This window comes from Silurus aristotelis (assembly GCF_946808225.1).
Source record: "Silurus aristotelis genome assembly, chromosome: 27".
Taxonomy (NCBI): Eukaryota; Metazoa; Chordata; class Actinopteri; order Siluriformes; family Siluridae; genus Silurus; species Silurus aristotelis.
In genome coordinates, this window is record NC_139600.1 from 3,473,945 (window position 1) to 3,546,033 (window position 72,089).

The 72,089-nt window shown below is 40.1% G+C and overlaps 2 protein-coding genes across 4 annotated transcripts in view; one reads left to right on the forward strand and one right to left on the reverse strand.

The window, feature by feature from the left end:
* The first annotated feature begins 2,951 nt into the window (after positions 1-2,951).
* On the forward strand, positions 2,952-46,486 carry fbxo41 (F-box protein 41). The gene is made up of 15 exons (XM_083532371.1): positions 2,952-3,846; positions 13,187-14,057; positions 21,136-21,343; positions 25,311-25,381; positions 27,626-27,972; positions 33,649-33,884; positions 34,014-34,129; positions 34,231-34,383; positions 34,468-34,563; positions 34,735-34,853; positions 37,104-37,262; positions 37,546-37,661; positions 39,682-44,169; positions 44,254-45,536; positions 45,843-46,486. The coding sequence occupies exons 2-13, from the start codon at positions 13,399-13,401 to the stop codon at positions 39,742-39,744; spliced, it is 2,343 nt and encodes a 780-aa protein (XP_083388497.1). The 5' UTR covers positions 2,952-3,846; positions 13,187-13,398; the 3' UTR covers positions 39,745-44,169; positions 44,254-45,536; positions 45,843-46,486.
* Positions 46,487-48,038: 1,552 nt separating this feature from the next.
* Positions 48,039-72,089, reverse strand: part of rnf24 (ring finger protein 24) — a 31,072-nt gene continuing 7,021 nt past the window's right edge. The window contains exons 1-6 of one of the 3 annotated variants that reach the window (XM_083533182.1): positions 69,711-70,074; positions 65,315-65,464; positions 60,555-60,597; positions 59,255-59,296; positions 55,870-55,949; positions 48,039-51,559 (exon numbers count right to left, since the gene is read on the reverse strand). In XM_083533182.1, the coding sequence (XP_083389308.1) occupies positions 51,418-51,559; positions 55,870-55,949; positions 59,255-59,296; positions 60,555-60,597; positions 65,315-65,457 (450 nt within the window). In that variant the 5' untranslated portion in view covers positions 65,458-65,464; positions 69,711-70,074 and the 3' untranslated portion in view covers positions 48,039-51,417. Of the gene's footprint in view, positions 51,560-55,869; positions 55,950-59,254; positions 59,297-60,554; positions 60,598-65,314; positions 65,465-67,673; positions 69,673-69,710; positions 70,075-72,089 lie in introns of those variants that run through there. The other 2 variants (XM_083533181.1, XM_083533183.1) reach the window with 2 other exon arrangements.

The following is a 72,089-nucleotide window of genomic DNA, read 5'->3' on the forward strand; positions in this document are numbered from 1 at the left end:
TGGGTGGTGTATGGCGTAGATGGTATAGGTAGTGCGGAGGGTGTGGGTGGTGTATGGCGTAGATGGTATAGGTAGTGCCGAGGGTGTGGGTGGTGTATGGCGTAGATGGTATAGGTAGTGCGGAGGGTGTGGGTGGTGTATGGCGTAGATGGTATAGGTAGTGCGGAGGGTGTGGGTGGTGTATGGCGTAGATGGTATAGGTAGTGCGGAGGGTGTGGGTGGTGTATGGTGTAGATGGTATAGGTAGCATATGGTAGAGATTATACATATGGTTTACATAATTAGATGCACATAGTATATATATATATACTTATATAAATATTATATATATATTTTATATTATATAAAGTAGGTGTATAGATGATATAGGTGGCATATGGTATATATATATATATATAGTATAGAAGGTAGGGGTGGTATAGGCGGTATATAGGTTAGATAGTATAGAGGGTATAGAGGCTAGAGGTGGTATAGGTGGTATATAGTATACATAGTATAGATGGTAGAGGTGGTATATGGTATAGATGGTAGAGGTGGTATAGGGTATAGATAGTATAGAAGGTAGAGGTGGTATATAATGTAGATAGTATAAAGGGTAGAGGTGGTATAGGTGGTATATAATGTAGATAGTATAAAGGGTAGAGGTGGTATATAATGTAGATAGTATAAAGGGTAGAGGTGGTATAGGTGGTATATGGTATAGACAGTATAGATGGTAGAGGCGGTATATGGTGTAGAATAGTATAGATGGTATAGATGGTAAAGGTATTATATGGTATAGATAGTATGGAGGGTAGAGGTGGTATATGGTATAGATAATGCAGTTTAATAGATGATGTAGGTGTAGGAGGTAGAGATGGTATATAGTATAGAATGTAGAGAGAGTGTGGAGAGAATGGATGGTATAATCTATAGATAGTATGGATGGTATATGGAATAGATGTTGTAGAGTGTATAGAGTAGATGGTGTAGGAGTGGTGTAGGTGGCATACCAGGTGAAGCTGGTACATGATATAGATGTTGTAGATGATATATAATATAGATGGTGTAGATTATATCGATGATATATGGTATTACGGTATTGATGGTATATTTTATAAAAAGTATAGATGGTGTAGATAGTATGTGGTATATGCGGTATCGGTGGTATAGCTGGTATTACAAGGTGAAGATGATTTAGATGGTGTGTAGTTTGAATAGATGATTTATGATGTTGATTATTTGTGCCATTTGATTTGATTTTACTTGATGGAATACATCATTATTACATTTCAAATAGAAACTTTTATTACTAATGGTGTTTTCATTCAAATGCATTTTATTATTATTATTATTATTATTATTATTATTATTATTTTCCAGTTAAATTTAATCCCTAATTTACCCCAAAGAAATTCTGAAGAAGAATGCCTAAAGTATGTGCATGTTTACTAAATCCTTACCACAAGGTGGTGCTGTTATTCTTTTTTTTTTTATTATTATTATTATTATTATTATTATTATTATTATTATTATTATATTGATTTTTATATTTAGTGACTCTCAGGTGTTGCTCTTTATTGGTTGGAATGAAAACCAGCACCCACACCAGCCCTTTATGTTAAAGACTGGACACACTGGTATAGTTGGTCTGTAGTACAGATGGTATGTTGTATGAATTGTGCATATGCAGTGGATGATGTAGATTGTGCAGATGGTGTTGATATATTTGTATGATTGAACCCCGGCATTGTTGACCTTGGACTAAAAATTAAGCATATGCACAATTAAAATGATGCACAAAAAGAGGGGGAAAAGTAGATTCCAGGTCAGTCTGCAGGAGATATTATTCTTATTAATAAAGATGGGTCATTAATATGTAGGATTCCACCTGTAAATACTTCTGAGTTTTGCAAAAGTAAAAAAAAAAATATGCATAATATACAAATAAACTTAAATAATATTCACCACTCAGTGACATACTGTATATGCTCATCTAACACTGGGATTGCTAATAGATTTTAAATATCACTAAATGTAATTTTATAAATAATTTCTTAATATTTATACATTTAGGACTACTACATACCATATATTAATAATAATAATAATAATAATAATATTAATATTAATAATAATAATAATAATAATAATAATAATAATAATAATAATAATACATTAATACATTTTTAAAAAGCAATGCATGTCTTATTTTCAGGGCCAGAAAAAAAGCATAGCATATTATTATTATTATTAGTATTATTATTATTATTATTATTATTATTATTATTATTATTATTATTATTATTATTATTATTCAAAGTCTCTTCATTAAAATCCATTCTAACACGATTCGTTTTTATTTTTATTTTTTTTAAATTGTGAAAATAAAATCTACTTTATAATAATTAATACATTGACTGATTAATTGATTGTTTGAAGCAAATACAGGTCCGTGCGAATCGATTCCCCTCTAGTCATTTTAAAGAGTCGTTTAAAACGAACCGACTCCTTCGTGTTTCCAGGCTGCGCGTTCCGCAATCTCGGGGGTTTTCGCAAGGAATTTCCGGGTTCTCTCTCCTTTTTTTTCTTCGTTAGTGTTGCGCTCATCTCTGAGTCGAGTCGAATAATCGGGTTATACGCCATACGTGATTCCGTACCTCGGGGCCGGTACTGTTTCGTTTGGGCTGCCGGGTTGCCAGATTGACGACCTCCGATCAGTCATCCAAGTCTAATCGAAGCAGAATAATCACTGTGAATGAAACCGAAACGAAGAGAGAAAGAGCGAGAGAAAGGGGAATTAAAGAAAAGAGCGTGCAATGGGTTAGCAATGGGGTAGCGGATGGTGCGCGATCTGGCAACCCTGCGGGACGAACTCTTGCGCGTCACTGCTGCAGAGCGCAGCGGCGTGACGTCAACGCACCGGAGCGCGCACGGGCTTCGGCTCCACGGGAGGAAAATACCGGGAGGACAGAGCGACAGAGGTGAGAAAAGAAAAACCCCTTTCCTAACGTCACCGACCCCCGTTTTATTTTTTAACCCCCTTTCCCCATTTCCCTTCTTATGTTTTTCCGACAATGGCGTATTTTCTTATGGACGCGCCCGAGAGCGCGCTGGATGCGCGTCCTCCACGGTGCGCGCTTTCCGGTACACCGGGATTATTATAGAGGAGCGCGAGCCGCACCGGAGGAGAGGAAAGGGGAGGGGGGGAGAAGAGATGGAGAAATGGTGCAAAACTGGCTGGCATAACCATCACCACCATAATATAATCATCTCCATAATCACCATCATAATCATCATCACCAGGCACTGGGGTTGGATATTATGATGAGCCCTTTATATAAACGTGTCCGGATCCAGTTGCTAAAGGATGCAACGCATGAATCAAAGGCTCTTGGACCAGACATAGAAAAAAAAAAAAATCAGTATGTGATTTGCATCTTAGTGAGATGGAGTCTTCATCTTCACACTGTCGGCACTGCACGGTTTGACTGATTTAATCGATGTGTATCGGCGTATCGGTCCGATAATTGTGTACACAAACTGATCTGGGTTACAGCAGCTTTGTAGCCAATAAGGAGTGCAGAATGAAAGAGATTATATTGACCTTGTTGTCATTTGTGCACCCTGGGAGTAAATGTATATGTGTGTAATCTGGAAAATCCCATACAAATGCACCCTAGATGCAGGAACTAGAAAAGCATGTGTTTCTACCGTCATGATTTCTTTGTTCATGAGATGGAGAAATATCCTAAACCCGATCGGATTGGACGTTTTCATAAGAAAGAAAACCCTATGCGGTATAAAGTTCTTCTCAGGTCATCGGTCCAAAGGTCTCCTATGAAAACGTTCAAAATTGAGCTCGAGGTAGAGTGACAAGATTTTCTGCTCGTTACAATATTTTCAGTTATCATGGACACCATATATTATTTGAGCTGGAAATAGCAGTGCTATCTAACATGACCCATGTGCGTTCCTAGAAATCTGACGATCTCAGAAATGAGCTAATTTGCATATCGGACTTCATCTGCAAATCGGATATCAATCGATCTACAATCAATCGGGTTTCAATGGGCTCTAATATTGCTAATAGTCTAATAGTAGTATTTAATTTTGCACAGTCTGTTATCCATAGCTTCATCCTTCATCAAAAGAAAATCTCGAATGGAAGATCTTGACTAGATTTTGACACTATATGGATTATACTATAAGGTTTGTGGACACCATGAGCATCTTTTTGAACATCCCATTCCACATCGAGTTCCCATTTGCTCTTAAAATAATAGAATATATTAGAAAAACCTCCATTCTCTTTTGGGAAGATGTTCTACTCTATTTAATGTAGATTTGTGTGAGTTGTTCAGCCACAGTGGTGCTAGTAAAGCCAGGTATTGATGTAGGTGAAGTGAGGAGGCCTGGGGTGGGGTAATGTTTCAATTCATCCAATGGTGCTCAATAGGGTTAAGAGCAAAGCTCTATAGAATGAAAACTTCCTTTCCAACCCATGTGTCTTTATGGATTTATGCATTTGCTGGAACAGGTTTGGGTCTCCTAGTTCTAATGAAAGGAGAATTTCATGCTACTTCATCCACAGACGTTCTATATAATTGTGTCTCTTCGTTTGTGGTGGAGCTGCATATGTTTGGAAATGTCAGGTGTCTCAAAAGGTTTGTCCATAAAGTGTATTATAAAAAATAAATATGAGAAATTACCAACCATTGACGAGGTTCCTGTCTATCATTCACTACGTTCCTATCAAGTTAAAGAACTAGTGAATCCTTCACGGTCATAATATATTTCGATCCCTAGCTCTCCATGTGATGATGTGGCTGCTGCACCTAAAGCTCATGAACTTCACATGTGACTCGGTACTATTTTTTGATTTCCTTCGATTCCTCACTTCTCCTTCCTTAACGCGAGTCTCTGACGGCATTGGGATAAACGTGTCACCAGACGTATCCGTAGAATTCGTATTGATCGCTGCAAGTTCGGGTGTCTTTAATGAGAAAGCCTGCTGATTATACGGTGCCATATTTGATCCTTTTCTGCTTCATGATCTTTTATTGGTTTTACTATCAGGTTCTACTATATGGCGTACTTTACATTCCACATCTTCATTCAATATCTTTATTTATTATCCACAAAAAGTGTTGGACACCCGCCATGGTGGTGCTGACCAAGGTGCTGAATGCAGATTGGTTATTTTGGTCTTTTGAGTTTAGAGCCGCAAATACGGAAGGGAATAGATCACTACATTTATTTATGATAATCTAACAGATACACACTCATACACTCACGGATCACCACGAGACGAAAATATTGCCCCGAAATAAGCCAATTTAGCAATATTATATGTACATACTATTGACCCCATATGATGTTTCTTTACTTTTTTGTTCTCTACACTCATGTTATGCAACACTTCTCATTCTTGGACAATAGCAGGACCCATGTGTTTTTCTGCGCTCATAGCGGGGTTGAATTCTATACTTTATTTTGCGCAGGTTGCTAGATTTTGTGAAGATTTGTGGAGATTCGTTTAGCTACAAGGTGCAAGTGAAGTCAGGTACTGATGTAGGTGAGCTGAGGAGGTCTGGTGCAGTAATGTTCCAATTCATCCCAATGGTGTTTAATTGGTTTTTTAGCTCTATAGCAGGACATCTTTCACTTTAAACCGTTGCATATCTTCATGGACGTTTGGGTCTCCCAGTTCAAGCAAAGTTGATGCTAGCTTATCTAAAGACATCCTATACAAATGTGTGCCTCCAACTTTTGTAAAGAGAAACAAATAAATAGTCTGTAAATGGCTTCTTGTTTCATTTACATAATCCCCACCGCCTTTTTGGTTGCATAATTTTGGCCCACCTATTCTACCTCTATCTATGGCCTCTAACTCTTCCAAATCATGGTTTAAAATAATGTTGGACATCTTCCCAACTTTGTCCTACAAACATTTCCAATTGTTCAAACAATTTTCATGGTTTTTTTATTCACAAATAAATTAACAAACTCTAGTGCATACAGTTCGGATCACTACAGCAGTTACTGTATCGTCAGACAATTTCGATCGTTTTTAAAAGAATATTTACGCCCCATTCAGGTTCCTTTGCCCTGTCCGATGGGTAATTACAGTGCAGTTGGCAATACTAATTTTTGGCTCGCAGCACTGTTCTCTGTTAGCGCTGGAGGTTTGAGCATGAGCTGTGGATAATGAAAGATAACTGGTTTAATGGAAAAGCCCTGAGATCGATAGGAGCCGGTGTAATGGGGAGATACGGTAGTCCCGTCCTCAGAGACACTGTTTTTAGCCCCAGTCCATTAGGAAAGAAGAGAAAACAAGAGATCGTGTTTAACTTTTGGGAAATCCGGATGTGACTTGCTGATGCCCCTATAATTTGTTTGCCACTTTTAAAGAAAGAAAAAAAAAAGGAATTAATATATGGAATAACACAATTTTACATCTGACATTTTTTCTAGCTGGATTATCTAGTGGGTTGTTTTGCATAATCAACTGTGATTGGTCGAGGCAGCGAAAGATAGTTTTAGGACAAATATGGAACTAACAGTTAGTTTTGATTGTTGTGGTGATAATTTACATTAACTAGGGTAGAATGGATTTATTGTGCAGGTTTTATAGCTAGTTTCCGGGTACTGTGTTGTCATATTTAAATAATTTGCATATCAAATGTGATTTGTTTAGGCTGCAAAAACTATTTTGTGACATCACAATACAGAACTAATAAAACGGTTTTGATTTTTGTGCTAATTACTGACAGTAACCAGGTTAGATAGATAGATTTGCTGTTTATATGGCTAGTTTCTAGTTACTATAATGTCATCTATAAATAATTTGCATATTGATTGTGATTGTATCCAAATCACTAGTTTAAAATCGGTGTTAAAGTACCAGAACAATTTTTGACCCATTTTGTTATTTACTCAGAGGTTTGCCGAGTAAATTTGCTAAACTAAATTGCATATTCTCAAGATAATTGCTACCCGGGTACTATGTTCACTCGGAATGATTTGCATAGCAACAAGTAACATTGAGTTGTGATGCTGTAATTCCTTTGCAAATCAAAGCAAAGTAACATAGCATGTAGCATAGTTTGGACAAAAATATTGTGGATCGTGGTAATAACTAACATTTTTAGGTTGAAGCAGTTTAAGGCTGAAAGTTACTGGGCAGTTATGAGTTATGACACCTGGTTTGTGACATCAGAGTGTAAAAGTACCATAACAACCATTTGAGTGACCTCTGAAATTAGCTGGTTTAGCTAGGTAGATAGCTTTGCCTGCAGGTTTAGCTAAAATGCTTTCAGTTGTTGTAGGTAAGAATTTGCATATTGAATGTGATTGGTCATAGGTGTTTAAATTATACAATGTGATGTCAAACATATACAGTATGTCATGATATTGGCAGAATAATCAAAACTATTTTGTGAGCAAGTTAGTTTGCAGGCTATGTGTTGCTCTAATTTATTAGCATACCAAAGCAGCTACGCATATTTTGTGACATCACAAACTGAACTCATGCATTATTAGCAATGCTAATATTACATAGTTTTTCATTTTTTCATTTTAGGCTGTGAATTTAGCATACGCATTTAAAAATTGTAAAAAATAATTGCTCTTTTTTTATTAGCTCTGATGCTAAACCATTAGCACTCCATTTTCCTCGCTAGCAAGTGAGGCTTTATACGAAGTCGACCTTCACTTTTTCCTGGGGCCTAATTAACTATTAGCCTAGCGGTATATCCGAGTCCTTCACAACCGTCCTGTTTTTTTAACCTTCTTTTGGTTTTCACACTCATATCGTAAACCTGTCACATGTGACTCATCCGATTAGCGGATCTCGTCTCGTCTCATCTTGTCTCATCTGCGGTACGCAGTCATGTCCAGTATCCATAGCAACAGCAGGCGTCCATCACCTGTGCCCTAGAGTCCTGATGCGAATAAGAAATCAGACTGTTTCTCCTTCTACCCCTCTCACATCAAATTTCTGGGAGGGATTTTTCTTCTAGGTGAAGAAATCATTTGAAAAGATGAACGAGTAATATTTTCTGGAGCGATAGATTTGAATATTACAAGATGAAGGATTGGGACTTTTTCAGCCATATGTAGTTCCTCCCCAGACTGTTGCCACAAACTTGAAGGCACACAATTGTATAGAAAGTCTTTGGATGCAGTAGCATGAAATATGATTTGCATGGGTTGGAGAGGAAAATATCCTGCTTTTGAGCTTCAACCCTATTGAACTGGATGAATGTGAACGCTGACCGCAAACCAGGCCTCCTCCCCTACATCAGTACCTGAGTTTACTAACACCCTTGTGGTTAAATTAATCTCACAAATCTCCACAAAATCTAGTGGAACATCTTCCCAGAAGAGTGGAGGTTACTTTAACAGCAAATGAGGACTAAATGTGGAAGGGAACTACAAAATCCCAAGAGGTACGAGGTGGTATCAAAATGTTTTGAGATGGTTTTAATGGTGTAACTGGTGTTATTCTGATCACCTGCGTTACCACGTCTGCGATTTCATCACTGACAGCAAGTTAGAACAAAGAGCAAACATGAAAAATTCTGCGTGAAACTGGGCAAATCTGCCACAGAGACGTTCGACGTGACATACGTTTGACATACGGCGATGCTGCAACGGGTCCTTCCAGGTGTTTTTAAAGGCTTCAAGAGCGGAAAAACATCAATGGAAGATGAAGAGAGATCAGGAAGATCTACAACGAGCTCAACCCCCTCGAAAAACGTCGAAACCGTTCGTGAATGATGATCTTCAGAGAACGATCTACACAATCTCTATTCCGCACCCACCCTACTCGCCAGATTTGGCTCCTGCGGACTTCACGCGCTTTCCAAAGATGAAGATCCAGCTCAAAGGTCGCCGTTTTGACACCGTTGCAGAGATCCTGCTCAGAACCTAGAAGGTGCTTGAAAAAATTTTTTATTCCAGGACACGTTCCAGTGCCAGAACGCTGGGAGCGCTGTATTGCTGTGCAAGGTTACTATTTTGAATGTATAAGTGTGGAAATGTAGATGAATGTAGTACTTTCTTGTAAACAGAGCTCGTCTCGAAACCTTTTGATACCACCTTGTATCATTTCTCTTGGTTTTTCCGTCTCCAATTCAATGTCAGAGTCAGAGGTGAGAGCAGCAAGAAAAAACTCCCTGAGACTTAATAAGATAGAAACCTTGAAAGGAACCAGTCCTCATCCTCAACACCAAATGTCTATTCATTATAGTTCCATCCTTGTTGAGGTCATGAACTGTTCACTGATGGAGATTTTATGGAGATTACAGTCCAAATCCAAACCCTTAGGTTCGTTAGAGACCTTTACATGAAAAACATTCTCTTGTCTCGTATCTTTACTTCACTCACGTAAAAAGCAGGAAAATATTTAGCCATTTCAGAATGTCAAGACTTCAAGCCAATTTCGTTCCCAGCCTCAGATTAAGATTTTGAAGGATGTTGAGAGAAGGACAAGGATTTGTGGAGGCACAAAAGGCCAAATGAAAGACCAAGATCAGTCCTAAACAGTCCATGTGAAAATATGCAGTAAATGAGCATATTAGCGAACGCGTGCTCTGATTTAACTAGTTTATGTATTTGTATGGGAGATGAAGTGTCTCTATGGTAACCGAGCATTATCCTGGCCCTCGACAGTGTCGAATATGGCCTTGTTTTTTTGGTTTTTTTTAAAGAAAGAGTGTCCTTAGAGGCGCATTCTTCTCATGAGGGCTTTCATTGTTGAAATTTCAGGTTTTAGGATGGAAATTATGAATCTGGGTGGGGCAGGTGCTGCGTTTTGTAGATGTTTGTTTTCTGTGTGGGTGAGTGTCAGTTGATTTCTTGCTTTGTACTGTGTTCAGATGTTTAGTGTTTAAACAGCTTGATTAATTACAAACATACAGTCGGCTATGTGTGCAGCAGGCTGCTCATAGTCACGCCAGGAGAACAGATTTCCTTAACATCCAATATAAAGACAAAAATATCAAGACTCCTTGTGCTATGGAGTTCAAACCCTTTAAAACACCTTTGGGACGAATGTGGTGGGCAACTGAGGCATCCTCACATCGCCTACCTGACTTTACTAACATCTTTGCGGCTGAATGAATCTCCAAATTCTCCACAAACACACTCCAACATCTGGTGGAACATCTTCCCAGAAGAGAAAGGTGGAGGTTATTATAAGAGCAAATGGGCACCAATGTGAAATGGGATGTTCAGATAGCACATAGAATCTTATTTTTAGGTGTCCATTATCTTTTGCCCATATAGTTTTTGTATTTTACATCCTAAATCACATTTGGAGGTCAAAACTTTTCTGATTTTTTTTTTTTTTTTTGGTTGGCAGAAGCTACCAAAAATGGGATATTTATAGCAGATGGGCAAAAAGTTAAATAAATTTTTATTCCCCTGAAGCCATAATTATAAGAATTACTATTTTTGAAATGTGCATTATGGTTTCCATAGCACTGTGTATATGTGGGCTTTGCTAATATGCCTTTGCTCTGGTTTCTGTTTTGGCTTTATTTCTACCACTACCATTTGTCTGGTTGCTTACACATTGTGTTCAAATCTTTTCGCAAGATAGTTGGGTGGTATTACTTCCTGATTAGTCAGTTGATTTATACCCATAGTGTTTTCGTTTGTGCTTCATTTTTATGTCCGAACCATGTTGCTGGATTCCGTTTTCCTGGTTTTGATTTTTGCGCATACCTTGCAATAATAGATTGTTGGATTGCCCACAACAAACCTCATCATATCATGTTTTTTTAACACCAAATACTGAGTATAACAATCAACCCCAACCCCAAAGCCTTCTAACCCTAACCCTTACCTCTAATCCATTTCCTAACTTCAAGCCTAACCACAACCGTAACCCTAACTTTAAGCCTCTAACCCTAATCTTAACCCTTAACCCAAAACCTAGCCCTAACCTAACCCCTAAATTCAACCCAGAACAAAATTTCAGCCTTCCAAGCCTAACCCTTTACCTTAACCCTAACCCCCAAACCTATCCCCCAGCTAAAGAAGTAGCAGATAATGTTTCCTTATACAATCATTATTATTTTAATTTTTTAGTCTTCCAAATGTTACAAGATGCAGGCCACTAGCCTTTGGGGTTTCTCTTCGCATTCAGGTCAGGTTTGACGTTTTTTTTTTGCTTTCTCAATATTTCTTGATATCGGTGTTGTACAGATAGTGTAACTGTAGTATTCAGTATGGGTACTTGGCTAAGGTAAGATTTAATAAATTCTTTGAAAAGACAGGAGTAATTGGGCATTTAAAGCTGCCCCCTTGCTATGGTGATACTGGAGACTGTACTGTTTCAGCTTTTTAAGTGAACCCAAAGTTCACTTAATTGAAAAGCCAACTTGCTAAATAAAAAAAGGACGAAAGGAAGCATGTCTTCCTTGCACAAGAGATGGTGGGACTAGACGGGCAATAGTTGAGGACCATGGGTAGCGTGATGCATTGTGAGGTGAGATAAGTCCTGTTAGGTAGAGGGGTCCGTTCCATTTTTAACTTTGTAAGTGAGCATTAGCATTTGAAAGCTGATGTAGCAGCTACAGGAAGCCAGTGGTTGGAGAGTAACAGTGGGGTGGTGTGGGAGAAAACAAGTCATGTGGCTGCATATTGGATTTAATGTTGAAGTAGTCCAATCTTGAGATGATGAGGGACTGAACAAGCACCTGTGTAGCCTGTAGGCAAATTCTACTAATATTGTAAAGTAGAAATCGATATTAGCATGAAGTAAAGGTCAGTTGACTGTCCATGGTTACCCCAAGGTTGCATGCAGAAATCAAAAATGAGAGTGGACTACTGCAACTTTCTGCTGGAAGTTCTTCCTCTGAACGCTATTCATCCACTGCAAATGATCCAAAAATCATTCATATTCATATTGGTGGTAATTTAAGGGAGAACTTTGCATTTTTCTCTGGAGGAAATCTGCATAAAAGCTTCAAGTGGTTCAGGGTCATGTCTATATAGTCTTAGTATGAACCTTCTTGACAGATTTGATCGTTATATAGGCCACCAAGGGGATTTTAATCATGGTAACCTTGAAGAGCGTATGATTGATGGCATACTTAACCTCCCATTGAGCCAGTGAGAGTAGACCATCCTTGTCTGGCTGGTTTGTTGTTAAATAAATTGAGCAGTGTCGTTACAAACAGAAGATTATATGTGCGTGATGAGTTGTTCAACATAGTCCCATATATATACAAACTCAAATTCAAGTTATATAAGATTATTTTGTGAATGCAGACCATGCACTTAACCTATAGACATTAAAATTAACTGTGCTACTATAAAAGTAGAAAGAATTTACCAGGGCTAGTGTTTGGAAAGTTTTGGGGTAGCCTGGCCTCCCGATCAAGACTTGAGTGGAACCAGAAGGCAGAGGAATAAGGGAAATGATTGGTAAAGATCTATCCAATTTATCCTTACCCCCTACCTCTGATGGAGTTCTCTTCAATTGGAGACCACTCTGTGCAGCTGGTGATGGTTCTACCTCAATAGCCCAAAGATCCCTGAAGTGACTGAGCAATTTATGAACTTTGAGGATGGATTTGGACTGTAATTAATATCAACAGTCTACTACAATTCAACTTCATAGAAACGTCAAGGAAATAAAATAGGAAGATGAAACTTCAGAAAAGATCGTAAGCTTCATTATTTAGGACCATTGCAAGTTAAGGTTATGGTTGGGAATGGGGTTTGTGTTAGCAGCTTTTCTTTTAATTTTAGGAAAAAAAAAGAGAAATTTGTCTAAAAACATGCCGCGTCCACACTTGCGTTTTCAGTCATTTCCTTAAAATTGCTCATCCATACTAAAACATCTGAACTGCATGCACGAAGCTAAACATAAGACAATTCGACCTGCGTCATTTCTGCCTGGCGTTTATTTACTGTCTGGCTCTTTTGAAACATTGCGGCATATTAAAATTTATTAGTTTTGGAGAACATTTTAAAAAAGCTACATTTTCGTTGACTTGAAATACTATCTTGTTGTGGATGGAAGGCAAAAACAGGGAGAAAAATCTGCACAAAAACATATCAGTCTTATTTGTTGGAAAGTGTCACAAGAAGCGGTTTAATATCCCAAAGATATCTGACTCCGAATCATTTCTTGTTGTGTTTTATTTTCAAATTAATTTGTGCTAATATTGTATGTTTTTTCTCCTAGGTTTAAATGCAAAGGATGTGTAAGAAAATACATCAAAAGCAACCAGGACCCAAACTATAAGGGTGTATCATCAGCATTGTGTCAAAAATCCGAAGGCGAAATGTGTTTTTCCAGCATGTGGTTGAACTCCAGTATCCTCCATGAACCTAAGATGAGTAGAGGTCTCTGGTGCCCAGCCTGTTCAAGGCGGCGCCCAGTGGCCTGAACTTGGCATGGCCTCTCTGGACCTGCCGTATCGCTGCCCTCGCTGTGGGGAGCACAAACGTTTCCGGAGCCTGTCATCGCTGCGTGCCCACCTGGAGTACAATCACACCTACGAGACTCTGTACGTGCTTTCCAAGTCCAACAGCGTATGTGACGCTACCGCCCTGCTCCCTCTGGTGGCCGACAGCGCCCTGGCTGCCGAATCCCGCTTCCCTTGCTCGGGTGACGAACTCGGACTTGCCACGACATCATCCGCCGGCGCCCGCTACCTTCCCAATGTGGAGTTCCCACTAGGAGAAATCCTGGTGAAGAAAGCCATGAGCTCAATAGACCCCAGTGCCATGGAAGCTGCTTACGAGGAAGGCTTGGCACGCCTTAGGGCTAGGGCCTTCGAAAGGCTGGAGCTAGACGAGAGACTGGAGAAGCTGTCAGAAGAGGTGGAGCAGAAGATTGCAGCACGTGTGGGGCGCCTGCAGACCGAGCTGGAGAGGAAGAGTTCGGAACTGGAGAAAGCCAAGATGGAGAGTGAAAGGCTTAGTCAGGAGAAGCAGGAGTTGGAGGACAAGGCCTCAGAGCTGTCACGCCAGGTCGACGTGTCGGTGGAGATGCTAGCCAGTCTCAAGCAAGACTTGGTCAACAAGGAGCAGGAGCTCACGCACAAACAGCAGTAAGCTCTTGAATATTTCGTTTTGTTCGTGCAGCTTTGGTGTTTATACTTTTATGACAAAGGTTTGTGGACAACTGACCATTGCATTCCTCTAGAATTTAGTCCCCTATATGTGATTCCACTAGATTTTTGAGTGTCCTTGTGGAGATTTAAGTGAGGTGATATAGGTCGAGGCGAGGAGGCCTTAAGTGCAGTGTGAGCTTCAGTTGATCCCAAAGGTGTTTTGGTAGGCTTCAGGACAGAGCTCTATAGTAGGCCACTTAAGATGTTTTACTCCAACCTATATAAACCATATATTAATGGAGCTGGCTTTGTGTACAAGAGCACTGTCCTACTGTAACAGTTTTGGGTGTCCTAGTTTAAGTTGAAGTGGCCAAACAGTTTGGCAAGAATATAGCGACATTTGGCTGAAAAAGTGGGGTGTCCTTATATGTTTGTCCATACATATATACATATGTATACGGTTGACACACATAATGTCCATAAATATACTATGGCAACTTGGAAGCCTGAGGCTTGCTGGTGCTATGAGAGAAAATACTTTGGGGTTTCACTTTTCTTGCAGACTGTTAATGCAGTCTAATTTGCGCCTGGCCAAACCATGAACTTCAAGCCAAAGCTGTTATAATGAAATTTGCTTGGGTTTAATAAAGTCCACTGCATCCTGAAGGCATTTTGCAGGGCCATCAGTTCCATCCATCCAATGAAGATACACTTTGTAGTTCAGGCTTTTTGGGGTTTTTTTTGTATGTACAATATGTTGAGAGTCTCCATCCTTATTAATATGTGTAGAATACGACAATTGAGTTAGACATAAAAAATCTTTACGTACATTATGTGGGCTTGAATGCTTATGTCTGTAAATGAGACAGTACACAAAGCCAGTAAATTCAATTATGCACCTGGGCAAGAAAAATTAAGTCTGCCATTTCCACTTGACATTTGACTGCAGACATCGGTCCAATGTTGCACAATCCTTTTCTAAACTCATCAAACAAAGGGCATTTGCGTTTAAAGCATTATGTATTGGTGCTTGAGAGCTTTGTAGAAAGATAGTAACCTCCACTCTTCTGGGAAGATGTTCCACTAGAGTTTTGTTTTGTTCTTGTGAGGGAGATTTGTGTGATATTCATTTATCCACAAGGGCATTAGTAGGTATCCACTCAGGTACTGATGTGGGTGACATGACAAGGTCTGGGGTACATGGGGTTTTAGAAGCGAGGTTTATCGTACATCATTGTGAGGTCTGTAGTAGTGCTGAAGCTTCCTCAAGGGTCATGTGGTGCACTTGCTAGCCATGTGGGACTCACACTGAAGTACAGTCACACCACAAGTCCTCTGGTGGCAGCGTTCCAATTCATTTGGGACGATATTGAGATTCGATTTCTTTCTCACTTCAGCTGGTGTGAATGCGATGATGATGCAGCAGATTTAGCATGCTAATTCCTCTAGTTCTGCAGCTGTCTAACGCTCATGCTAATGCTTTTGAATAATAGTTAGCATTAGAGAGAAAGTGTGGGTTCTGGTTTTAAGGAGAAAAGCTCCTGATTGTGAGCTTCTAGTGTGGTCATTTTTGTGTATTTTCCCAGTTCAATACTATTTTCCTGAGATTCGACATGATGGCAAATTGTGTGATTTCGTGCAATTTTTACAGGAAAGAAACGCAAAAGTAGAAACCGTTTTGGCCAAAAGTCTTGTAAACGTCGTTGTAAGTGTATCTGCGAATAAATATATTTCTTCTCATCTGTCAACCACTGTGGAATGATTAAACAGCTATTAATCAAAGGATGTGAATTTTTTTGTTAATGTATGCCTTCTTAATAGCCCAGTAGTAAGCAAGCCGCAATCTGATTGGTTAAAGCAGCAGCTTTATGGCAACATGAATTTAAATTAGAGGACGGCTGCAGTGTTCACATTGATAAACAACAGCAGTTTTTAACCCCAGCAACATGTGATGTGACAGATGAAATCTGACTGGATAGAAACTCAAACCTAAACTTACACTCGATGTAAATGTATGAAATGAAGAGAATAGACTTTTGGGAATTATTGAATCAATATTCATGGACAAAAATATATTAAAACGTAAGTCAATGATTCTGATTCTGTTTAGGCCACCAGAGAAGGCCTTTCTGACCCTTATGGCCTGCCACTGAAAGTATATATAACATACATCACATGATATAACCTCAAATGGATAAAACAAAAAAAAACATGTCATTCTTTGGCAAATAAAATTGTATTAGGTTGTGTGGTAGAAAACAAACCCACTCAATAACCACAATCACACCACCCTGTTGTCGATTTTATTTTTCTAAATAGATCGTTTTTCTTTTTAGTTTCATCCCTTGGGCCTAAAATAGCAAAAAAAAAAAAAAAAATGTAATTTCACCATACGTTCTGCATAAGATCTTATTCCAACAGAAGAACGTTAATAATCACGCCGTTTTTTTAGCAGCGTGCAGTACATCACCACCCATACACACACAGGAACACAAATACAGCTCATTCACCCTGTGTGCTTTCCATTTTTCTAATCGCTGCCAGCTCCGTTCCTCTCCCTACTTTATTTCCTCTCGTCTTTTCCGTCTCGCCTCTAATTAGCCTACCGACTCTGGGGGGACTGTGTTTTGCTAACAGACTCCGCCACCACTGTTATTACTACGACCGAGACCCTGCTAGCTTTTTGTTCATCCTTCATTCTTTCTCTTTCATGCATCTAATTGGAGCAGGGTGTGTAACAGTCCATTGTGTTTGGGCTGATCGGGGGGAAAAAAAAGCCTTGTTGGCATGCTGGAGTTTTCCGAATTTCCTTTTTTTTTTTTATGACCTTTTTTTGCTGAATTGCAAATTTTCTTTGTTCCATAATGCTATGCTTTTTGAACATCCCCTTCTATATTTAGTCCCCATTTAAATACTAAGACTGCTGGCTAACTGAAAGTTATAATGTTGGGACATATAGAAGGATATGGTTCAGGGTAAAACAGGTGTTATGCCCCTTTCACTTCCACGTTCCCCAAGGTCGCACCGTATAAAATCTGGACTCAATCATTTAAACTATATGAATGGATACCACATATATAAACAGGGTTATTTGATCAAATGTATTTGCTGATATTTTCCCACAGGGAATTTTTAATTATTATCCTTTCAATCAATTATGATTTAATTAAATGTGTGCATATTAATGACAAATTAAATATGTCTCTAAATATCAACAGCTGTTCAATTAAAAAAAAAAAGTGCATCAGATGCAAGTTGTCATTTGTATGGTGATACATCGTTTTTAACATATTTGCGATTTCTTTTTAATATAATAATCTTAGATGGGATTTACCTTTATTATTTAGAAAGTGACTGAAAATTTGTGACCAATATGTTCTACGTAGATTGATTTCTCCTCGATAAACCTCGGAGACCGAGGCGTGTCCTGAGAGTCACATAGAATACAGATTAACATGGCAGAGGTAGAGCTGCATATATACTGTAATATATATATATATATATATATATATATATATATATATATATATATATATATATATATATATATATATATATATATATATATTTATGTATTAGTATATAGTATGTGCTTTCTAAACTTACTATTCCACATTTAGTCCTCATTTTCATAAGCACCACTCTTTTAAGATGTTGTGGAGATTCATCAGCTATAAGGGTGTTAGTGAAGTCAGGTACTGATGTAGGTGAGGTGACGAGGCCTGGGGTGCAGTCAGCATTCACATTCATCACAAAGGTCTTCAATAGGGTCGAGATCAGTGTTGAAGTTGCACATCAACATCTTTCGACCAATCAGAATCCTAGAATTGGGTTCTAGGATTCTTTTTTGTTCTCATAAGAAGTGCTTGGTAGGTTGCAAATAAACCCAAATACCTGCGTGTGTGTGTGTGTGTGTGTGTGTGAGAGAGAGAGAGAGAGAGAGAGAGAGAGAGAGAGAGAGAGAGAGAGAGAGAGAGAGAGAGAGAGAGAGAGAGAGCGAGTGAGGCAGAGAGCCAGAAACACATTTGATGTCATGTACTCGGCATCACCCATTGTGACTTGGAGGCAAGAAAACTTACAGGCAGGAGCACACAACACACACACACACACACACACACACACACACACATACACACACACATACACATAGCTTAAATCTGTATTTCATCACAAGTTCACACACATAACAGCATCTCACACACACACACACACACACACACACACACACACACACTGCCAGGTAGGATTGTTTTGCCATTCTCACTTATATGATATGAATGTGTGGGAGGTTTTTTTTCTCCTAACAGTCGAAATGCAGCAGATCATCGCCTCCTCTTGCCTGGAATTAACAGTATTACAGTCGAAGGCACACGTACAGATAATGAACATTTTTAGAATTTAATAGTAATCAGGATCTTTAGAAAGTCTGGAATCAATTATTAGGCTTTCTCTGCTGAATCACTGAATTACGTTTTAATCTATTTATGTCCATTAATGTTTATTAAATTATTCCCAATTGCCCTAATTTTATTATTATTATTATTATTATTATTATTATTATTATTATTATTATTATTATTATTATTATTATTATTATATTAAATTATTCCTAATGCCATGAGGACAGCTGAGGATAGAGCTACCAGTAGGGGGAAAAAGAGGAAGACCAAGGAGGAGGTTTATGGATGTGGTGAGTAAAGACATGCAGGTAGTTGGTGTGACAGAGGCAGATGTAGAGGACAGGGGGGTGTGGAGACGGATGATCTGCTGTGGCGCCCCCTAATGGGAGAAGCTGAAAAAAGAAAAAGAAGAAGAAGCCATAAGGACAGCAGAAATAAAGAACTTGGCCTCTTGGCCTCCATGTTGCTTGTCGGCTGTTGCTTTAACCAATCAGATTGCGATTTGCTCACTATGGGGCCCTCTAGCAGGTGTCCAATAACATCACTAACATTTTCACATGATTTAATTGGATTGCCAAAAAGCGCACAAATCAGAGATTCGCAAAAATGCATCTGTAGCAAACTGCACAAGCTCAAATATATCCGTGCGGATTTAATAGATGTTTTTTCATTTCACAATAACCGACTGAGGAGAAGAAATCGATTTAAAACGCAGATACACTTAAAAGGACATTTACGGTCTTTTCAAGAAAAGCTGGACGTCGGTTTCCTTGGTTTCGAATTCCCAGTAAAACTGTAATGGACTGAAAATGACCAATCAGAAGTCAAAATTGAATTTCCTTTCTTAAATACACAATGTCTGCCTTTTTCAGCCATATGTGCTTTTGATCAAAACTTCTCCCACAAAGTTGGAGGTACGCAATTGTAAAAGATGCCTTTGGACCTATTCCTGAATGCACAAAGCCAGCTCCATTAAGATATGAATTCCATGGGTTGAAAGATATGGAAGATCTCCTGCTATAGATCTCTAACCCTGTTGAACATCTTTGGGATTAATTGAAACATCAGCTTAGGTCTTCTCACCTCACCTACATCAGCACTTGACTTTATTAACGTGGGTTTAACTTTATTAACTTGATTTAAGTGGTTGAATGAGCACAAATCGCTCTTGAATCTAGTGGAACATCTCCCCAGAAGAGTGGAGCTTATTATAACAGCAAATGTAGACTCAATGTGGAATGGGATTTTTAATAAAACAATGACCATCATGGTCTAAGTTAGTCGGTCAGAAAATACAGATTGTGTGTGCGCGTGTGTGTGTGTGTGTGTGTGTGTGTGTGTGTGTAGGAACCGCTGGTTGTAAACGGCAGCACAGCGTGCTGATTCTAAGCAGATACATCTCCTCAACAGAGATAACAGAGGCGGTGCGTCTCTGGGGTTTTGTAGAATGCCACATCGCACAAACAAGCGCACAAGAATCCAAAGAAAAAAAAAAGAGGGCACAGAGAGAAAGAGAAAACAGAAACGATTCCACATCTCTGTCCTCTTTTAGTCAGCGATGTGCCGAAGTCAGACACGGCAAAAACGAGCGTCTGCGGTTTAGTTCATAATGTGGATAAGGATGTGATGCTCTTTTAAACCCCCCCCCAAAAAAGGTTAAGGTAAAAAATTTAAGGTCAATCATTTTTCATTGAAGCAAAAAAATCTAATTTTTTTTTCACTTTTTTTTTACATTTTATAAATATATTAAAAAAAAAAAGTCTATTCTCTTCATTTCATAGCTTTTCTCTCGGTTCTGCTGCTTCGAGTAATATATGTTTGTTAGAGTTTTTATCCAATCAGATTTCAGCCATCACATCACATGGTGCACATGTCAAAGAAATCCGCCTTGAGGCTTTCAACAGTGCGAGCACCTGCAGCTTTAAATACATGATACTGTTTTTTTTAACCAATAAAATTGCGACTTGACGATGCTGGGGCCGTCTAGCAAGGCGTCCGATAGCGTCAACATTTTCATGTCTTTGATTGGGCGGTCAAAGCGCACACTAGTCGGAGTTCACCAGCCGCATCTGTTGCAAACTGCGCAAGCTCAAATGTATTGGTGTGGATTTAATAGCTGTTTCTTCATTCCACAATGATGGGGGTGCAGTTGCGGCTCCAGTGAAAGGAGATGTGTTTATTGTGCATATTAAGTTTCTTGCTTTAGTAACGACATTCATTCTCACTGTATGAAATTCCTGTCTGTGATGCAATGCTTTGTTCTACTGCGTTTCTCTATAATACTGATGGTTTCCGTAGACGTGGCGTCATAATGATAGTGATAAGAGGTGGATTGTTCCAGGTAGGACACCACTGAAGGTCTGAGGGTGAAATGCATGGGCTGCGACCGCTTTTCAGAAGAGTGGAGTTTATTATACTAGCAAATAGGGACTAAATGTGGAATGGGATGTTCAAAAAGGTGGTCAGGTGTCCACAAACTCCCTTTGTAAGTGTGTTAAGTGTTCCCTAATGGTCACTGTCATGACTAGTGGGTGTAAACGTGAATATGCTCAAACTAGAGCGATATGACAATCTGGGACGTAGGAATTAAAGATGCATGGGGACGATGACGCGAGGAAGCGGTTCCAGGTTGCCATGTCCTCGGCTCACCGACATGCTGTGCTGCATATCTGCAGGGAGGTGGCTCAGATCGACCAGTTCCTGCAGGACACGGCAGCACGCGAAGCCAGCGCCAAAGTGCGTCTGCAGCAGTTCATCGAGGAGCTTCTTGAGCGAGCAGACCGAGCCGAGAAACAGCTCCAGATCATCAGCAGCTGTGGAACCACGCCGAACGGGAGCCTCGGTCACTGCAGCCTGCAGGCGTCCAAATCCAACGGCCGACAGGTAAACCGAAAAACCTTCAAGATTAGGTTTCTGAATAAGGGTTCATTCTTGCTCTGATCTGAAGCTGTAGTTATTTTTCGAACATCTACAAATGACCCACGATGCACTTTTTTACGATTATAGGTATTATTTTGAACAAGTTCTGATCTGTTCATCTCTTTAAAAGTTAAGACTTATTAGAGGTATTTGAGGATTGATCAATGACCTCCTCAAGTTGAATCCGTCTTCTCAACAGAATGTGTATTTTAGACATTTGACTTTGCTGTGACCTACACCCTGTTTAGAGCGATGAAAAAAATCTTAAACTGGTGATGGAGGTCAAATCATTCATTCAGATTTTAAACATTTAGACTCTTTCTCTTGAGACGTCGCACTTTTATCGCTATGTTTATAATTATAACTAATGTTTATAACTTATTTGTTTTGATATACTGTAGCGAACAAACAACAAATTAGTGTTCATTTAGTTTTTGTAATGAGGAAATTAGTCATTTTTGATTATTTTTTACTTGTTTTTTATAAAAAACATTTTTTTTAATGCGTTAAAAAATTATCGTTTTATATACACACACACACACACACACACACACACACACACACACACACACATATAAAATTACATTTGTTAAATAATTATAGTTATACAACTAAAGTTTATAGGACTGTGTTGAGACCTGAGATGTTGTATGGTTTAGAGACAGTGGCACTGAGTAAAAGACAGGAGTTGGAGCTGGAGGTAGCAGAGCTGAAGATGTTGAGGTTTTCGTTGGGAGTGACGACGATGGACAGGATTAGTAATGAGTTTTTTTTAGAGGGACAGCACATGTAGGACGTTTTGGAGACAAGGTGAGGGAGGTGTGATTGAGATGGTTTGGACATGTGCAAAGGAGAGACATGGGGTATATCGGTAGAAGAATGCTGAGAATGGAGCCACCAGTAAGGAGGAAGACCATGGAGGAGGTTTATGGATGTGGTGAGGGAAGACATGCAGGTAGTTGGTTTGAAAGAGGCAGATGTAGAGGACTGGGGGGTATGGAGACGGATGATCTGGTGTGGTGCCCCCTAATGGGAGCAGCTGAAAGGAGAAGAAGAATACAGCATATTGAAAAAAATATATATATAAAAACAAATAAAAAATAATGCATAAATACATTTTACAAATACATAAAATATGTAATACAATATTTTGTATAGTTCCTGCATTTATCTCAGACAGTTTAAAGGGGTTGCTGATTTGTTGTTTTCAGTCACGTAACGTCGACCATCTTCTCTGCGGTTTTTGCCCGCTAGTGTTAGCATTGCTGCAACAACACACCACATTTTCTAGCATCTAGTTTTGAAAAATGCCCACCACAATGAATCATGTCCCAGCATTCAGCCAGACAGTGAAGACATTCACATTAAACCTGTCTCACTAAAGCCTTGTTAGCATCCACTTGAGAAAGGCGTTAGAGTAACATAGACCTGACTCGCAGTCATAGTGCTCAGAAATGGCAGTGACCTATATTTCTCCTTCAACATGATAAAGGAATCAGCATTCAGCGGAGGCCACGCTGGGATCTGGAACAGGGTCGAAGTAGAACATGGGGAGGAAGATGAAGAGGAGGAGGCCTGAGAGAAATGTTCATTACCAGGGAAAAGTCAAAGAAAGCTAGCATGAAACATGTAGCACAGACCTTCAGAAATATAGTCCTTACTAACATTTCCCTGCATTAGAAAAGTCTGATTAGTATGATTAGAAAAAAATGCTAGCAAGTTACCTGTGAAGTGAGATAGCTAATCTGATACAGGCTGTGGTGCTATGTTAGGTAGCTAATCTGATACAGTCTGTGGTGCTACGCTAGGTAGCTAATCTGATACAGGCTGTGGTGCTAATAAGGTAGCTAATCTAATACAGGCTGTGGTGCTACGTTAGGTAGCTAATCTGATACAGGCTGTGGTACTAATAAGGTACCTAATCTGATACAGGCTGTGGTGCTAGGTTAGGGAGCTAATCTTATACAGGCTGTGGTGCTATGTTAGGTAGCTAATCTGATACAGGCTGTGGTGCTAGGTTAGAGAGCTAATCTTATACAGGCTGTGTGTGGTGCTATGCTAGGTAGCTAATCTGATACAGGTTGTGGTGCTACGTTAGGTAGCTAGTCTGATACAGTCTGTGGTGCTACGCTAGGTAGCTAATCTGATACAGGCTGTGGTGCTAATAAGGTAGCTAATCTAATACAGGCTGTGGTGCTACGTTAGGTAGCTAATCTGATACAGGCTGTGGTGCTAATAAGGTAGCTAATCTGATACAGGCTGTGGTGCTACGTTAGGTAGCTAATCTGATACAGGCTGTGATGCTAATAAGGTAGCTAATCTGATACAGGCTGTGGTGCGCGGTTAGGGAGCTAATCTTATACAGGCTGTGGTGCTACGTTAGTTAGCTAATCTGATACAGGTTGTGGTGCTATGTTAGGTAGCTAGTCTGATACAGTCTGTGGTGCTACGCTAGGTAGCTAATCTGATACAGGCTGTGGTGCTAATAAGATAGCTAATCTAATACAGGCTGTGGTGCTACGTTAGGTAGCTAATCTGATACAGGCTGTGGTGCTAATAAGGTAGCTAATTTGATACAGGCTGTGGTGCTAGGTTAGGGAGCTAATCTTATACAGGCTGTGGTGCTACGTTAGGGAGCTCATTTTATACAGGCTGTGGTGCTACGTTAGGTAGCTAATCTGATACAGGTTGTGGTGCTACGTTAGGTTGCTAGTCTGATACAGGCTGTGGTGCTAAGTGAGGTAGCTAATCTGATACAAGCTGTGGTGCTAAGTGAGGTAGCTAGTCTGATACAGGCGGTGGTAAGTGAGGTAGCTAGTCTAATACAGGCTGTGGTGTTACATTAGGTAGCTAATCTGATACAGGCTGTGGTGCTAAGTGAGGTAGCTAATCTGATACAGACTGTGGTGCTACGTAAGGTAGCTAGTCTGATACAGGCTGTGGTGTTAAGTGAGGTAGCAAATCTAATACAGGCTGTGGTGCTACGTTAGGTAGCTAATCTGATACAAGCTGTGGTGCTACGTTAGGTAGCTAGTCTGATACAGGCTGTGGTGCAAAGTGAGGTAGCTAGTCTGATACAGGCTGTGGTGCTACATTAGGTAGCTAATCTGATACAGGCTGTGGTGCTAAGTGAGGTAGCTAATCTGATACAGGCTGTGGTGCTACGTTAGGTAGCTAATCTAAAACAGGATTTGGTGCTACGTTAGGTAGCTAATCTTATATAGGCTGTTGTGTTACGTTAGGTAGCTAATCTGCTAGCAGTCACTTCAGCTATGTTATAGCTCATGTTTTCTCCACATAGCGTATATTTTTACCCGGTTGTTGAAACACGGCGTCTAAAATAGTTTTGGAGATGATTTTTGTTGCTTCAGTACAGGATGAGATGCTCGAGCACTCGAGCCTCAGCCGTGTCCCTCACCTTCACCACCACCCACACAATTTATTCACTCGAACTGCAAACTGTCAAATATTTCTCTCTTTTTATCGGTTTCTTTTTCTTAACTGTGTCCCTCTGTCTCTCACAATGTCTCTCACCTGTCTCTCTCTCTTTGTCTCTTTAACCTTTACTCACTGTCTCTCTTTTACTGTCTCACTCGCTCTCCCATTGTCTCTCACTGTCACTCGCTCACTTTCACTAACTGTCTCTCACGCTTTCTCTTACATTGTCTCTCTCACTGTCTCTCTACCCATCTCTCTCTGTCTCTCTTTACCCCATCTGTCTATCTTTGCCGTTTTTTCTGCTTCTTTTTGCTTCCTGTATACTCCTCCTCTCTGTCTCTTTTTGACCCTCTCCATCTCTTTCTGTGCCCTCACTGTCTCTCTCTTTAACTCTTCTTTGTATTTTACTTTCTCTCTTCACCCCCGTTTGTCTTTATTTACCCCTCTCTCTATCTCTCTTTGCCTCTGCCCCCCCCCCCCCCTCCTGACACAGAGGAACTCCAGTATCTCTGGCTCGAGGGGTGTGTACCAGGTCTCAGATCGGCGCTCGTCCCCCAGCACTGGGTGAGTCATGGCAGTGTGTGTGTGTGTGTGTGTGTGTGTGTGTGTGTGTGTGTGTGTGTGTGTGTGTGTGTGTGTGTGTGTGTGTAAGTCTGTAAATGACCATACATGGTTGTATTTCATTTCGTTTCAACCTCAAGAACCTACAGTACCCTAGATACACTGTTTGGCCAAAGGTATTTGGACACCCGACTTTTCCACCCATATGTGTTTTTTCTCCAAAATGTTCCCACAAACTTGGAGACACACAGTTTTATCTGCATTCTTGAATGCTGAAGCATGAAATTTTTCCTTCACTTGAACTAGGAGACTCAAACGTGTTCCAGCATGGCACAAAGTGCAATATAGGAGCTCCATGAAGATACAAGAGGTTGTCGTGGAGGATCTCCTGCTATAGAGCTCAATCCCAAGTGAGCACCTTTGGGATGAATGTAAAGGCTGACTGTACCCCAGGTCTCCTCACCTCACCTACATCAGTACCTGTGTTTAGTAACTGGATTAATGGAATTTTACCAATCTCCAGAAATACACTCCAACATCCAGAGGAACATCTTCAAGTGAATGGGGTGTTCAAAAAGTTTGGATGTCCACAAACTTTTGCCTTTATTGTGTATTTGCCTTAAACAAAAAAAAAAATTATTTATTTATTAGTTTTTGTTTATTTATTTATTTGTTTGTTTGTTTGTTTATTGATTTATTTAATTTATTGACATCTCACTGGTATAGATCACAGCGTACAGAATGTCAGGTTTTACAACTTAAAAACTTAATAAATGAATGAATAAATGATTGAATAAATGATTTTTTTTTTCAATACAAGTTCAAATACGTCACGTCAGATTTTATCCAAAAATCACAGAATACAATTATGCACTTGTGTTTCAATCATCTTGCTTCAGCATGGCATCTTGGTGGTGATGGGATTTAAACCCATGCCCTTCTGAGCAGTAGCCCAAACTACATTTTATGCAGATACACACAAAGCGAGCGCCTGGTAACTCAGTCATCACAACCTGATCGATTACATCATATTGGATTGAAAATCAACACATCAAGGAGGTTTCCTGAAGGGATTTATCATGTGACTGGCAACCTCTTCTGTTCAGCTGTACAGTGAGCGCTTTTAGAGTAGTGCAGTTGCTGGTCATGCATCGCTCCCCAAAGCTTGTGAGCAGTGTGAGGAATAGAGAGATAGAGAGAAAGAGAACGACGAAGAGCCTGCACGAACGTGTTGCCATGGCACCCAGAGGATCATTTGTAAAAACGAATATATATCAGAACACTATTTTTTCCCCCCTTTTCTCCATCATGCTCTTTAATTCCGAGAGCATGGCTGTGGATGGTAACGTCGAGGCAGTGACTACGTGTCGGTCTGGAATGCCCAGTGGAAATTCTGCTGTAACTCCGGTTGGGGGGGGACATTCCTTTCCCATAATTCTTTGCAGCAGCCTCAACTTTCCTTGAAGTCTCCACACTGATCTGGGAGCTGTGAGGGTATGTGTTTAAATGGTGCTGGGTTTAAACTGCTAAGAGACATGAGCTCCGTTTGTCCAGCTGAAAATAAAACCACAAACCTCTGGAAAATCTGCAGGCACTCAGAAAAAAAAAAAAAAAAAAGAGTCAGTCAGAGGTGAAGAAAGCTGAAATGAGACCCTCAAATATGTGTCATGTCCTGGTTCTTCTCCAAACTGTTCCCTCAAAATAAAAGGCACACGATTGTAGAGAACGTCTTTAGATAGTGTTACATTTCCGCTTCCAGGACAACTAGGAGACTCAAACCTGTTTACAAAATACCGAATGCCAGCTCCATGAAGATCTGCTTTCCATGGTATAGAAGATGTGGAAGATCTCCTGCTACAGAGCTCCAAAGATATTGCGATGAATTGGAACACTGAGTGCACCCCAGGCCTCCTCAATTTACCTGACCTGCACCAGTACCTGTTTTTAATAAAACCCTCAACAAATCTCCACAAGCACACTCCGAAATCTAGTGGAACATCTACTTAGAAGATTGGAGATTATTATAAGAGCAAATGAGGACTGTGAAATGGGTTTGAGTGTATTTTGAGGAGTATAATATTCTCTACTATTACTATACTATATATAAACATTAAAGTAGATATAATTCTTTTATTTTAATGATATTAAGATTAACATATTGAGGGCATCACAATCCAGGCTCGACCTATACGAAAGGATTAAAAACACACACTCTGAGTTTTATATAGTCACATTTGTTTATTTTAGGGCGTCTGGTCGATCGAAGTCGGTGTCCCAGGCCTCGGTGGCGGGTTACGACAGTGACAGCGTGGAGTTGCAGGCTCTGGAGGGCAGTCTGGAGGCTCAGTACTACCACGGACAGGGGCGTACCGGGGAGCCTTCGCCGTACGAGCGGCGCAACTGGGGCCTCCGCAAGCAAGCCATCCAGAACTGGCAGCGACGGCCCTACAGGAACAGCACCGAGGGTGAAGAAGGGGACGTCTCCGACGTGGCCTCACGCACTACAGAGTCTGAGGCGGAAATGTGGGAGCAGGATAGGAGGACCGAGTGTCAGCAGCACTGCTCGCACCGCAGCGGGTACCGGCTGGGGACAGGTAACAACCGCTCAGTACATGAAACACTCGGGAAAAACAGATGGCCGTCCTGTGGGTCTCAGCAGTGTGTGTGTGTGTGTGTGTGTGTGTGTGTGTGTAGTAAAAGTAGGTCAGTGTTAGAACACTAATGTCAACCCAAACTGAATAACAGCAAGAACCCTAGTCACAGAGAGATGAGTAATAATCAGAGCAACCCACTCACTGAATCTGATTGGTTTTAATTTATCGCTTTATTTGTTTTAGTTTAAATCTAATGATGGCATACACCGAATATACCTTCTTTTACTTCATTTACCACTCCAAGCGTGCATCATCCAAGACGTTCGGCTTTCAGTTGTGGAAAATCTGTGCAACAAATTAGTCCATTTAGCAGCTATCGACACGAGTTTGCTAATCAGTTCCCATGCAGTTCCATTTGGGCGGCGAATAATTGGAACCTACTTCAACCTTACAACGAGAAGACGACTCCAGAGCAGTCTGAATGTATTTAATTAAGTAATTGATTCATTTTATTTTTTTACTTACATCCTAACATACATAGAAATAGAATATATATAATTGTATTCAATTAACATTTACAATAAATATATATATATATATATATATATATATATATATATATATATATATATATATATATATAAATATATAAAAACCCGATTCCAAAAAAGTTGGGACACTGTACAAATTGTGAATAAAAACGGAATGCAATAATTTACAAATCTCATAAACTTGTATTTTATTCACAATAGAATATAGGAAACATATCAAATGTTGAAAGTGAGACATTTTGAAATGTCATGCCAAATATTGACTTATTTTGGATTTCATGAGAGCTACACATTCCAAAAAAGTTGGGACAGGTTGCAATAAGAGGCCGGAATAGTTAAATGTACATATAAGGAACAGCTGGAGGACCAACTTGCAACTTATTAGGTCAATTGGCAACATGATTGGGTATAAAAAAGATCCTCTCAGAGTGGCAGAAGTCAAGATGGGCAGAGGATCACCAATTCCCCCAATGCTGTGACGAAAAATAGTGGAGCAGTATCAGAGAGGAGTTTCTCAGAGAAATATACTGGATGCTCATGATCTTCGGGCCCTTAGACGGCACTGCATCACATACAGGAATGCTACTGTAATGGAAATCACAAAACGGGCTCAGGAATACTTCCAGAAAACATTGTTGGTGAACACAATCCACCGTGCCATTTGCCGTTGCCGGCTAAAACTTTATAGGTCAAAAAAGAAGCCATATCTAAACATGATCCAGAAGCTCAGGCGTTTTCTCAGGGCTAAGGCTCATTTAAAATGGACTGTGGCAAAGTGGAAAACTGTTCTGTGGTCAGACGAATAAAAATTTGAAGTTCTTTTTGGAAAACTGGGATGCCATGTCATCCGGACTAAAGAGGATAAGGACAACCCAAGTTGTTATCAGTGCTCAGTTCAGAAGCCTGCATCTCTGATGGTATGGGGTTGCATGAGTGCTTACACATCTGGAAAGGCACCATCAATGCTAAAAGGTATATCCAAGTTCTAGAACAACATATGCTCCCATCCAAACGTCGTCTCTTTCAGGGAAGCCCTAGCATTTTCCAGCATTTCCAGACAACATACTGCATCAATTACAACATCATGGCTGCGTAGAAGAAGGATCTGGGTACTGATATGGCCAGCCTGCAGTCCAGATCTTTCACACATAGAAAACATTTGGCGCATCATAAAGAGGAAGATGCAACAAAGAAGACCTGAGACAGTTGAGCAACTAGAAGCCTGTATTAGACAAGAATGGGACAACATTCCTATTCCTAAACTTGAGCAACTTGTCTCCTTAGTCCCCAGACGTTTGCAGACTGTTATAAAAAGAAGAGGGGACGCCACACAGTGGTAAACATGGCCTTGTCCCAACTTTTTTGAGAGGTGTTGATGACATGAAATTTAAAATCAACTTATTTAACCCTTAAAATAATACATTTTCTCAGTTTAAACATTTGATATGTAGTATTCTGAATAAAGTAGTGAAATTTGTAACTTCCACATTATTGCATTCTGTTTTTATTCACAATTTGTTCAGTGTCCCAAATTTTTTGGAAACGGGTTTTTATGAATGTGTGTATTTTCTTGTTATCTCGTTATCTATCTACCCATCAACCTTTGTATCTATTTACTTAGATCGTATTTACTCTACGTATTTACCTACAGTGCATCCGGAAAGTATTCACAGCACTTCAGGTTTTCCACATTTTGGTATGTTCCAGCCTTATTCCAAAATGGATTTCCAATTCATTATTTTTCTCAAAATTCTACAAACAATACCCCATAATAACAACATGAAACATTGAAATCTTTGCAAATGTATAAAAAAAAAAACAATAAAAACACCTGTACAATTTTCACAGGCTTCACCATGACACTCAAAATTGAGCTCTGGTGCATCCTGTTTTCACTGATCATCCTTGAGATGTTTCTTCAACCTGATTGGAGTCCACCTGTGGACAATTCATTGATTGATCGTTGATTGGACATAAAAGGCACACACCTGTCTATCCCACAGTTCACATGTCAGAGCACAAACCAAACTATGAAGTCCTACATACCAACCTATCTACCTACCTATCAATCAACTTCTGAAGAACAGCTTTGCCTCGGACCGTTACACAGCACAGACCCTGGGACAACTTTAAACACTGTGTAGGCAAAAAAAAAAAAAAAAGTCACATTTACAGAATGTAAAATGTTATTTCAGGTCGAACTGCTTCTTTAATTCCCACCATGTTGCACCAGATGACAGTAATTGGCAAACACACTGTTCTAGTGTGACTAACAACCCCACCCCACCCCACCCCACCAAAAAAATAAAAATAAATAAGAATCGAACGTGACAGGCGCCCAGCCGTTCATCTCCATCTGTCTTTTCCATCTCATGCTTGTGTCTTTGGAAAAGGGATATGAAAAACCTCCACTCTCTCCTGAAGCTCTGGATGAGCAAGTCGAGTGATTACTCTGACCTCATTTTCAATTCAGTAGGTTGTGATTGAATGTTTTCCAGCAGCACCTGCATCTCCTGAATTCTTTCTCAGTGGGAGGATGTCACATTAGTGTGTAAGTGTGTGTAAGTGATAGGGAAACCTGCATCCATCCAGGTGAATTCATTTGAGAAGATAAATGCAAGGTATCTCCACAATACTGATCTTACAGATGCCTAAAATGAACAACCTATCAGTTTTAAGTCCATCTGATGATCTGTAGCAGTCATTTGTTGGTGTGATGGATCTGATGATCTCCTGCATAACCTACCTTGACCTAAAATCCTCTTGTCCTAACCAAGAGGTCCTCCTGGATCTTTGACTTCTTCCGTCCAAATTTTTCTTTTCAATCCAAGACCAAATCAAGAGGTTGGACACCCATCTAATTTTGGTCCAGTGCAGACCTTCTCTGACCAATCCAAAGGTTCCTCCATGTATCATCTCACACCAATGCTTTTTGTGTCTAATTCAAGGCCTCAAGTCCAGACAGATTTTCACTCCAAATTTTTTTTTTCCTCTCCCAAACTTGGGCTTCCTTTACCATTTCGTCTTTTACTCAGTCTTCTGCCCACCCCAGTCTTCCTCTTGTCAAGCTGGTTTCTTTGTCAATCAGAGGCAAAATCTAACTAAACTAATGTCTTTGTCTTTTACCATGTCTAATGGTTCATCAAACCAGATCAAGACTTGAGGGCTGTTTCCATCAAAAACTGTGCTTTCTTCAACCAAACATCTGGCTACTCCTGTTACACCTTTTGTCTTCTTTTAGCCAACATAGGATTTCCTTTGACCAGACTTTTTTAGCCCACTGGCAAATCTAGAAAATTATTTATGGGGTGGCAAGGGGGTGGCAAGGAATTCTTTACATATTTTAGTTGTCTATAAAGCTGATAATAGTCATACTTGTTGATCTACGCTCCGATTTTTTAATCTTTGTATACATTTACTTTCACATGTCTGCACTTGCCAAAAGTGCGGAAATTCTGAAGACATTTGGAAAAAAAATTTTTTTATATTTTAGAGCTTGTAGTCATTAATACAAATGAAGATCTCATCAAAATGAACTATAACAAGGAGGTATCAAAAAAAGGTTGTGTAACACGACAACAGATGGCAGCACAAGGCTGCATGTACCGTCACAGGGAGCACCGACGTGCAACTGGTGCTATTCTTACCACGTGAGTTTTCCGTAGAAAACAACATGATTTCACTCCTCCAGACTTCACCCTCTCCCCTAAGATGAAGATTCGGCTCAAAAGTTGCCGTTTTGACTCCGTTGCGGAGAATTGCAGAAGGTGCTTGACACGTTTCGGAAAGAAGACTTTCAGAACACGTTCACGTAAACATGTTCACTGTATTGTTGTGCAAGGGGACTATTTCGAAGGTGATTGTGTGTAAACTTACTGTAGATAAATAAAGTACTGTACTTTCTTGTAAAAAGAGTTCGAACAAGCTCTTTCGGCTTCTTCCATTAGGGGTCGCTACAACGGATCATCATTATTAACATGTATATATTTATTCAAATGCTCCGATTCATTCAGAGAGTCATTTGTTTGTGATCAGGTTGGTTGCATTTAATGTATTTGATTCACTAAAAAACAAAGCAGTTCATACAAGTCGTTTGTTCGGATTACGCTTTAATAAAAAGGCAAGATTTCTTGCCCTTATTTACAGGAACTGTATATGTTTTTTTTTTTTTTGGTTTTTTTTTACGTCATTCCTAATTACATTTTTATTTTATACATTGGGATACCCGTGATGGGGTGGCAATGCTTTTTCGTAGAGTGGCAATTGCCACCCCATGCCACCCGGTAGATCCACCCCTGCTTTACCTCAAATCTACAGCTTCTTTTTACAAACCTTTGACCAACACAAAGTCAACCCAAGGCTTTCTTTCCTTTTACCCAATTTTGCCTTTCTTTTTTCGAAACAAGAGCTGCTTGATCTTTGGGTGGCACATTTGAATGTACATCATATGCTGATTGCATCTTTTCAGAATCCCTTTATAAGCTGTCATATTGAGTAGTTTGGGGAAAAAAACAGTAATTTGGGTAAAATGTAATCACAGCATGAGGAAAACCGTAATGTGCCCATTATCAGGCAGTGCTAATGAGGGAATCCCATGGCTCATGCCATTTTTTTCATGCAGTTAGTGTGCAGGCACCGTGGTGTACTTTGATATAGGTTCACGGTCCTCATGCGTGGACATAAAGGTCTCGAGTGTTGGAGAAAGCATTCTGCAGCCCAGAAGGTTCAACAGATCCCACCTGGCTTTGGAACTGACTGTGGAATGAAGAGTGTGTGATGTGGTGGCCCTAGCTGACATAGCAATCATGTAGGACGCAGTATCGTCAGGAGGGACGTCAGTAGTTTGTTTGTGGTGCTATGGCGCCACCGTGTGGACTCCAATAAAATGCTTGGTTTCTTTTGGTATAACCCAGTGTGAAGAAATAATGATTAACACCCTTTCAGTCCTCTTGCCCCAAGTACAGATTAACCCCACCCACGTTCTCCACAAGAATTTATTTTAGGGCTAAAACTGCCACTGAGGTAAAAAAACAGTATGTTGCCTTACTTTGTATGGTATATCATGGCATTTCTCAACCAATCATGATTCTTCCATCTTCGTTTTCCTTTTTTTTTTTCTCTGCAGGACGTTCTGAGGGTTGCTACAAACCCTGCCGTCATGAAAAGACCCCGTCCAAGACAAGTGAGGTGATCAGCCCCGAGGTTCTTAAGATGCGGGCGGCGCTTTTCTGCATCTTTACCTACCTGGACACTAAAACCCTGCTGAGGACGGCCGAGGTGTGTCGCGACTGGAGGTTTGTGGCGCGCCACCCTGCAGTCTGGACGAGGGTGCTGCTGGAGAATGCTCGTATCTCCTCCAAGGTCATTTGCTACTCTTCAAATTCTGTCCACATCCTGTTCACTGAGGCTCGCATGTGTACGAACTGTGGTATTAACTATTTGGTGAACTGAAACGAAGCTTTGTTTTGCTTTGTATGTTTGTACGTCCAGTTCTTGTGCACGCTCTCTCAGTGGTGTACGCAGACCCACTCGCTGATCCTGCAGAACCTTAAACCAAGGCAGAGAGGAAAGAAGGAGACCAAAGAGGAGTATCTAAAGAGCACACGGTACTTACACAGCTTCCCTTTTTTGCGCCTCTCACCCAGGACCTTTAGTTTAACTTGGCATTGTTTTGCTTGATTTTATGTGTGTGTGTGTGTGTTGTTAGTGGGTGTCTGGAGGAAGGTCTGGAGGGCTTACTGAAAGCGACAGGAGGAAACCTACTCATTTTAAAGGTGTCCCATTGTCCCAACCTGCTGACCGATCGCTCTCTTTGGTTGGCCAGCTGCTACTGCCGAGCTCTACAGGCTGTAACGTACCGGTCAGTCCACTAGGGGTATTCTTATGCACAGCACTTGAGCTAGTGGGTTTTCCTAAATGGCCAGATGATGTGGTGTTTTCTCAGGAGTGCTACGGATCCAGTGGGTCAGGAGGTGATTTGGGCTCTGGGTGCTGGCTGCAGGGACATCATCTCCCTACAGGTGGCGCCATTACACCCCTGGTAGGACAAATTTTGGTGATTCAGTACATGTTATAGAAACTTTTAATAGGTTTAATTTACAATGCATGAGAAAACTGATTTAAAAAAAAAAGTTTAAAATGCCACCTAGTGGCCTGGAGGACTTATCAGTACAAATAATCAATTTGTCCTCATTCTGTTCACTATTTCTAGCCAACAACCGGCCCGCTTTAGTAACCGGTGCTTACAGACAATTGGACGGTGCTGGCCACACCTACGAGCACTGGGAGTAGGCGGAGCTGGATGCGGTATACAGGGATTGGCCTCTTTGGGTGAGTAATAAGGAGTTGATTGAAAGTACTTGAAAGAGCACTAGTATAGTCTTGCTTTGAGAAGGTGGCAGAGATGGAAAGAGAGGAAAGCCTGACTTTTCTAGCCATGTGCTTCTTCCCCAAACTATTACCACTAAATTGGAGACACAATTGTATAGGACGTGTTTAGATGCGCTTCTAATGAAAAATTCATTTGACTTAAATTACAAAAACCAAAACCTAGTACCTTCAAGATCTGCTTTTCATGGGTTAGAGTGGAGGATCTCTTGCTATAGAGTTCAAACCCTATTGGGATGGCTTGTTCACACTGACTGCATTAGCAAGAATAACAGCTTAACACACTCTCAGCATTCAGTTCGTTTCTTCAAACATTTAGCTGAAATACGTTGCTGTGCCTCATGTGAAACTCTCCAAAGCTGTTCTTTATTAGTTGGAGATTTTCTTCTTGTGGTTCAGTTCATCCCAGAGCAGTTCAACAGGATTTAGGTGCGGTGACTGGGCAAGCCATTCCATGATGGATACACACTCCAGATGACTTAATAACGCTTACAGATCTCGGGCGTACGCTTCATATGCTTTATCATCTTGTCGTACGGTGAAGTTGGTTCCAGTGAGCCACAGTCCAGACGGATTCGCATAGTGTTGAAATATTTTATATAATTTTATATTACATTTTTTAATAATGCAGTTTATTTTTATTAACATTTATAATCATAGACTTTTGAACAGTTTACATTTTTTAAACAATTATATTATTATATTATTTAATAAATGCTTGGTTAAATAATATAGAAAATAATATTGAATAAAAAATGTAATATCTAAAAATAAAATAGAATAAATCAAATTAATGCAATGCACTTTTTTATTATGTTAATTAAACTGAGTAATTGGAAGTTGGAACAAATTAAATTGATTTGGTAATACAGAATTTGGGTAATACAGATGTGTGTGTGTGTGTGTGTGTGTGTGTGTGTGTGTGTGTGTGTGTGTGTGTGTGTGTGTGTGTGTGTGTTACATTTAATATTTAATTCTTTAAGATATGATTACTCATTTCAGCATACTTTAACAAATGTCTTTATTGCTCTCATCCTTCATTAATTCACTGCATCGATATGCAAAATTGTCAGGATTTTCTCCTTTTATTAAACAGGAAGCTGGACATAAAACGCTAAAGAACCCTTAGCGCCAGCATTAGCGATAACCAGAAAGCAGCCATTTCATGCCTGCACAAAACAAATCGTATTTCCTGTACTGATTAAGCAGCCACAGCGACACTGAACTGTAGTTCTTTATATATATATATATATATATATATATATATATATATATATATATATATATATATATATATATATATATATACTGTATATATAATATAAAAAAAATGCACACAAAGTGCAAGGTGGAGATTAAACAAACTTGCGGTCGGCCACTTAATATGTTTCTGAGGTAACTCAGACTTTGTTCCATAAGTAGAAGAGATACCAAACCGAAAGCCCTGTACCGAAAAAGTCCAAAACAACCCCAAACCATTAAGCTTTTACCTCCATGTTTGACAGTGGGGATGAGGCAGTCTGCTAACATCTTCTCTACTGGTCTCCATCTTACACAAGTTCTCCTCTTAAAGACAAAAATGTCAATCTGTCCACAGAACTTTCTTCCAGTCATTCACTGTCCGATTCTTGTTTTTGCCTTTTACCGAGTTTGTTGCATATAAAACAAATCAGCACAACGGACAGCGCAAAGAAATCAGAGCGGGTATAGGTCAAAATCAGGCTAGCACACAAATAAATAACACAATCACATAAACGAAATCGAACATTAGCAAGATCCTAATGCTGTACATTTACGCCATTTGGCAGATGCCTTTATCCAGAGCAACTTACAACTAAGCAGTTGACGTTTAAGGGCACTGCTCAAATACCCAGCAGTAGCAGCTTGGTGGTTCTGGGATTTGAACTCATGACCTGATCCAGAGTCAAATGAGATCTCTTGGTGATTATGGGATTTTCTGGAGTCATAGATGAAATAACCCACTAATTTATTGAATAATACACCTATTGTTCAAGACAAGCTGGCTTTTTTTCTCAGCTGCTAATCAAACCTTTTTTTTTCTACAGAAAGCCCTGACTCTTCTGGTGTGTTGTGGCAAGGGGGCAATGCTAAAACAATAAGCTGTTTGTTTAGAATCACAGGCTGTACCGTTCAAAGGTAAATTGCACATTTTGTTGTGTGGTTATTTTACAGCAAGAAACTGCATGAGGCTTCAAGTGCTGGAACTGGACCACGTCAGTGAGATTAATCAGGAAGTGGCTGCTGAAGTGTGTCGTGAAGGTCTGAAAGGTTTGGAGATGTTGGTTCTCACCTCGACTCCGGTCACGCCCAAAGCTCTCCTTCACTTTAACAGTGAGTGCACAGCATACAGCACATAATTTTTTCATTTTTTTTTTATTTCTATTCTTTATTTTATTTTTATTTTTTATTATGATTATCTGGAGCATATCGTGGACTAACAGAGCCTTTTAATACTTGCATTGTAAATACGACCCACCCTTCTCTTTACATATTTCAATATTTCATTCAATTAAATTGAAACAGTTAAATGATTTAGTGTTAGTTGGCAGATGGATGGCGATATTCAGCACTCCTGCTGAGCTCTTTCTCTCTACTGTATTCTTTCACTTTCTAGGTGTGTGCCGTAACCTGAAGTCCATCGTTGTACAGATCGGTATTGAAGATTACTTTGAAGACCCCAACAGCCCTGAGGCCAGAAAGCTATTTGATGAGATGGTGAACAAACTCCAGGTGAAGTGAAATCCAAACACACACAAGCTTTAAAATCTCAGTGCAGTTTAGTCTCTGGGGATTGGCTCCAGATGTTCTAGATAGAGGGGAAAGGTGTATATAAATATATAATACACTATATTATGCTGCATCCTGATACTACTAGCAATTCAGAATTCTTTTTTTGGTGTATTTTTCTAATAAATCTACACCGTACCCCATAATGACAAAGTTAAAAACAGAATTCTAGAAATGTCTTTTACAATATTTTACAAAATAAAAAATTCCAAAATAGACCATTTACTCAGTACTTACTCAAAGCACCTTTGGCAGCAATTACGGTATTTTTAGATATGAGGTAAAAAGATTTAAACACACCTAGATCGTGCAAATCCTTTCAAGCTGGGTCAGGTTGGATGGTGTACACCCACTTTCAGGTCTCTCCAGAGATGTTCAATAGGGTTCAGGTCAGATTTTTCTTTGGGCAGCTCTAGGACATTCACAGAAGTCCCTGCTTCAAAAAACATCCCCATAGCATGATGCTGCCACCACCATGCTTCACTTTTGGGATGGTTTTGGGCAGGTGATGAGCGGCACCCGGTTTCCTCTAGACATAACGTTTAGAATTGAGGCCAAACAGGTTTCATCAGACCAGAGAATCTTGTTCCATACAGTATGAGAGTCCTTCAGGTGCCTGTTGGCAAACTCCAATCAGGCTTCCATGGCTTTTGCACTGAGAGAGCAAAATGGTTGTGCTACCTAACGACAGCGCTGGTTACCGACAGCTTTTGCAACTTCTATATGTCCATCGAAGCACAAGTTTGGACGACCATCACTTCACTTTTGAGGATCCATTACTGAAGCAATGGCATGCTGAAGTTCCAAATGTTGTGTAGCAAACTTCAAACGAGCTTCAACATCCTTTTCATTCAATTATGGAACTTTCCAGGATGAGTGTTCCTGCGTTGAAGCCTGAAGCAACAATGCCTTGGTTATGAAAAAGATGGCGAGAACGTGAGCAGATTTTTTGTGATCTTTTTTCTTTGCTGGTTTACTTAATAAGACTTTAAACCAAACTTAGTTCAATCTATGTACAGTACAAGGCATAGAACGCTAGAGGTATTGAATGAGTCAACATCTTGCGGGTTTCTACAACATTCTGTGGAGATTCTGCAGCAAAGAAATTGGGCTTTAATCAGCCACCTCGAAAGTGAACAGCAGGCACAAAGATGCTCGAGGCAGATCTCCCATCTGTGTAATCCTCCCACCACCGGGCTAAAATTAGCCAGCCAAAGCTCTTGTTGAGTCAGAGGCCACGGGCTTTCCTGTCTCCAACTCAGTGATTCATTACGGACGAATCAGTTCGGGGAGTCCTGATACTGATCCTGCCTCTGTTATACTCTGGTGAGTGGAGTGTAAATGCCAAAATCTCATGAACCGATCATGTTTGAAGATCACACGGAAGTGGTGCGTGACTGCTCTGATGGTCAGGTCATCTGCCTCGGTTGTAGAAATGCATTCAGTATAATTGACCAAAAGCAAAGGAAAAAACTTCGGGGCATGAGGGCTTCCTTTTCATTTCCCTTTTGTTTCATTTTGATTTCCTTTATCACAGAGTCCAGTTTTTTAGAATATAAAAACACTAGATGGGCACTATTTTTGGCCACCTGACCTTTTTTTTCTACATCTCATTCCTCATTTGGTTCCCATTTGCTGTTAAGCTTTTTTGTTCTAACTTGCTGTCAATGATAAAACTGCAAACAGGGTTAAGCATGTGGTCAGAATAGCACCAGTTGCACAGCTCCCGATGTACACAGGACGGTCTTTTGGCACACTGACTTATGAAGCTTTTATTTGAAGAGTTTTGAAACCGTTTAATACCACCTTAGTACCTATTAATACAAATGCATTAATATAAACCTCAAATTTGTGTGTAGAAAAAAAAAAGTAGATGGGTTGGTGATGGTTTTTGGTCACTGGTGTTCACTAAGGTAAAAGTTTGCATCTATTTGATGCTAATAACAGCTCCATTTCTCTGCAGGCTTTAAAGAAGAGGCCGGGGTTCTCGAAGATCCTCCACGTGAAGGCTGACGGTCTGTGCTAACACCGTCTTCTGCGATACAAACTGTATCAAAACCTTCAAATTCTTTTTTCCGGCAACGGCTGAATCTCTAAGTTCAGTTGCCTTGACAACAACTAAAACCAGGAAAACGTCTCACAAAAGTTTTATTGTTGAAGATACAATTTATTCTTCTGTAGCGAAATCAGCTTTCATGGGTTCATCTTCGACCGAGAATCTCACAAAGGGACTCGCGGTGATTTAGAGCACAGAGCAACAAAATATTTTAGCCAGGGTTAAAAAGGAAAGGTCTGAGAATACAGACTTGAGGAACACCACACGTATAAAAAAAAAACACACTTTATAGAAAGCGAACTGGAATTCAAGGGTTTGTGGTGCACATTGGTGTGAAACAGAGATCCAAGTTAGCATACAAGCAAGAGTGTTGCTAAGAACTCTCCAGCACAATTAAAGTACCAGCTTCCTGCTTTACAAAAAGGAACAGATTCGAAATTTGACCTTTGCCCCCTAACCAAGCGAATAGGACGACAAAGAAATAATGGCAAAGAAATAGGAAAAATGTTTGTGCAGTATTATATTTCTAGCATTACCATCTTCATCATCATCATCATCGTTATTTTTATCATCCAGCTCCAGAAACATTAACCGCCTGCACCGCTAATGTACCGAGTCTCGTAGATGCAATTTTTATTTCTGTTCAGTGCAATTCAGAAACACGTGAACAATTTGTAGGGTTGAGCAATATGGCCAAAATATGATACGATACTCTGCAATACCACGTTGCTGGAGTGCAAGATATTTGGTATGTTGTATATAAAAAATCGGAGCTTTTTTGTAATCGAATTCAACTTTCACTGGGAAAAAAAAGTGGAAAACGTTCAGTCTTTTGACTTTGGGTCTGAAGGTTGTGAGTTCAAATCCCAGCCAAACCAAGCTGCCACTTCTTGGCCCCTGAGCAAGGCTCTTAACCCTATATCCACTTGTATGAATGAGATCAAAATGTAAGTCGCTCTGGATAAGGGCGTCCGCCAAATGCCACAAATGTTAAGGTTGAATTTTTTTAACTAGCTAGAAACAAAGCAGTCTTTTGAGCAGAATTTGAATGAAATTCGGATATAAAATAGATCGGAAAAAAAAGAACGCTTTTATAGCCTGAATCGGAAACGACACCAAATCTAAGAGGAGACAAAAATCATTTAAAATTTACTGGCTCTACCGCCAGCCAATAGAAAATGGGGGGGTGTGGCTGGGGGCGTGGCTGTCTGGCATCTTGTTTTTCATTTTTGATAAATCGAAGATTACATCCTGATTGCCCCAATTTTAATTAATTTTTTTTTTTAAATAATGCCATTTGGCAGACACCCCTAGACTAGGCAACTTTATACAACTGAGTCATTCAGATGAGGGTTAAGGGCCTTGCTTCAGGACCCAGCAGTGGCAGATAGGCGGAGCTGGGATTGAACTCGCGTCCTTCAATTCAAAACACCTCAACCACTTAAGTCTATATGTGTGTGTGTTACTGCTGTGGTTTCTTTAAATATTTTTTTTCTGATTTTTACATAAAAAGTTCCCAAATAAATTTACCAGTAAACACTTGTTTAGCCTGAAATAGTCTAACAAATAACCTAAGTTTGGCGAAATGTGAATAGTGAATTTCCCAATGGAGTGAAGGGGTCTCGATCTTTGCTCAATCCTGATGTAAAGAATTCAGCATTTTTTAAGCCTGTAAATGGATTGCGGCTTTGGAAAGGCAAGCTTTTCTATTTACGAAGAACCAAATTTAATAAGTAAATGATTGAGATATGCGTACAGCTATTTTCTGTTAGGCCGAACAAAGGAGTTCAAGTAACACAAATTTAGCTCCATCAATCTCATAGCCATAATAAATCATAGTTCTTAAGTACATTTAAAGGCAAATACTTTCCGTACTTTTACTCAAGTGAAAGTTTAAAGGGACACTTTTAATTTAAATCAACTACATGCTTTGTGTATTTCGTCCACCACTTCTCATAATTAATCAATCTGAAAAGATATCACGGTGAACGTGCTCAAAAAGTGCCCCGTTTTAGACAATATTCATTTGAAATCGCTGTATCGCTCAACCCTACCCATGTCATTTTTCAGAAACAGGATCAGCATTGTCTCATTTTCATATCCGTCTCATATTCTGCCTTTAATTAATGCGACGCTTGGCGTCAAGTTTGGTTGGAAAACCAACAATTTCCTTTACACTTTTAAAAAAAGTGTCATCTGGACCATCTAGGCTTATTTTTGGTTTGAAGTGGGTTTTCCTGTCAGAAAGCTCTCAAAAAGCCCCACAAGGAACCCTTTTGCTAAGAGTGTAAAGCTGCTTAAACATCTACTATCCTTCTATCACGTGGGAGATGTTTTCCACCATTGCGCTAACTCTCCTTCAGCAAACGCAATAAAGCCGATGCATTTTTTTTGTTGAATTCGCAGTGCAGTATCCATCAAACGACAAGCATTCTCCAGGCTTCAATCTCCTCCAAGTGCTTTAATCAGGAGGGGAACCACTTCCTGTTGTGTGGTGTGGTGCGGTACTTCCTGTAGTTCCAAATTTCATACAAGGTTTGGGGTTTTCTCCTAAATGTATTCTACACTGCAAGCTTGTAAGGGACGTTGTTTTGTTTTTTTGGGGTTTTTTTTTTAAATCAAAGATAGAAGGAATCCATTCTTGCAGGTTTTTGTGGACGCGGGGCAGAACTCACTCAAGGCTACATTTTCAGTTCCTGACAATCTGTCTCCTGGAGACTTGAGCTGTACATACATTATTTATGCACAAAAACAAAGAATTGCGTTATGTTGAAATCCCTAAAAAAAAAGTCACAACAGACGTCCTGGAGTTTCATCGAGCTCCGGAGTTTTTTTTTTTCATTTACAAAGTTCTTTCTGTGGTTCCCGAGTCGGCCACTTCTAAAGAGTTGTGTTGAATTTGCAGTATGTTGTGTATCATAGATGCTTTATATATTGAATGTGTATCAGAGTCCTATAGAGATGGAAATTATTTAAAAAAAGAGAGAGCATAGAGTTTATTCAAACTATTTATTTCTATAAAAAAAAAGAAAAAAAAGAAAATGTCTATATTGATGTTTGGCATGTTTGTGTTCAAGCATAATACATCCCGTTGCCTTCGTAACTGTAGAATATTCTATGTAAGAGCTTATGCTGCTTGCTGCTTGCTGTTTCTTCTTTTTCTTTTTTTTTTCTTTTTTTAGCAGTTTTTGCACCATGATATCGAATGAAAAAAAAATTCTAGTGTTTAAGTATTTCGGTGTTCTATCAATGTCACTTTGTTTCATGTGGAGCTTTTTCGCCAGTATTTGAACGATGATGCACTTTTCTTTTTGGATGCACTCCGAGCGCTTTATCCGAGGTCATGGCTGCTCGTTATGTACGATTCCGTTGCCTACATGCTAATTTTAAAGTAAAAAAAAACACTAGGGTTAGCGCTATTACTCAAAAAACATCGGGTGAAGTTCGCAATGTGCATTTTAACTGCAGGAACCTTTTCTGGAAAAAAAATTATTATTGTTAAGCATATAAAAGAACTAGGACTGAGTTTCGTTCTTGGGGCTGAGTTTAAAATCTTTCAAGATTCTGCTCTGGGAAGAGACTTACTTGAGCTTTTTAGATTTTTCAAATCATCATTTTCCATCTAGCAGACATCCTTATTGTTGCGATGCTGGGATTTGAACTCATGACCTTCTGATCCAGTGCTTTTCCACCAATATATTAATTCTTTTTGCCAATATTCAAAGTGATACTGGAACTAGTTTTATCTCTGAGGTAAAACGGCTCAACCAGATACTTCAGTTCATCCGCGAACTTTGGAGATGCACCAAACCTTCTTACTTATAACCAGCTAAACAAACTGAACAATCAGGAACTATCGTCAAATGTTATCCCAATGCTACCTGGTCTAATCGAATAGGGAAAAGGAACTAAAAAAAGTTGCTAACCAGGAAGTAAAATCTATTGATGGTTATGTTTTTATTCGGGTTGTTCCAGGATGCCATAGTTCCATCATTGAGCTGGTTCCAGAGCCACGCAAATTACCTATAGAAATGATGTTCTTGAAGAACATTGGGGGGGGGGGGTCTAAATAAAAAAAATCTAAATTAGGGGAATCGATTTTTGTGTATATAAAGATATAAAGGTCCTGCTTTTTGAATTGAAAATGAATGGATTTTAGTGCTGCTGTGAGGGCAGGGCCAAGGGACTATTTGGAGCCTCAAATGGGGCCAATTACGACCATGTACGGCGGAAGCTCAGTGGTTATAGTGTTGGACTTTTGATCGGAAGGTTGTGAGTTCAAATTCCAGCACCGCCAATCCGAGACTGCGGGACCTTTGGGCAAGGCTTCAACCCTCAATTTAACCAAAAGTAATTAGGGAAATCCATTAAACACCACATCATTCGCTTCTATCAGCTACCAAATCCCTTTTGCTGTTTATTTGTGACATAATGTGTGAAAAGGGATCAAACTTCTGAAAAGAAAACGACCAAATTCAGGATCTGTGAGTAGGAATGAATACATGGAACCATAAAAACACAGATAATGTTCCAGAGCGAGGGCCAAAAATTACCCCGAACCATCTCTCCTATAAAGGAAACCTTCGGCATGTCACCTATTAGGGTTTTGGGAGCTCAGTGGTTAAGGTTCTAGGGGCTCCTAAAACCCTTAACTCTCAGTGCTCCAGTATCATGGCCAACCCTGCTTTCTGACATGTTTCCTAACATTACTGGTATATGCGAAGAAATACTTTATACAGCAGGATGAAATTCTATTTGACAAATATTAAGCAGCTTTTTTTCTTTGGATGTTGCTAACAGGTGTTTGGCCCTCTGACGCTGAAAAGTTTCTCATGAGTGGCTTATCACGGATTGGTACAGGTTCTTAGAAAAGTTCCCCAAAAGGTTTTGGGTAGAACACACACTATGTGAGTATGAATGAAGAGTAGGAACCAAAGAACCCAGGATATTCCTGATAATCAACAATGGCTTCTCATTTGCATTAAAAAAGATTTGCATGTGCTTAGCCCCACCCATTTTGTATTGCCAACCCTGTCACTTTTTGAAAAAGTTCCATAAAAGGTTCCTGTCTTGTAAATCTTGGCTTTGAATAGATTATTTTATACATTACATATCTAAGATTCTAATAATGGACAGTTCCTTGGTCCTGAAACCATTCCTGGTCTTACACTGGGCATTTTACTTATCCAGAAAACTCCTTTTCTCCAAGAAGGAACCTACAGAACGTGCAGCCTGCACCGGTGCAAGCACACATCTGTAAAAATCAACTACGAAGGCCATTGTAAAAAAAAACCAGTTGTAGTGATGTTATCTGTTTTTTAAGTGCCCGGTGTCGTGCCCTGTTATTTTTTTCTTTTTTCTCGCGTGGCTGTTCTGTACAGACCTGTATCCGTGATGCCGAAGATGAAAACGACGAGCTCTCCTTAACGCCGTCGGGACGACGCACGCCAAACGGCCGTTGACGTGGAATAACTCGAATGAATTGCACATTCCTGGACTGCTATACACTATTTATACTGTACAGATCAATATCAGTGTCAGGATTTTACTTGTTCAGTTCCTGCCTTCTCCGCTTCTTCTTCTTCTTCCTCCTCTGGATGCAGCACTGGCTATGCCTGTAAGATATATGGTATATATACGATTTTGTTGTTTTTTTAATCGATGTTCAGCTTAGTGCCAAGGAATAGTTTGGTGAAAAGAAAAATTATAATAATTCTTCACTTCAAATCACAGGAAAAAAACCCTCAAATGTTTGAAATCTTGCTCCAAAATCTGGAGCATCATTTTCATTTATTTATTGTGGAGAAAAATTACTCAAATCTGGTTCTTGGACCGATGACATGCTTATACAGTTAGTATTCAACTATTTGGGCAAACGTTTGTGGACACCCAAGCATTATATTGGTATGTGCTCTTTTTTTGAACATCCCATTCCACACCAAGTCCCCATTTGAACCTCCACTCTTCTGGGAAGATGTTCCTCTAGATTTTGTGGAGCCACAAAGATGTGTAGTAGGAAAGTGAGGTACTGATGGAGGAGAGGAGGCGTGAAAAATCCATCACATAAGGTTTAATAAGGTTGGAGCTCTATAGCAGGAGATCTTCCACTCTTACTCCAAACCATGTAAAGCATATCTTCATGGAGCTGGCTTTGGTGGAACAATTTTTGGCTTCCTAGTTCAAGTGAAGGTGTGTCTTCTAAGTTAAGGAATTTGTAGAAGAACCACATATTGCTGGGAAAAAAAAACAGGTGTTCTAATATTTTCGTCCATAAATTTGAGGATTTAAGGAAAGTATTACAAGATGCTGCTTGAGTCCGTCCCCCTACGCCCCCCCCCCACAAATCCACTGGACATTGAGCAGGGTTTTATCCCAAGTGGGAAATGTTTTTATTTTTTTTTTCACCGAAGCATCCACCCCCCATTTAAGACGAATTCTCTCGAGATCCGAACGATGTGCCACTTTTTTTTTTTCTTGAACAGACTGAACACGGAGGGCGTCCACGTCCCTCCTCCGACGCTCCTGTACAGACCCTTCCAGTCACTGCCTGGCCTGATTTCTGCTGAATGAGAACTCCATCGATCGCTTCGGCTGCTTTGCCTGCTTTTAATCGAAGTCGCCATCATGTGTGATTATAAGGTGCAAAACGTTTACATTTCTGGGTTTCATGCAATTTTATTCGAAAATGCAGTCAATAAAAAAAATTAATCGACGTTTACGTGCCTTTTGTTTCTCTTCGCTTCTTCGTTTTTAGCATAATATACCAGATCATAATGCACTTTATTCCTCTTATACCACAGCTTTTATTGATTCATTTAGTTATAGTTGCGTTAAGTGTATCGGCGACCAAATCGATTTCTTCTCCTCTGTCGGTTATAGTGGAATAAAAAAAAACAGCTATTAAATCCACACGAATATATTTGAGCTTGTGCATTTTGCTTTAGATGCGGTTTGTGAGTTTGACTGGTGCGTTCTCTGACCGTCCAATCAAAGAGCGTTAAAATGCAGACGTTGTTGGATGCCTGCTGGTTGGCCCCGGTGTCGCCAACTCAAAATCTGATTGATTAGAGCATATGTGTCAAACTCAAGGCTAAAAAAGGGCTAAATGTGGCCCGCCACATCATTTCATGTGGCCCGCTAAAGAGCTGTAAAGGTCTGATTATCTTATAATTAAACAAGTCAAAAGGGTGCATTGACCATAAACTACATTTTCCATAATGCATGCCGATCATGTTACCCGTGAAGTGACGGCATCCCACCACTAGATTGCAGTGTTTCCACATCAGTGCCATTTTCCGAATCAAGAAATACAAACAATGATCAGAAAATGTCCCGGAAGAGAAAAATTGATGCAGATGGAAGGCTGTTTCAAGAAAGATGGGAAGGCGAAAAGAAAAAGATTTGTAAGTTGAATAATATATTTTATTTTACATTACAATTAGCTACATTTATACTGCCTCAAAGTTACATCTGGCCCTTGGAGGGCAACCAATATGCTGATGTGGCCCTCGGTGAAAATATGTTCGACACCCCTGCTTTAAAGGAAAGGCTTTTTTTATTTATGTTTTTTATTTCTTTTTTCATTTCCAAGTCTGTCCTGGTCCACAAAAATGTCACTATAGAAAATTCAAAACTTGTTTAAGAAATGTAATGAAATAATTGGCAAACTTTTCACAACCAAGTACAATTAAGAAGTTATAAGTATCGTTAGATTGCCGATAGGATCAACACCAGCCAGCTTGTGTTTCCTTCTTGTTACTTGTTCAGGGGAGAAATCTCGAGGTGTGAATCCAGGACAAAGGAATGATTATCAGCCTTTTTTTTTTTGTCATTGGTGCGACATTTCAAAGAGCCGGAGAGTAAATGATCACCTGGCGGAAGTGATGCAGTGAAAATTGTGAAATGATGATGTAAAAATTACAGTACCAACACGCAAAAAAAACATTGTTTTCAAATTTAGCCGGATTAGTGTAGACGCAGCTTTAGCTAGCTACGATAGATCAAACCTTATACATCCGCTGGGGATGACACAATAAACATTACTGTTTTGTTCCAAATGGCTGGCTTGCTTTAATAAAAAATAAATAAAAGAGGCGGGACTTCCTGACGGTCTTCTCTCGCCCACAATTCAAGAAATACAGTGCAAGGGGGTTTTTGCTTTCAATATCTCCAAAATGTGGTAAGTTTTATTTACAGTTCAAGTCAAACACATGCAACAATTGTTTTATTGAATAAAAGAACATTTGCAAGACAAACATCCTTCCTTGTTTTTTTTTTTTTTTTTTTTTTTTTGTCCAAAATGTCAATTAAATATACAAAAATAGAGCTTACAAATACTGTACAGGCAAGAATGTCTCAAAAAAAAATTATTCTGCTGCAGAATTCTTAGTTTTACATCCATGTCTGTGAGCGTCACAAACATTTTCAGTGTTAAACACAGGAGGGAGCGGGTGTGTGAGCGCAGGGTTAGGAGGTCAAACACGACGGCATGGCGACGTGGGTCGCTGGAGAACGCACTGGAAAACTGTACACCACAAACCGTGAGGCTTAAGATTGGACAGGAGAAAAGAACAGTATCGAGGCAAGAGCCTAGAATCTGGACAACTGCTTCATTTAGATGCAAATCCTCTCTAGATCTTATTGAAGTCCTCAGAGGGAGGACGAGGCCGAGGTCAAGCGACACTTTGGCATTTAAAACCTTAAATAGCGGTTAGAGATTTGCATCTTCAAACATCTGTGACACACCAAGCCATGATCAAACACAAAGAGTAAACCAAGATACATTTACATTTATGGCATCCAGCAGTGGCAGCGTGGTGAAGCTGGGATTTGAAATTTAGAAGTAGAAGACTTTCCTCAATGTACTCAAAACCCACCAAACTTCCTGCATCTACATATATGGGAACCTCTCCACACTAGAAAGTATGTTTTTAATAAATGTATATAAAGTTGCAACATGTACATTTTTAATCAAACAAATCTACACACCAGCAGGGGGCAGTAGTGTGCAATCCGTGTTCCTAATAATAGACAATGATTGCTTTGACACGCTAGACACGCTAATATCTGCCGCCTATGCGCGTACAATTTAGGTGTCCACACCAGCAGGGGGCAGTTGTGCCAAAAAATCAGTTTGTGATATTGCTAAATTATATGAATGTATGACTTATGATCAATACAAATTAATCGACCCCAAAGAAGCGGCACTAAATAACCATCTTCCACGGTCGCATGTCTGTTCAGTGACGAAACAAAACCAAACAGCATGCAGGCAGCAGGGGGCAGTAGCATGCAACTTAAAATACTCGATATCCAATATTCCTGTGCTAGCTGATATGAGCATGTGAGCCTCATCAAATTACGAACATACTGTACGTTCTACGGGAGCGTGACGTCGTGTCACATTACACACTAAAAAGTGTTACAGTTTGAAGTTGTCTTTCTGCCTAAAGCTCCCCAGGGCTAAATCCAGGGCTATGATTGGCTGAAATTGTTGGTTAAAAGAGATCGTCGAAACGAGTCGGCTAGCACAACGAGTCGGCTAGCACGAGTCACTCGCCGACGGCTTCTCAATTCGGCTTGGTGTGTCAGAGCTCTAACAGACAACGGGATTTGAATTGATAACATTCCTCCCAGACACAAGGATGTCAATTTACGTAAATGATATCGCAAGCGCGAGACACCGATACCGCTTCCCTTGAAAACAAAAAAGTTTTTTCCAGTCATATGTGGTTCTTCCCCAAACCATGGCCAGGAACTCTGAGGCACGCAATTGTACAAGACATCTTGGGATGCCATGAAATTTTTCCTACTTTGACTAGGAGTTCCTGAAGTCCAATGAAGATATGCTTTCCATGGTTTGGAAGATGGAGAAGATCTCCTGCTATAGAAGTCTGTTGAAACATCGTCCCAGAAAAGTGGAGGTTATTATAAGGGCAAAATGAGGACTGAATGTGGAATGGGAGGTTCAAAAAGCACATCCCAATCGCATGCTTAGGTGTCTGCCAACTTTTGTCCATATAGTGTGTACACATTTAAAGGATGTTCAACCATCCTTCAACCAGGACTGGGAACTAAAACATCAATGCTTTTTTTTTATTTTCCCCCTCAAAAGGTTCGCGAGTTCGGAATTCGACACTAAAACGAGCGACGCTTTCACAGCTTTCACCGCTGCGACAAAGAACGCCTTGGGCTTTCATGAAAATGTAACCCACGAGCTCTATTTAAAGCCGACGACCTCCAGTGAAAATGCTCTACGCAGCACTTTACAGCGCAGACAATGCAGCCGTGGGGAAAGCACCAGAAGCAGAACGCAGTTTCAATGCAACCTGCTGACTGGAGAGCAGCAGCCAAATGCACTTAATGCATTTACACCTTTTCGTGTATTAGATACAAAGTGCAAACCTTTTATTAATTTTGCTTTTTTATTAACTTTTTAAAAAATGCTGAGTAGATGCTCTGGAACTACAGTGGGGACTATCCATAAACCTGGACTAGTGTTGGTTATGGAGGGGTGGGACATGTCTGGTTCTATGTGCCTGACTGATCACAGAAAAGATCCCCAGGGCTCAAGTTCTGGAAGCTATTTGATTCTATAGATACTAAAGCACTCCTGTCAGTAATGTCCCGCTAACTTGACTCGAATCGGTTTGGGATTAACAATTTTGAAAAGAAAAAAAATATTGACAAACAGCCTAAGTGCTAAGTGTGTGTTAGCATGCTAACGTGTCCTTTCCGCAAAACTATTTACAAGTTAAGCGTTACTAGTACGAGTTTATCCCTTAAATACCGTTCGCCTCGAATTCGAATTGTAGTGCAGAGGGGATTCTGACAATGAAATCGCAAAATGCTCTTGTTAAAAAAAATTAAAAAACTTCTTTCCATTCGTTTTGTCTGGACGTTCTCTTGGACTGAGTGATAGCAGCGGAACCTACCAAATCATAACGTCACCCGATTGTTTTTTATTCACATTTGTCGAGCCGATTGGATACCCTTTTTCTGCACTGAAACAAAACCTTAAGCTGGAATATGACCACAAAACTGGTCTCGGATCAGCCCAGAAGAGCTACTTCTATCCACGTAGGATTCCTTCCTACGATACACTAGAACCTTTCCGGCTCATCTCCGAACGTCGTTTCCGTCTTCATCGGTGACGAGTGGAACTCTGCGCTGTTCAAAAGCACTTCATGATCACATTGTATTGGTTTCACTCTGTATACCTCACTAAAAATGGAAATTAGATAGTTATAATACAATGGAAAAATAATACAAAACCTGCTACCGTCTGCACAACCAGAAATATTTAGTCTTGAGTAAAGTGCTTGTTTAAAAAAAAGTATAATTTTTTGCTTGTTGTGGTGAAAAAATTTTCTTTTCCTCTTGCGTTATAAATAGTTAGTGTTCGCCTCTTGCGCTGGTGTCCGCAGAAAAGTGCTTTGGTGTAGAACAGTCCGAATCTTCGCTCTCCCCTTTAAAGAAGAAATAAAACGTTGATCTTGGTTGGGACTTGCCAGGCATGATCAGGGCATGGTGGTCAATCTTCCAGAGGACGCTACGGCTTTTTGTTGATGTCATCGTGTACCTGTACAGTAGAGCTTTCGAGGGGTAGAGGTAGGAGGACAAAAAGGAAATGAGGAGGACGGGCTACACCAGGTTCTCCACCCCGGGCAAGGGCTGCTGCGCGAGGACCGTCGTCTCAGTCGTGCCCTGCTGCTGTGCCAGCTGTAAGACAGCCATGTTGCACAAGGGACACACCTTCCTCACCTCCAACCACTTGATGAGGCACCTGAGAGCGACAGAGCGAGGCAGAAAGAAGAAAGAAAGAGAGAAAGAAAGATGGATTAAAAAGTCAAATAAATTGCCTTCTTGAAAAAAACTCATTTTTATTTAACAGGTTTCTTGGATGGTGGAAATTGATTGTTTTAAGCTGCTCAAGCAAGTTCCCACCACCACAGCATGGGGTCGATTCCCAAGCAAACAACCAACCCAGGCACTGGAGACTGGGACAAGCCTCTCCTAGATGAGGAAGTGCTCCTTTTTGAGTCTGGTTACTCTAAAGGTTTTTTACTCACCACCTTCACCATTGGCTCAATCATTAGGGATAAACTTATAAGTTCTAAAATATAATTATTGAATGTACATCCTTAATCTATTTATTTATATCCATTATTAAAAGTGTTGCTCAGTGCCATGTTCTCAGGGGGGTGGTAGCTCAGCATGGACTTATGGACCAATTGGAAGGTTGTGGGTTCACATCCCAGCACCACCAAGCTGCCGAGCCTTCGAGCAAAGCCGTCAACCCTCGACTGCTCAATTGTATGAGTTTGATCCTTGCAAGCCCCTCTTTAATGGCCAAATGCCGTTAAAATGTAAATGCTGGTCCCGAGCCTGGGTCAAATAGAAGAAGGGCACCCAGTGAAAACACAGATCTTCTGTTTTTGACCCCTTAAGACAGGGGTGTCCAATCTTTTCCACGGATAAATCATTAGATTTAAACAAGTAGAATTTGGTGTGGAGTTGCTTGGTTGGGATGAAAACTTGCACCCACACCGGCCCTTTGTGGAAAAGACTGAACACCAACATCACCAAATTGCCCCTGCTGGGACTCTCGAGGCAGTAGCTCAGAGGAGGTGGGAGCTTGGTGGTTATGGATCAAAAGGTTGTGGGGGTCAAGCCTGGTATTGCCAAGCTGCCACTCTTGGGGCCCTTAAGACCCTCAATTCTCTGTGCCACATGGGTCCTGTAACATGGTTGACCTCAGCTTCTTAATAAAGCAAGAACAAATTTTACTGCACTGTAAATTACAAGTGACATGTACAAAACAGGTCTGTTTTAGGGACGCCGTATCCCATCTTACCTCTGAGCCCAAAACCTGGGATATACGGAAAAAAAAAAGACGTCTCACAATCTTTTTAAGTTTTCCTTCAGTTCAGTATCTTAATTTTCTAAAAATGAAATGGTACAGAATAATCCAACGTGTTTTCCCTCTGCCTCTGGAATTTTGACCATCCTGGGAATGGGGAGTGAACGAAAAGGAAACAAAGGAAAAAACATCATAATTTTTCTGCTTTTATCCCCGGAAGCATTGAAAATGTCCTGGAACAGTGTGTTTGAAGAATTAGTCAGTTGTACTGTACATCATGTTCTTCAGGACTCACCGCCTCACAGGGGGCGCCGTGTGTACAGTGTGTACAGGGTATTGTGTGTGTTTAGCTGCTCATGTTTATACTGCATACTCCAAAAATGTATAGTATTTCATAATGCATGGGACGGGAATTACTGGGTAGAAAAGAGAAAAAAAATTAATAAATAAACGCAAATTCTCAAAATCCAGAATCCAGTAGCCGCTTCCCATCAGCCACTGCACCAAGTCGCATGTTTGTTTCTGCCCCTGAATCACACTGTCAGTTAAATACCACTCGTATACAGACTACAGACTGCTTTCTGCCAATCCTGTCTCTTGTTTGTCTCTGGAATGGTTCCTGAGATGCACTTGTCCCATGGTTTTTGTTCATACTCGATGTTTCTGTGCTTCAAGTTTCAGGATTTGCTCTCTCTATTCGTGTCCGAATGTTTGTTTGTTTTTTTTTCAGATTATGTGACCATTTCAGCCTCGAACTCGATTATCAGTGATTCATTAGTATCAGTATTTTTTACTGATTAACATCCACTAGATTTAATTTGAATATGCAGTGGTACCTTGACCTACGAGTGCATTAATGTATGAGTTTTCCGAGGTACGAGCGGTCACTCGGCCGATTTTTTGCTTTGTTATGCTAGCAAAGAATTGAGGTACGAGCTGGAGACGCCACTGCAAGATGGCGAAGCGAAGCCAGAAAGCGAAAATTATGTGACGAAAATGAAGATAAGCAAAGAAGAAAAAGTACAAAATAAGTTGAGGGATACGTAGTGTACAGTTTAGGGATACGTAGTGTACAGTTTAGGGATACGTAGTGTACATCGGCTCTAAATTTCTGACATCTTGAGACTCACAAATAAAAAATCCAGTATCTCTAGGCAATGAAGTCTGTGTTTGTTGCATTCATTCTGTTAAAGTTTTTATAAAAATAATGTAATAAAAAATGTGAACACCTTCTTTTAAAGCAGAAGAAGGGAAACACGTTTTAAGACGTTTGTCCTTATAATCTCACAATCTTACAACACCAAATCACCAAGTCTACTATGGAGCCGTTTGCAAAAATGATGACTAATACGATACAAACTAGAGCAACATATTCAGAAATCGCAATCCAGAAGAGTATGGTGCGGGGTGGGGCAGGTCAGGGCGGGGTTGTTCTGAATTGTTCTGCAATGACTATGTCCCAATTTTGTGTGTTGTTTAACCGTGTAAGAAGAGGACGTGTGAAAGCAAGTGTTTCATATGAACTCCATATGAGCAAAACCAGAACGTTGGATGAAGCCACAGATGAATAATGTGCTGATGGTTGATCAGTTATTTTACACCCAAGTGATTTAAGAGTCCCATAAATCCAAATAAGTCAAAGTTTAACAATAAGGTGACATGGGTACCTTCTACCTTCTGGTCATTCAATTTGTATTTTAGAAATATTTAGATTTTCTTCTTAAACTCCAGTATCGAACTACGAAAATCATTTTCCCATTTCTTCGTGGCTGTACGGAAGAAAATCGAAAGGAAACTAAAACCAGATTCCCGAACTGCAGAAGCAATACGTCGCAGCAGTGTCGGGTCAGAAGTGGGCGGGGCTTTTATTAGGTATAAGCAGTATTATAGCGATCTTTCTTATTGTAACAATTTCTACAATATTTCAGGAATAAAAACGGAGAAAAATGAGGAGTGTTTAAAAACGTATTCGATTCTAACAAATCGTTTTTTTGAACATAATCGTTTGTTCATTTTCGCAGCAAAAACCAAACGAATGTCTTGTCGTCTCACAAATCAGGACTATCAACTCGAAACTTTCATTCTGACTTGATTTTAGAATCGTCCCAACTTTTTATTTTTTGGGGGTTTTTTTTATCATCATCTCATATTTCCAACTCGTTACTTCGTCATTTTGCCCTTTTCAGGTTTAAACGCTCAAGAAATGTGGGATTTTTTGGGAGCCTTGAATACAGAAACCAGAACATTTTAAAGACGAAACATGTGCATGTGTGCACTGTATGGGAATATCAAGGTGTGTTCATGTTATATAACAGCTTCAGCCTGGGGCGAGGTTCGCTTCTCCTCCCGACTGAGGTGATCTGCGGAGTCTATGAGGAGGAGGAACGAGTTGGCACTGAGCCAAAAAAAAAGACCTCGCTCCTGTTTAGACAGAACACACTGCTGATTTCTTAAAGCTTCCTGTCTCGCATATATTCGAGCGAAAAGATTGGGACACCTGGTTTTTCCAAAAGTGTTCCCACAAAGTCCTAGATGGACACGTGTCTGGATGGGGAAGGGGAAGCTTGAGGGTTAGGATGTTGGATTTCTGATTAGATGGTTGTGAGTTCAAAGTAAGTGTGAGCTCAGTAAGAATTATATAATTGTAAGTTGAATATTTGGAGATCCAAACCTGTTCCAGCATGACACACAAAGCTAGCTCCATGAAGAGATGATCTACATGGGTTGGAGTGAAAGATCTGCTATAGAGTTCCAATGCCAACCCTGTTGGGATGAATGAAACATCTGACCGCACTCCAGGCCTCCTCACCTACCTGACTTTTCTAACACCCTCATAGCTGAATGAATCTCCACAAAATCTAGTGAAACATCTCAGAAGAGTGGAGGTTCTTATAACTGCACATGAAAACTAGATGTGAAAACTAGAAAAGTCAGCCATCTTGGAATCCTCTCGGGACAGTCACACGCCAACGTTTTCCAAAAAGCTATGTTTTGTTTTCGTTTGTTTTCCGTTCAACCCTGAAGATCTTCAAGATTATTTTATTTGTAAGTTGTATTTTCCCAGATCAGACATTCCTGCTAATGATCCCAATCTGATTTCATCTGGAAAGAAGCGCAAGCCAAGCGTAAACGAGTACACCCATTTCAGCGTGGGCGAGGTGGAAATGTTGCCTTCTCCACCCACTCTTGAGAACTGGGGATGTTTGGTGCTGAGGCGTGATCCTGATACTCACTTCCTGTGGAAGGCATGCTTGCACGGACAGATCCCCAGCTCGTCCTTCTGCTTGAACTCCTCCAAGCACACGGCGCAGATCTGAAAAGAAAGAAAGAAAGTGAGTGAGTGAGTGAGTGAGTGAGTGAGTGAACGAACAACACCGGACGGGAAACGAGCAAAAAAGATACGCTGCTTGGACACGATTTCCCAGAGAACTGTGCAGAACTTTCGGGTTCATGAACGTCACTGTGGTTTGTTGGTTAAAGTTTTAATGAGTCACCTACATCAATACCTGACTTTAATAACACCTTTGTGGCTGAATGAAAATCCACCAAATCCAGTGAAACATCTTCCCATAAGAGTAGGGATTATTATAAGAGCAAATGTGGACTAAATGTGGAAAGACGAGACGTATGAGAGAATGGTGTATACTGATTGGTCCGTTTCCTCTGTAGGCAGGATTTACAGTATTTATCGGTTAGAGACATCCGCTTGACATTACGGCGATGCTGCGACGCGTCGTTTCGAGGTGCTCCGAGTGGTTTAAAGAGCGAAAGAGCATCACTGGAAGACGACGTGAGATCAGGAAGACCTTCGAAAATGTGAAAGGCGCCAAAACCCGAAAAGCAGCACAACCTAAAAAAAACAGCAGGGCAAAAAAACGAGGAGGTAAAGAAATGATCCGAGGATCTCTTGCTGTGAGGTAAGAAAAGGGAAGAAAGCGCTCTGCAGGGAGACTCTGACAAAAAGTCCTTCCACGGTCTTAGCCACTGATATATTTCCCATGGATCCTGGCGGCGGCTTTACATAATTGCTGTTTCTCGTTACAGATCTCCCGTGACACTGTGTATTCCTGGCGTCGATAAACTAAGGCTCGGGCTGGGAAATTCACACCGGAGTATAAGAGCTAGCCTTTCATTAGCACTTCTCCAGCAAGCCAAGACCAGGATTCCAGATATTTGTATAGCAGACGGGAGCCAATTTTATTGCGCCTATAATATTTATTTATTTCAAGGTGCTGTTGATAATAAAAAGTGTCAAAAAATAAAAAAAATAAATAAATATATATTATCATATCATATTGTGTTGTTGTTCATCATATGAAATATATATGAGATGATGGGCTTTCCAGCAGCCTTTGCACTTCAATGTCTCAATCACATGTCACTCCTGAGACACACCTGATTCAAATTCACTGCTTGGCACTTGGATAAAAATCTCACCCTTATCTCAGTCTTCTTAGTTTCTGCAGCTGCATCGATGCTTTTTCCACTTAAAGGAAGAGATTTACAACGATCTGGCACACTCGCTGTTCTTCGATGTGTAGAATATTGCACCTCATAGTCTCTAAGATGGGCTGGGCGCTGGATGCTGCGTCGAGGGTGCAGAATCCTGCGGGAAGGTCGTTCTGACATCCTGTCTCTAAGGTAAGCACGCTATCCGGCTCGAAGTTTTAAATGTAAATTCCGAACACTTTTAAACTTTAGGATTTAATTATTTGGGATAGGATTGCTTTCATCTGCCAGCTGTTTGATAGGATGTCATATGACGGCTGCTGCTCAGTGTTCTAGCCTTTTAAGCACTCGGTTGAAAGCGGTGCACTGTGATGTCACAGAGGTAACTTATCATGAATGGTAAACCGTGAAACTCCCTCTAGTGGTCAAGCGTGGAAATACAACTAAAAGGGAATGCTTTCCTACATAGATAAAAAAAAAACAAAAAAAAAAAAACATGATTATACAATCTCGCTAACTAATGCTGTTTTATTTCCAATGTTCTAGTTTAGTGAAACTTGTAGTACAATCAGAAACAATCCAAATTTATTGTACAATACAGTTTCTGTTCACGGAGGACCGGTGCGATGCTGGTTCTTATATTCAAACCATTTTTTTCCAAATGCCATTTTTTTCCAGCGTTTTTCTCCCTCTCCAAATTCAAATTCCGAAATTGAATCCGCATTTGCTGTTATAAAAAAGCTCTTCTGGGAAGATGTTCCACTAGATCTTGTTGAGATTTGTGGAGATTCATTCTACCAGGTGAAGTGAGGAGGACGGATTTCATGCTAGCGCACCCAAAATATGATACATCTATGTGCCTCTAAATTTGTAGGAATAGTTTTGGGAAGGACCACATACGGCTGGGAAAGTCGGGTGTCCCGATACTTTTGCTCACACCGCAAATTGCTAAATGGGCTAAGCGCTAAGTTGTTTGCTAATTGCTAATACGGGTTTGTTTACGATTAGAACCGAATGCCTAATCACAGCGCTGTGATTCTTTCATCTCCCTCTATTCGACAGAGATCCAAATTCCATGACCCTGTTCGAGACTTGTACCGAACTGTACTGAAATCCCGAACGCGATCGTACAGAATCCAGGCTCCCGTTTTTTAAATGCGAGGTCAGACTCCTGGAAATGAGCACGACCCAGAAACGTGAGTATTTATAGCCACTGTAAGCAATCTGTATATCAGCACGCAGTTCCCGGGATCTTCTGACAGCACGGCCCTCATCGACACCATCATACGGATTACTTTCGCAGCTGTGTTGCTGTTTTTATGGGCTTTATATGGAGACGAGGCTTAAAAAAAGATGGGGTGGTATATCATTAAAAGCTGGCCAAGATAATGATATAGTACAGCAAGTGCAAATAAAAAAACCCATCATCAGTAGCAGTAGCCTTGTTTATCTCTCCGTCCTACTCACATCAGTAGGATTTGTAGATCGTACAAACAACTCCTGCTTTAAAGCTCGTTTGGAAACACCCAGTCTTACGATTTCACAGAGACGTGCATGTTCTTTGTGTCTATAATCTATAAATGTCCTGATGTTCCACTTTATTTTCATTGAAAAATTCACCTTTAGCATGAAGAACAGCTTCAAACACACCAAGCAACCGGACATGTAACAGGTGTGAGGAAACCAAAGTCCAAAAGACATAGATATTAAGTTTAGCTTTATTTGTTCTTATCTTTTAAAGCAGTGTTTCTAGGACGATCTCATCTACGCTAGCTTTAATGACAGCACTAAGTAGCTCAGTGGTTAAGGCACCGAGGTGTTAAATCCCCGTATCACCAGGCTGCCACTCTCGGGCCCTTGAGCATGGCCCTTAACCCTCTGTGCTCCAGGGGTGCTGTATCATGGCTGACCCTGCGCTCTGATCCAGAGCTGGGATATGCGAAGAAAAGAATTTCACTGTGCTTTAATGTATTTGTGGCAAAGTCTATTCTTCTACTAACGCTGTATAACGTCAACCCACGTGTTTCAATAATTAGATCATTTCTATAATAATTACACGTCTTTACTGTTATCATTATAACTAGGCTTAGGACTACAATAGAAGCAGTTCTGAGATCTGCAAACGTATGAGAACGTTAGAGGGAAACCCAGGGATGTGAAGGTGCTTACCTCATGTAGGTTCAGCTCTTTGACTTTTTCCTTCTGAATAACCTGCGATGAAAAGTTACACTCGGTCATTTAATTTCTTTAAAATAATATAATTATTAAATATATGTTCCAGCTTAGTAGATACCTGATTCACTCGCTAACCACCACCACCACCACCACTACTACTAATAATAATATCAATATTAATAATAACAATAATCATTGATTTATATCTTTTATAATTTCAAAATGCAGCTTAAAAGACCCGACAAAATAAAATAAAGAGGTAAATAAACAGCTCAGATCATTTAAATATAATATACAAATAAATAAATAAAAGAATTTTCCATCTTTTAATCCCCCGTTATGTTTCTCGGATTTTTTTTTTCTTTCAGATAAGTAATTATTTTGTACATGCACAAAAAAAAAGGGGTTCAAGCTGACAGTATGGAAAGAAGGAAAGAAAGAATGTACAAAACAAACAAACAAACCAAAAGAGAAGGAAAGAAAAAGAAAGAAACCAAGAAAGAAAGAAACCAACTAACAAACAAAGAAACTCACAAAGCAAGAAAGAAAGAATCAAACAAGCAAACCAACAAACAAACAAAAAGAAAGAAACCAAGAAAGAAACAAGCAAACAGCAAACCAGCAACTGAAGCAAAAAAGAGAAGAACTAACAAAGAAAGAAAGAAAGAAAGAAAGAAAGAAAGAAAGAAAGAAAGAAAGAAAGAAAGAAAGAAACTAACTAACAAATCAAGAAAGGAAAAAAATCAAACAAGCAAACAAACAACAAAAAGAAAGAAAAAAAAGGAAAGAAACCAGCAAACAGCAAACCAACAACCAGAGCAAAAAAGAAAGAAACCAACAAACAACAAACCAAGAAATAAAGAAACACAAAGCAAAAAAAGAAAAAAGAAAACAAGCAAACCAACAACCAAACAAAGAAACCAACAAACAACCCAATAATGAAAGAAAGAAACTCACAAAACGAAAAACCACGAAAGAAAGAAAGAAAGAAAGAAAGAAAGAAAGAAAGAAAGAAAGAAAGAAAGAAAGAAAGAGAAAGAAAGAAAGAAGTTGATCTTCCAGCTCACACTGCACTACATTAATCCTATAATAACGAACTTGAGGTCGTGTGCAGCTCAGATGGTGAGGAACATCTGGCAGAAGAATTCAGTGAGCTTGACCTATAGAGGTCATAAACGCTGCTAAGTGACGATTGTGAATGCAATTAAGTCGTAGTGGGGGGGTGTTGGGGGGGAAAAAGCATTTTAACATCAGTTCACACTGACAGTTATAATAATGTGTAATGCTTAAATACCTGTTTATACGCATACAGCTCCTTGTGGGCCTGGTGCCGTAACCTGCAACACACAAACAAAACCGCTTTTCAAACTAAATGAAAATCTGATGTGTAACTCATATCAGTTGCAGAAGATTTTTCCCCTTTAGTCAGCAAAAATCTGATATACAGTGATAAATATAAGGGAACATTCGATTAGTGATTATGATTATTATAAACATCACTCAAACAAAAGTTCTGAAATGCAGAGGTGGACGGAGACATCGTGGACACTACCACACCCATCAGGATAAAATGTTCCCTCAGTTAGAAGAACCTTGGACCATGCCGGAACCATGCCAGAACGTCTAAATTAAAAAATTAAAAAATGTTCGCTTGTTTTGATTTGATTCCTGATTGGCAGACGACCTTGTCCACGCTTCTGAAGCGTAAAAGAAAATCCTCCGTTGTTCTTTTATTTAAATTCCGTCTCTGGTAGTTTTCCGCTCGCGTACACAAACGTCGCTCTGCACCGATGTAAAGTGTGTGTGTGTTTCTGCTCAAATGCTGAGAAGCGCATTTAACAAGTCAGGATGAATGCATGGGTTCTTCCAGGTTCAGGGTCATTTAAGTCCTGAGAGTAATAATCAATAAAGTGTGAAAGAAAGAAAAAAAACAATAAACAAACCAGAGTAAGCAAGAAAGAAAGAAAGAAAGAAAGAAAGAAAGAAAGAAAGAAAGAAAGAAAGAAAGAAAGAAAGAAAGAAAGAAAGAAAGAAAGAAAGAAAGAAAGAAAGAAAGAAAGAAAGAAATAATGAAAGAAAGAAAGGAAGAAAAAAGCAAGAAAGATAAAAAGCAAGAAAGAAAAAAAACAAGCAAGAAAGAAAGAAAGAAAGAAGCAAGCAAGCAAGCAGGCAAGAAAGAAAGAAAGAAATAATGAAAGATAGAAAGCAAGAAAAAGAAAGAATGAACGAAGAAAGAAAGAAAGAAAGAAAGAAAGAAAGAAAGAAAGAAAGAAAGAAAGAAAGAAGCAAGCAAGCAAGCAAGCAAGCAAGCAAGCAAGAAAGAAAGAAGCAAACCAACAAAATAAGCAAAAAAGAACAAGGCAAGACACAAATAAAAAAACCATCAAAAAAATTAATCAACCAAAGTAAAAAAGAAAGAAACAAACCAAGCAAAAAAGCAAGAGAAAAGGAGAAGACTAGCGTTCCTGCACACTGACATGCTTCCAGAAAAATGGAAAGGAAAGAATTACAACTAACCAAAGAAAAAACAGTAAAGAGATGAATATTGTGCGTAGCATTTTACAAACAGGATCCAAAGTGACCACCGTAAACCAGTCTCTGTGATTTGTAAAAGGTGGGCATGGTGGCAGCTGTGACACTAAAGATGGTCTGCATAAATATTTGGACAGAATTCTACAACACACGTCTAATCATCTTTTTTCTTTTGGGTTATTTGCTCCAAAAAAATGGCCTGGAACAATATTTTTTTTCCGATTTGCCATGCCAGCCACATCAGACGTTTCCCAACCCCCGCCTTGAGGATACGTGCAGTAGATAAACACGAGGCTGCCGTGTGTGTGTGTTTTCAAAGCCTGGAAGCATGTGTGTGTGTGTGTGTGTGTGTGTGTGTGTGCTGCCTTTAGTAAGAAGCTGTGAAATTTATCCTTGCGTCAGCTTGCGTGTAGGATGAATCGCGGAACATTTCGGGCGCACGTGCGAGCTCACGACCGCCTCGTGCAACACGTAACGAGCGTGCTCAGGAGAACGTGTCGGGGAAACGCTTTCAGGTGGAGGTGACGTGATGCTGTGCGATCCGGAGGGCCACTTCCATGCATTGTGCGAGCCACGAGACTGCTATTTTGAGAACTCGCTAAATTGGTGGCTCCCAGCATGGTCGCCTTGACCCGCTGGTGTGGAGCGGTGCGAAGTCGTCAGGAGATGAGGGCGCGGCGGAATGACTTGGACCGACTTGTGCGCTTGGATGACTAGCAAAGGGAAAAGCAAGCTTTAGAAGCTTTCACGTAGACAATGTTAGGTCAATTTGAATGGAACCAGGGACTGGTCCTTCTTTAAACCCTATTGTGTGTTGGTACATTTTTTCCATTCGGGAGATGTTTCTTTGAACATCCATTTCACATTTGGTCCTCTTTTGCTATTTTAATAAGCTCCACTCTTCTGGGAAGATGTTCCACTAGATTTTGTGGAGATTCACTTATCTACAAGCACGTTTGTAAAGCCTTTATAATTCATCCCAAAGGTGTTCAATAGGGTTGAGGTCGAAGCTCTATAGCAGGCCAATCCAGACCTTCCACTCCAACTCCACCCAATGGAAATCAGATCTTCATGGAGCTTGGGCTTTGTGCACAGCGTGTGTTTGGGTCTCCTATTTCAACTGAAGGGACAATTTCAACCTTTCAAACTGTAAAACTTAAAACTGTGCATCTCCAACTTTCTAGTAACAATTTAAAGAAGCAGCACATCTACAGCTGAAGAAAATGAGGTGTCCCAATACTTTTGACCATAATCATCTCCTACATTGCTTGATATTGCATCTTTTGCCGATTCTCAATTAAAGCGGTTGGAACAATTTTTCTGAGGTGGTATCAAAACGTTTCGAGACGACTTTTGTAACACGCCAACAGATGGCAGCACGAGGCTGAACGCACAGTCACAGGGAGCACAGACCTTCATAAGCCAGTGTGCCAAGACGTCATCCTGTGTACATCGGAAGCTGTTCAACTGGAGCTATTTTCCACTCTCTCTCTGAGGTCTCCTCACACGTGAAACAACATGATCTCACCTCCGCACCCACCCTACTCGCAAGATTTGTCTCCTGCGGACATCTTCACGAAGATGAAGCTCAAAAGTCTTGTGCAAGAGGACTATTTCAATGGTGTATATATGTATTATGTATATAGAGTTGGGGTCCCAATACTTTTGCTCATAGATCTTATAAGAAAGTTGGACTGATTCCCACAAACTGCAACACGGCGTTCACACAATCGTTGCCTTTGACAGAGGTTAATGCAGATGTTTTTCAGCATGTTCGTGCAGGAGTACGAAAAAATAAATAAATACAATTATCCAGGAAACGTTTGTCAATCTGTCCAGAAATTCCGTTCGGATTGGCAGAAACGTTTATTCCCAATCCAAGTTAAATGAGTGTATCTGAGCTGAGTGTGGTGATGATGATGACGATAATGATGATGATGCTAAATTGCTACTAGCTGCGATCTTTGCAATATGATCAGCCCCCAAACATGTCTCGGAACAATCGTTTTTATACATTTGAATACAAGAAGCTCACTGCACCACACAACTTATCCTCTACCTCCTCCTCCTTCTTCAAGTTCATCTTCTAACTCCTTTTGCATCTACTGCATGTAAAGAAGTCTCGGGGGGCTTAATGTGTGAGGGTGTTCATTCTTAACACTTACACATCAAGAATTAAACTATTGACAGTTAGCTCTTTCATAGAGGAACAGTAGAAGAACCTGAGGTTCCTTGTTCAACCAAAACAGCAAAGCAAACTTTTCAAGCAACGGCATGATTTCGTCCCCCAGCTAGAAACCTCAAGAGTGTTAAAACCCCTTTTCTTGATACACTGTATGGGCACTTAATCTTCATTTGCTGTTATGATAAACGCCACTCTTCTGGGAAGATGCTCCACTAGATTCTGTGGAGATTTGTGTAAGATTCATTCAGCTGCATTGAGTAAAATCAGGTGTTGATGTAGGTGATTTGAGAAACCCAGCCAATTTGTACCAAATGGTTTGAGGTCAGCGATCTAAAGAAAGCCACATTAAATCTTCCACCACAACCAATGTAAAGCATATCTTCATGAAGTGGGTCTCCTTAAAACTTCTTAAAAGATCATGCTGCCACTTCCGAAGATGTCCTACAAAACTCCAAATGTGTGTTTGGAGAAGAACCCTTTGGAAAGTCCCAATATTTTGTTCCATATAGTGTAAATTCATGCATGGTTCATGATGTTAGTGTTCATAAGGAACCTAAGACTGGTATCTTGATGCATAGCCAACAAAACGTTATATTAAAGATGCACACGAAGCAACTACCGATGTGATACGATTCACCCCATTCCGATTCAATTCCACACGGTGATTCAGTGGAGAAAATACGATGCTCTGCAATTCAGTATGGTACTGTACAGATAGTTCACTTATATTTCTTTGGTTCAGACGGACAGGAAATCATCAATTTACTTAAGAGCCTTCTGACTTCTAAAACATGGTCCTTCACCGAAAAATAGTTAATAAAAACCAGACGTTCATTTCCTGTTCTGTTTCCAGGAAGATGCAGCTCTACCTCTGCCATCTAAATCTATATTATATGTGACTCTAAGGACATGCTTCGGTCTCCTTAGCGTAGATGCATAAAATTCATGTAGCAGCAGCGGTGCTGAAAGAACATAGTAATTATTGGTCACAAAGTATTTGTCACTCTCTAAATAATAAAAGTATAGCAGCAAACTAGCTACTGGAAAGAAACACCTGGTTTTGTTTAGCAAATCTACTTCGTGGGTTTTTGTTTTTACGATGGAAAACTTTCCACCTTTCACAAAGAAAAAATTTTACTTTTATGAGTTCCCTGCGTGTCCTCGGTTTATAAGCCTATAAATCTGTGCTGTACAACATTCTCAGCTTCACGCGAGTCCTGAGTGATTGGACTCCTGTAAGTATTTATTAGGATTCAGTAACGTGATCGATTTATTAGCCTAACAAAGCAGCCGTGTAGCCTCCTACTGTGAGAGCACCTGAACTCGTGTGGGCTTACCTTATCAGATAGCAGCAGAACAGGAGGCTGAGAATGAACACGAAGATGGCGGTTCCGAAAACCACGATGTAGATGTTGAGGGGGAGGTTCTGAAATCCTATATTCGGCATCCTGATATTGTCGTGCTGGAAATCTGAGGGCATGGATGTCCTGGTGGAGGGGACAAGAGAAAACAAAGGGGTGTTAGAGATGTTTTGTTTCTCTCCCTGGGTGGTTTGTTTTTGTGGAAAAAAGTTCTTTCAAATGCTAGGTTTGAAGAATGTAGATCGCAGGTGAGTGTAGGACGCTAGCATGGTCGGCTCGATTATGCTAATCAGCTGTTATATTTACACATAAGGAGAAAAACGACGGTAAAGTGTCAACAAATTTACCTAGTGAATCTAGCTCGCATTAGATTTAGATGCTAGCTAAAATCCTAGACATCTGGATTACTCATCGTTTTTTAGCGTTATTGCATTTTCATCATCGGAAGTGACTAGAAAAGGTTTCGCCAGGGCATGACACGTCTGATTAGCGAGCCTAAATGTCAGCCGAGGTACCGCGAGGGAGCGGGCGCCCTTTCCAAGTTGCAGCCGTGAATAAGACCGGAAACGTGTTACAGCTTCATTGCCACTTCGGTGCTTTCAGACATGATGAAGCCCGCTTCCTTTTTATGCTCATCGTCTGTCCCCATGACAACAATTACCACTACAGTAGCGCTGAGACAAGACGGTCATCACTGTGTTTGTGTGTGTGAGCAAACCCGAGAATCTCAGACAGGTTTTGGTTAAGTGAGTGTCTCTGCAGCGAAGGGGTTTGAGAAGCCTGTAGGAGTCATTACGCAGCGCATACACCCTGCCGTCTGTGGGAAAATTGGTGTTAGACGATTGTCCTTGAAGATTCGGCTGTTTCATTTGCACTCGCCGCCTTCTCTGAACGGTTTCCATATATAGATTGGGGCTGATTTTGATGGAAGCAAAACACAGGGACTTTCTTCGCTGTCGTTTGGGGTAGAGTTGGACTTATTCAAATGCATCTGGTCAAGATGGCAGTAAAATCATTGAGCACTGGTGTGAATGCAACCTGCATGGAAACAGTTTCCTTGTTTAAAATTTGACTACAGATTTGTTACACTCTGGTTTTCATACCAGAAGGTCCTCTGTAATTCAAAGTCCTGTCTTTCCACAGTATGCTCAAATGTATTTGACAAAATCAGCGAAACCCATCCACCGGGTCACGACCCAAAGCCGTAAAAGGGCTTCTACTAACTAGATCACTCTGGGGAAAACGTCTATGCTGGGGGCGTTTAAGTCTCACCGGTACTTTTAATGTTACAGGTATAAAAATGGATGCTAGTGTGGTGGTGCTACATGCAGTAGTTTGTCTTATTACTGATAGGTGGCACACACATCCAGAAGCCGATAATCAAGAAAGCAGACAACAGTGTAGGCGCCTGCATGGAACAAGACGTGGTGCTGAAGTTTCTTGTGAACGAAGACTTCGAGCACAGTAGGGTGAAAAGCCGCTAAGCCGCAGTAATACATTAAAGATGTATATTCGTCAGGGACGATCCAAGTCATTGTGGTTTCCTAATGATGAAGTGAAGCAGGCTGTCCTAGGATGGGTCAGGGATCCTGAAAAATACGCTGATTTTTTTCCAGGTGCTGGGATAAATGTATAAATATAGCAGGGGAGTATGTTGAAAAAAACAATGCGGTTTCCACACCTTGAAATTACCTCGAAAGTTCCGGGTTCACTTGAACACTCCTGGTAGGACACTGTACCCTTTAAAAGCCAATATGTTCAGAGAACATTAATTCCAAGGCAGTTGTAGCTGAATGGTTAGGGTGCTGGGTTACTAATCGGAGGGTCAGGGCTTCAAGCACCAGTATTAAAAAGCTGCAACTCTTAAGGCCTTTGAGCAAGTTCCTTAACTCACTCTGCTCCAAGGGCACTGTATCATGGCTTCCTAACATCACTGGGATTATGTGAAGAAAGAATTTTAAACCTGGAAGGTTCCTTTAGTGGAGGCAAGACCAAGCGATGGTGAGAAGGAAGGCACCAAGTGACAAAAAAAATGGAAAAAAAAAACAGAGGAGCCTATAACCAAAAATATGACTTGTATCTAAAATGCAGTGTTTCCTCTAGGGGCAGTTCACACGCTCCAAACCCTTGTGTGTAATATGTACTTAATGGGTGCCTCAAAATTGCTTTTGGCATTGACAGATGACCCCTTTCTTGATTTTCCAGTAGCATTGAGAGTGTCATACTTGGTATAGACTGTATAGATAAAGAATTACCAATCAACCCACCTCCCATACAAACATACACAAACACACACACCACAAGATGGTAAAAAAATTTTAAAGTCTTTTCTTACTGTACAAAAGTGTGGTTAAACCCAATTAGGCATTTCCTTCTCTGTTACTGGGACTATTTTGAAAAAAATAAAAAACGTGAAGAATCCTGCTGGCAGGTGGCACATAAATAAAAATAAATAAATAAAGAGTTGTGTCTAAACACATCCATAAATAAAAAAAGGCGCTGTTTAAAGAATAATACAGGTTGTATAGAGTTTAAACACACTCACGGCCATAAGAACAGTTGTAATAGTTTACGTATAAGCTCTATAGCATGTGCTTTGTAAACACTGGTGGACCTCGGTTGACTGGATTTTGACGGTTAAGTCCTGGAGCTAAACAAGACCCGAATTCAGCTTGTCAGTCGTTAAACAATCTGATCTCTAACTCGAAGTTTGTTTTCATCTCGTATCAGCGGTTGTAAAACAAAGTTCGATTTGCTGCCGAATTCTCCTGAGGCACATGTAAATACAATAGAAGCTTTGGGTACAAACTGTATGAGCAAAATTAGCACAGCTAATACCCATGCACATGCAAAAAAAAGAAATAACATTGAGAAGTCTTGGCAAACCGCAACACAGCGTGAAAAGATAAAAAACTGGTAACAAGTTGGGAATAAAGATAGCTGGAGATGAACAAGTTCAAGGCCTCAATTTTTTGGATGTTTACTGAGTTTCTAAGCACCTCTATCTTAGTAGTTCCATCCAAGTTCAAATCAAAATCAGGGGTTCAAAAGTTGGTTAAAGTACAAACTGGTATAGGAATCGACATACAGATGTACCATATCAACACTAACATGGAACCTACACCTGGATGGGGTGCGAGTCTATTACAACAACCCAAAAAAATCCACAAACATAGCTAATAATTGACTTGGCCCATTATTTGATCAAGATCCTTCTTCTTCAGAATGGAGCCTGTGCCAGGAACACTGGTCATGAGGTGGGAATATGCCGTGGATGGTGGAACAGTCAAGGCATTACAAGGCAACATGCACGCCCAGTCACATCATCGCTCATACTTGGAGGCAGCTACGTTTTTAAAAAAAACCGAACAGGACACCCAGTGTAGCCAAGTTCTCTTCAAGTTCCTGGCTCCCTGAAAATGTTCCTGTGGTAAAAACACAATCCGGGTACATCACGTGCCCTTCTTATAGCTTGATATAACAGAGTGGCGTACCAGAGTCAAGGAATCGTACCGTCGTAGGTGTGTTTAAACCACAGCAATCATTTCAGGAATGTAGAAACGTTGCTAAAACGTTTGATTTTCAAGGTCGACACAGGTTTCTAGGTTTGCAGCTGCAGGAATTCCTTTAGATTCTTTTTACATTTGTGGAACAAGCCCTAATTGAAACAAAACGATTGCAAACATATTAACTACTTGCTAGCTAAAGATTCATTTTTTACAACATTTTTTTAACCAAGCTCTAGAGCTGATTTTCTAATAGGTTTCCTGGAAATATGACTCTAGAACTAAAGTCCTCTGGTGATCTCAAGTTGGCCTATTTGGTGTTGGTTCCCATCAGTAGTCTAACATTTCCCAATTTTAAGTTTCATGTCCACCTACACCAGGTATTCTAGGTTCTTGATTGCTTAGTGGACTTTTTACCTGAGGTTGTCAAGGGCTGCTATGGGAAGCAATTTTATATATAAAGTTCGATATAAACTACAACATCATTGAAGAGGAAGGTGAGACATGCTGGCGAAGCACCATTAGCCACCGGCATCATGTTTCCAAACCCCTATGTTTCTGTCTTCATCTGTTATTTCTGTAGCCAGGCATGAAAAGTCAATGCCACTGATAATGTAAAACAGTAAATGGTTTAGAAGGTCAGGGTTAAACCAGTTGGTCGTGTGGAAGAAACTTCCAGCAAAGGCTCGAGTAACTCATTGCCAAAATAAATGACAGATCCTTTTCTATCCTTGGCTTTGTTTTTATTTCTGCCCTCAGGATTTAGCAAGCCTCGATCCTGCTGCGGCTTACAATCACGACTACAAAGCCACTTTTGAACTAGATGTCGAGCTATTCACTTTCAAATCCAAAGATGCCGGAAATACCCCTGAAAAACGGTACTTTCTCAGTCTATTCGGCGTCCTTTTGATCCTCAGCTACAGGTTTCGTTCTCTTTTCGGGTTTCGCTCTATTTGCCTGGCTGTTCTCACTGCCATCTTCTCACCACCAGACACATTGTTCCTTCCTCAACTCCAGGACTGATAACATTAGCAGTGGCAGTTCGTTCTCAGTAGGTGCGATGAGTCACTTTCTCTCACGCTTCCTCTAGATGCTTTGTGGGGGTGGTCCTTTAAAAAAAAAAGACTTCATGTTCTTAATTTAATGCCTTATTCATTGGAGATCACTTTGGGTATAATCAGCAAGCAGACGTTAGGGAAAACTCCTAACTCGGTTTGTAAAGCGAAAGAACAGTTTTCTAGCCAAGTCCTTTTGAAATTGAGCCCTCGTTTTATTTATTTTATCCTCCTCCTCCTCCTCTTTCTTCTCCTCACCCATTTCTTTGCTGTATTACATAACAGACCGGTGCTGCTGCGATACCACATTCCGACATATAAACGTGATCTACAAAGCATGTCCCACAAGTCCCGAGTCACTGTGCTTTCTATAAACAATACCACTGTTTCACACTAACATAGAGGGGGAAAAACCCCTTTAGTCCAGACAGAGTCAAAACAAGCCCTTGAGGTCCTAGTGTTAAGGTACAAACTGCCCCCAAAAAAACCCCAAAGAAAGTACCTTGTGGTTTCCTCAGATAGAGAAGGGGAAGTGCTCAAGTGTATACTCTGTAATACTACTCGGATATCATGTTTACAGCTGGAGTAATGTGGAATCCTGGATTCTGATTGGTCAGACGTTTCTATAGTAGCAGCTCTGACAGAAGTCATCCCAGGTTTACATGAATGTAGCACTGTTTCTATAGCAACATTCTATAAAATGTAGCCTTATCGAGTATATAGTTAAACTGTTGTGGTCTAGTAGAACTCAAACACTTCAGGATAATAATCGATGTTCTGGTAGTAAAAGTAACACCGCTTCGTTGCCCCAGCCCATCATTGATTATTTTCCTCTAACGACACAACGGCAAGTGTTTTATCACCTACTTAATGACCTGCTGGTGATCTATTGTCAGATCCCAAAGCAGCTCAGTGGAATTTTCAGCACTTCCCTCCATTGATTCCACCATTTTTCGAAGATGTTCCTCAACATCCGTTAACAAACAGGTGTATCAAGTGAAAGGCAATGTGGAGTATAACAGCGCCCTGCTAGCCAGAACTCTTTGCTAATGGGTTTGCGTTAATTGCTACTGATTACTACTTCCAAAAGTATTGGAACGCCAGTCATAGATGGTTCTTCCCAAACTGTTTCCACAAACAATTGTATAGAATGTCTGTGGATGCCTTAGCATGAAATTCTCCCATCACTTCAACTAGGGTTCCAATAAACCTGTTCCACCATGAAGATATGCTTTCCATGGCTTGAAGTGAAAGATCTCCTGCTATAGAGCTCCAACCCTATTAAACACCTTTTGGGATGAATTAGAACGACCTCCATAACTCCACAAAATCTGGTAAAACATCGATAGAGCCGACCGAGACTAAATGTGGAATAGGATGTTCAAAAAAACACACACGGTCAGGTGTCCACACACTTTTGCCCATTTGGTGTTGGGTAAATGGCATAATATGATATAAAGATTAATTCATTTGTCATGAGACACCAATAAACAGTAGCACCATGTGTTCACCAAAAATGCATTTATAATACACAAGGGGGAAAAAAGTAAAAAATACAATAATTAATATTTATATATAAAATATTCTGGACAATGAATATAAATATTAAAAATACATTGAATATAATGAAAAATGTATACCATATGCCCATTTATCGGAAAATGTCTACCGCAACATAATTTTGCTTCTTCGAGCACCAACATCTGACTGAAAAATAAATAAATAAATAAATAAATAAATAAATAAATAAATAAATAAATAAATAAAACAAACCAGAAAGTCCAAACCGAAGCCTGGAAACAGTTTATGTGGTTAATATAACCTCAGGCTGTCTTTAATTATTTATGAATCAGAAAAGAAAAATCTGTCTGGACTCACCAAAAAAAAAAGAAAAAAAGAAAAAGAAAAAGAAAAATAGGAAAAACAACAAAACCAGCAGAAGGACAGCTAAACTTTAGTCTCAGAGTCACAATATTCTCTCTGACCTTTAACATGTTCCTGCTGCTCTCGCAAAAAATACAATCATTATAACGCCTTTCACTCGGAACACTTCAGTTCTCCACAGTGTTTTTCCCATGATAATACAAATAAACACCAGCCGCCTGACTAGACACCATAAGCCGTACACACACACACACACACACACACACACACACATACACACACACACTTGTCCGTGACGTCCCTCTG

Coding starts and splice junctions, on each gene's coding strand:
- fbxo41 (XM_083532371.1), top strand. CDS start 13,399: ATGGCCTCTCTGGACCTGCCGTATCGCTGCCCTCGCTGTGGGGAGCAC. Junction 27,973..33,648: donor CGGGTACCGGCTGGGGACAG/GTAACAACCGCT, acceptor TTTTCTCTGCAG/GACGTTCTGAGGGTTGCTAC. Junction 34,130..34,230: donor GAGTATCTAAAGAGCACACG/GTACTTACACAG, acceptor GTGTGTTGTTAG/TGGGTGTCTGGAGGAAGGTC.